Below are 68,254 nucleotides of genomic sequence, written 5' to 3'. Positions count from 1 at the left end.
TACAAAGCTACCATAGGGCTTCTGGGTAAGCTGTGGGATTAGATGTTGGGTTTCTGAGATAAGAGGAAATAGAGGAAAGGTAAAACTGCAATAGGTCCTTGAAGAGCAAGAGCTAAAACAACAGAAAGTATCCGACATGGTACTTCCTCCCCAAAGAACCAGTCAAGGGACAGAGATGTAACAAGCTGCTTCTGTAGTTACCACCAGCTGCAGCCAGCAGTGAAGTGTCTGCCTGCATGGTCTCCCTGAGAGCCACAGAGAGAAAATCCAGCTGTCCAATACATTTTTCCTGGTGTCTGTTTCAGTTCCTGGCTCTGGATTTCTGCTTTGAATTCTGATTTGGTTCTCTCAATGATGGACAGTGAGGTAGAAGTATGATCTGAAATATTCTCTTTCTTATCCAGCTTGATTTTGAAATGTGTTCTATCACCGAAACCCAAACCAAAATAGAACAGGGCCTCACCTCAAAAACTTCTGACAGAAAAGTGGTCTTTCATCACAGAAATCCTCTTCTGGAAGGACCAACTGATAACTTGTTTGGATTCCTGAGACTAGTTGCCTTTGCTATCTGTGGAGACTGATACAAAGTCATTCCAAGCAGAGTGAAACCACCTCATCCTGAAGAGGATGAAACAATGATTGTGTGCATGATACCTTTTACTTTATGATGTTGGGTGTTTTAATCTATTATTTTTGCACAGTTTTACACACACACACACACACACACACACACACACACACACACACACACACACACAATGTGCTTTGATTGTCTTCCCCTATTACCCTCTCTGACTACCCTCCCTCTCCCCACAAACTCCTTCTTCTTTCTCACAAGTATCATTTTTGTCTTATATTTATATTCTTTTCCTGTGGATCACTATCTTCAAGGAGGATTTCTTCCATGACCATGGACCTGGGCAGGGGACTTCCTGGAGAAAGACAACTGCTTATCAGCATTACACCACTGAGGAATATGACTCCCCCTCCCCCAAGCAAGCACCAACAGATTGTAGCTCTTCAGATAGGGTTGAACATCCTGACAATGATAGAATGCTTAAAGGTACAATCTTGTGCTTGTAGACAATGCTTTTGTGATTTCACAAATGCAATGTCCATGTCATTTCCAGAAGATTGTATTTATTTGTATTTGTAAATTTATATTTTGTTAGGTTGCTGTCTTATAATTTAATCTTGCTGTCAAATCTTTTAGGACTCAAGTCTTACAACAATTTCTTTATTGTCCTAAACTGTGTCTCACATGCTTCCTTTCTCATTTTAATTTCAGTCCTTCTTTCCTCCTTTTCCTTTCCTTATTCTCTTTATGACTTACACATTAACTCAAAAGAAGCACATTGTCACCCAAACACTGTCTTTGAACTCTATTGGGGATTTGGAAAAGTGCCCTAGTGTTTTCTACTGTAAGTCAGCACTGGGACTTCTGCTGAGTCATTATGTCTGGTAGTTCAGGCACATTTCCTGCTAAATATCAGTAGATAACATAAATCTAAGTAAAGACAAATCACCAGGAGAAATCACATGAGATAGAGGATAAAACAGAGGAAGAAAGTTAGAAGACACATCCATCAGATGACAGAGGACAATGAATAAACACAAAATATATGAGAAAACCATCCACTATGACATACACCTAAACTCACAACTCCTCAGTAGTGGACACCAAAGAGAATGAGACAGCTAAAATACAAGAAAAAGACTTAGTGTTCTCTTTAAAAGAATATGAGTGACCATCTATGGGAGTCAAGTAAGCATAAGAACAATGTAAGAGACTCAAACTCAGGGAGTAGATAAGGAAGTTATCAAAGTGAACAAAACAATCAGGAACTTGAAAAAATTTTAAAAAATGGAGGAAAGCTTCAGCAAGAAAATTGAGACTCTGAAAATGAATCAAGCAAAATTATTAGAAAAGGAGGAATCAATCAATCAAACAAAAAACATCAGAAAGCATCATTGACAGACAAGTCCAGGCAGAAGCATGAGTTTCAGAGATGAAAGACAAGGTTGAGACAGCAATACAATCATAAACTATATAGAAATGAACATATCCACCACTCTTGGGCATATACCCAAGGAATGCTCAATCAAACCACAAGAGCACTTGTTCAGCTATGTTCATATCAGCATTGTTTGTAATAGCCAGAACATGGAAACAACCTAGATGCCCTTCAACTGAAGAATGGGTAAACAAAATGTGGTACATATACACAATGGAATACTACTCAGCAGAGAAAAACAATGGCATCATGAGGTTTGCAGACAAATGGATGGATCTGAAAAAATCATCCTGAGTGAGGTAACCCAGACTCAGAAAGACAAACATGGTATGTACTCACTCATAGCAGGATACTAGACATGAAACAAGGATGACTTGTCTGCTACTCACATCACCAGGGAGGCTACCTGGAAAACAGGACCCCAAGAAGGACACGGGGATTGCCCAATGATGGAGAAATGGAAGAGATCTACATGAACAGCCTGGACTTGAGTGGGGGTAATGAAGGGTGAGGGTCGAGGGAAAGAGAGCTTGGGGGAGCAGGAGATCCCAGCTGGATCAACAACAGAGAGGGAGAACAAGGAATAGGAGACCATGGTAAATGAAGACCACATGAGAATAGGAAGAAGCAAAGTGCTAGAGAGGCCCACAGAAATCCACAAAGGTACCCCCACAACAGACTGCTGGCAATGGTCGAGAGACAGCCCGAACTGACCTACTCTGGTGATGGGATGGCCAAACACCCTAATTATCGTGCTAGAAACCCCATCCAACTACTGAGGGATCTGGATGCAGAGATCCATGGCTAGGCCCTGGGTGGAGCTCTGGAAGTCCAATTAGCGAGAATGAGGAGGGTTTACATGAGTGAGAATTGTTGAGACCAAGGTTGGATAAAGCACAGGGACAAATAGCCAAATGAGTGGAAACACATGAACTATGAACCAATGGCTGAGGGCTCCCCAACTGGATCAGGCCCTCTGAATGGGTGAGACAGTTGATTGGCTTGATCTGTTTGGGAGGCACCCAAGCAGAGTGACCGGGTCGTGTGCTCATTGATTGAGTTGGCTGTGTGAAACCTGGGGCCTATGCAGGGTCGCTTGGCTCAGCCTGGGAAGAGGGGACTGGACTTGCCTGGACTGAGTCTACCAGGTTGATCTCAGTCCGCAGGGGAGGCTTTGCCCTGGAGGAGGTGGGAATGGGGGGTGGATTGGGGGGAAGGTGAGGGGGGCCAGAGGGGGGAGAACAAGGGAATCCGTGACTGATATGTAGAACTGAATTGTACTGCAAAATAAAAATAAAAAAAAAAAAGAAATGAACATATCCAAACCTTCCAAGAAATGTGGGACACATCCAAGAGCCAATCCCAAATATCCCTGAGGCACAAGAAGGAACTGAGAAAAAGTTTGAAAACATAGACAGTTCATTCAATCAAAGGAAAACAGAAGATCCCACAAACTGAGTGAAAGAAATAGAGATCCAAACTAAAGAGCATTTTTCCTAAACAGACATGACCAGAGAAAAGCTGCTCCTGGTCAAGTAAGGAAATGATCAAAAGTATAAGGAAAACCAGGCTGTGCAAGTGTTTAATATCAGCATTCATGATGCAGGACCAGGTGGATCTCTGAGTTCGAGTCCAGCCTGGTCTACAGATTGAGTTCCAGGACAGCCAGGGCTACACAGAGAAACCCTGTCTTAAAAAAACCAAGCAACCAACCATACAAACAAACAAACAAACAAACAAACAAAAAACCATAACAATAAAAAACTCCCAAAACTATGGTAGTGCTTGCCTTTAATTCCTACACTCTTGAGGCAGAGACATGGGGATCCCTGTATTTTGGCTCCTCTGGTGTACTGAGTTAGTTTCAGGACAGCCAGGGCCACACAGCAAAAGTTTGTCTCTAAATAAAAAAGAAACAAAGGCCTCAAAAGAATTACAAGTGGAAAACATCAATCCACATTCAAATCAAAAACATCAGAAAAGACTAGATCACTCTAAAAGCCGAGAATATATGTCATGATATGGTTTAAGGTCTGAAAGTAAATAGCTATCAACCAAGATTGCTGTATGTGGCAAGTGATCTCTTCATTTCAATAGAGAAATAAAAATTTCAGCAAAAGCACAAAACAAAACGATTCATGAGAGTAAGTGATAAAAGAGGAGAGACAGGAAGAAGTCAATCATGTCCAACACAGCCAACCAACAAACCCCTAATATGAAATGGGAAGGAAAGAACAGTAATCAGCCACACAACCAAATCATCATCCAACAAAATCATGACAACAGCAAGTTATTATCAATAATCAAGTTAAAAGGACATGATTACTATTAAATTAAGGTATTATGGTCTGGTTAATCCACTTTAAATCTTTGAAGATGTAGAGATACATCAACAGGAGGAGGTTATATGCATAAGTCATTGTAATATAGAAAGTAGAAATATTTACTGATTCAAGTTCCATATAGACCTTTTAACAAGCATTACTGTATAGTGATTGTGTGTAGGTATCAATTGGGTCTGTCTTTTATATGTTGGGGGGAGGGTAGAATTAAGAAATGGACACATACTGGAATTTTCTCACTGACTGTACAGAAGAGTAGACACCAGTGCTGCTTTGACATTAATCCCAGAAACCACTAGCAACTGTGGTGTGCCACCACTGCAGCATGACCACAGGTGACTCATGACAATCATGGCAGGCATGTTCAACTACATAAAGTTCAGGGACTGGATTTGAATGATGTTAATATATTACTCAAATTGTAACTAATACAAAAAATACAAATGGCTTCAACTCACCAATTAAAAGCCACAGGCTAACTGGCTGAATCAAGTAAAATACTATTTGTATCTCCACCAGAAACCTCTCATAAGCAAGAACAACAAAAACTGACAGCCAGGGATCAGCAGGCCAAGTAAGTGAAATCAGTAGATGTGGCACAGCAAGTCTCATCTGAAAAAGTGGACTTCAGACCAAAGCAAGTCAAAGAGGTGAAGAAAGCCACTACATAGCCATAGAGGGTAAGCACTGGGCATGTGGGTGCAAGGAGTGTTGGAGCTCCAGTTCAACAAAATAAACATTAAGTGACATAAAATCTCACATGGGTCCCTAATCAGTAATAATCTGAGACCTCAGTGGCTCACCATGACTTTAGCAAGTTTTCCCAAACTAAAAACCTAGCAAAGAAGCTTCAGTTCTATGGGTTTCTGCAAGGCTATAACACTTATTTTGGCAGGAGAATCCCTCCCAGGAATGCAAGGTGAAGCAACAGACACTTAGAGAACTCACTAAATGCAAACAATGAAATCTTCTTAATACATGTAAAATTTAAATTCTCTACTCTGAGCCTTTGCCTTGCCTGCTCATAGTGTTGTCTCATCAACCGCCAGCATGGTGATATTCTGCACTTCCTTTAAGTCTTGACTCAAATGCAACAGCCTGTGAAGACTTTCCTTTTTCCTTCTGGAATATCTCCAAATGTGTAATAGGGAAATACTTATTTTCAAAATTTTTATTTATAATGTAACTCATTTTATCAGTCTTAAAATGTAGTACCAAATGTAATGAACTTCTAGAAGAGTTAGAGTCATATTTGTGGATGGGAAAGAATAACAACTCCCTGAGATGGAAGTTTCTGGTTCCTCGAAGACACCTGAAAGGATGTGTTTGGAAGGTAAGAGTGTTGCTATCTGAACAGGACCAATAGAGGAAACAGGAGGACCCAGAGAGCTACCAAAGACTCAGCTCAGAATCGGTTTAATGAACTCTCAGACTTAGAATATCCCCCATTCCTAAAGGAAAAAGCTTTACTTCCTCCTCCTCTGAGGCTCATCTTCTGTCTTACCCTGACATCCAGTCCTTTGTCTGTTCCTGGGAATGTACTCTGTAAAACCCTAGATGACCATCAGCATCACTGCTACATCCACATCCCTTGTCCCCTCCTACTGGCTTCTTGGCTCTCCCTTTGAAGCCCCTTCTGGTTTCATGTCATGTTTATTCTGTTACTGTATAAATTTCTGCTGCTTTTCTTTTTTTTTTTCTGCCCTCTGCTAGGCTATCTTTTCTTCTTTTTCATGTCCTTTTCAAATTCTATGACCAGTGGTATTCCTCCACATATCTATGTATGTGTAAACATTCATATCTAGGGCCTGTATATGAGAAAAACATCCAATATGTGTCTTTTTGAAACTCCAAAGGAAGTAGTTTTTTACTGAACCTCTGCCACCAGAAATCTGAAGAATTTTGATATTCGAGCTGAGCTCCTGGCTGCCCTCCAGTGCTTGTGAGTTAAATTGTGAGAACACGGAGTGGTGGCAGCAGCTATCTTTTCTGATCTGAAGTTACAACCTTGTGATAATCATGGCAGGAGGATTCAGAAAGAAGGTTGTGGTGTTTGATCCACTGCTGTCATATGTGACTGTGATTCATGTAGGAGTGCCAAATATAATTCCTGGGTGCTCTGGGTTGGAGAGCAGGAAAGTGTTAAGATATGAAGCTTAGCCTTGTTGCCCAAGGTATGATGTTTTCTTTGCTAAGTGTATTTGCGTTTATATGCTGCCCCTTTTTATACTTCAGATATATCCTGGGAGGTAAGGACAAGTCAGTGATGGAGAAAAAGCCACTGTAGGAAACATGGCACAGTGAGCTCTTGTCATATTCCAATATGATGCCTACTGCAAAGTTCTTTATGATGGATAAATGAAGTGATGGCTGCCAATGCTTAGTAGCCTGTGCCAAAAAAGTAAACAAAGTTATTTATATAAAGAGAAATTGGATCATCTGAGGTATATGCAGCCTACTGAGTCCATTTGGTTTGTCCATATGTACATGTGTTCAGGTGTGAAAAAGTACGATTGGTAAATTTCTGTGAGAGCTTGTCTCTGGAGGAAACTATTAAACTATTCTGCCAGCAGCTTTGACAATCTGTAGGTCTTCATCTAGGAGTAGAACCATGTGGACTCTCCCCATCCATGTTGCCATGCCAACTGGTGTTATCATGATATTGGTTTTGCTCAGGAAACCCCTATTTTTGAGATTCTTGGGGCCATTTTCTTTGGAATGCTTATGGGAAACTGTAGACACAGGCATTTTGTCCTCTGACTCTTACAGTCTTTCTGCCACCTCTTCTGTGATTCTCCTCATTCTTAGGAGTAGGGGTTGCATTGCAGATGTATAAGTTGTATTTGGTAACATATCATCACTTTTTCTATTTTGACCCTTTGTGGATTTCTGAACTGTTGGGGAAGGGGATGTACACAGATTTGTCTTTGGAGATTGTCATGACTGTTAATAGGTATAGGGAGGTCCAGCCCACTCTGGGACAGAACATCCTAGGCAGGTGGTCCTAAATTGTATAAGAAAGTTGGTGAGTATAAGTTGATCTGTAAGCCAGATAGTAAGTCATATTCTCCTTTGTCCTTGCTGTATCTATTTGGTGGTAATGTGCATTCCCTTTCTGGAAGTAATGCTGTATAGAATGGAAAGCAGGCCTGATATCAAGTTTATGCACTCATTCCTTCAATGATGGACTGTGATCTGGCACCATAAGTCAAAATGAAGCTTTTCCTCTCTCAAATTACTTTTTGTCAAGATATTAACCAAAGCAACAGCAAGGAAACTAAGATACCAAGTCCAATAAAATAAATGTTGTATGTGTACGGGTGTGGGCCATCCACTGAAGCATGGGAAACCTACAAATGTCTGCACCTTAAAGAGGAGTTATTTGTCCTCATCTACCAGCTACCAATTAACAATAGTCCTCTTCACAGAGTGGGGCCTACAGAGCACATCTCCATCTATGTCAGAAATTTGGCTGGCTTTGTCTCAAGTAAGTAAGTTTCATGTAAGTAACCACATATGCTATGAGTTCATAGGTATGGCACCCATTCATGTCCAGAACAGAATTCCACAGCAGACCTTCTTGTGTTCTGGCTCTTATATTCTTTCCACCTCCTCTTTTTAATGCTTCCTGAGTCTTGATAGGGTTTAAGGGGTGTTGATAAAGATGTTCTATTTAGGGTTAAACTCACAGTTTCTTATTCTCAAATCTTAGACCAGACAAGTATTTCTGCACTGAATACTGTCTGCTACAGAAAGAGGCTTCTCTTACCAAGGTTGACTTCATCAAAGGTCTATGTGTATAAATATGAACACTGGCCTAGTTTGTGTCCCTGTTGCATTGATAAAATACTACATCAAAGACCAAATTAGGGATGAAAAGATTTATGCCATCTTGTCACTTATAATCCGTCACTGAGAGAATCCAAGATAGGTACGAACCCAAGACGAATCCAGAGGTTGGGATTAAAGCAGAGATCATGGAAAAATTCTACGTATTGCCTTGATTCACTGGCCTACTCAGCTTGCTTTCTTATATAACCCATGACCACCTGTCCAAGGGAGGCACTACCTACAGTGGACTGAGCTGGCTCACATAAATTACTAATCATGACAATGCTCCACAGATATGCCTACATGCCAGTATGACTAAGAAGATTACTCAGTTGAGGTTTCTTCTTCCCAAGTGACTGTAGTTGTGTCAAGTTGTCAAATATAAATATCACAGTTGGACATTTGTCAATTTGACATATAAACATGTCACTATTGAACTATAACCTTTCCTATCTTGTTCATTCCTAGGATCTCATGTTAATATCACAATATAAGACATCTCAATACTTTAAAATTTCCATTCTCTTTAAAAAATATTCAGACTTAAAAAGTTAAAAGTCCCTTAAAATATCAAAATTATGGATTCTCATATAATTGAAACATATTTTTTTAAAAAAACCTCCTTTGTTTTTTAACTCCAAGAGGGAAGAACCAGGTAACAGTTCCAATAAGATCAAAGTTAAAATCTAATCCAAGTAAATAGTTCATTGTCTGATGTTTGGAACTCACCATTTTCTTGACTCCAACAGGCTTGGACATCTCCACTTCCATAGGTTTGCCGTCCATAGCACATATAGCTTCTCTTGTAGGCTTAAGTTCATTCCACTCTACTGGTGACTGTTCCACAGTCCTAGCATCTTCAATATGTTTGAGTCTCCACTGCTATTGATGCTGCACTTTCATTAATGTCCTCTCCTGCTTCTCACCATTACTCCATTAATCCTGGGATCTCCACTGAGACTGTGTCTACTTTTATGTCATTATCATGCTGTTTTAATTATGGGTTTGTAGTATATTCTGAAATCCATAATGGTGATACCTCCCTCAGTTTTCTTGTTATTTAGGTGTGCTTTGGCCTTCTTTGCTCTTTTTTTTTCCTCCATATACATTTTTAGCTTGTTTCTCTTTCCAGGTCTGTGAAAAATAGTCTTCAAATTTTGTTCATGGTTCATAAGAATTAGCCTTATAAAAACTGGCTATTCTACCAAAAAGCAGCAGGACAATGTGATACAATCACAATAAAAATTTCTGGTATATTCTAAAGTGGTCTTCTTTTCCTTCTCTAACAGTATTAGTGTTTAATGTCTTGCATTGAGCTGTTTTATTAATTTTTAATTAATTTTGCTCGTGTTCGCAAAGGTATAGTTTTATGCTACAACATAGAAATGTCTTTTTTTCCCCAGCACCATGTACTGAAGGTGTCTTTTCACCATTGCATGTGCTGTAGTTATATTGCTTTATGAGTCCTCAAGTACAATTTCATTGGTCTATGTGTCTCTTTCATTAGAGTAAAACGTTATTTTGCTCCCAATATATTATCCTATAACTTGATATCAGAAATTGTGAAATCTCCTGCCTTACTATTTTTACTTAGGATTAGCTTTGATTGTTCTGGGAATTTTGTGATTCCACATGTTATTAATACTTTTATATCCCTGTAAACTGTAGTATTGGGATTTTGACAGTGATATTATTGAATCTTTGGTTTGCTTTCAGTAGAATACTCATTTCACAAAATTAAAAACAAACAAATACCTTGGCCAGGATGCTGTAGTGTGGCCCAGTGAGTCACAGAGTATACCCTTTAGTCTGTACATCTTTACTTGTAAGACTTCTACGCCTCTGGCTTTCTACACTATAGATAACAGACCTTCACTTATACACTTCCTGGATATCCTATTGATGCTTGTATCATGGAGATCCTGTAGCTTTGGATCTGTAGATCTGGGCCCTTTACATGCTCCAGCAGTTCATAGATGAAGAGGATGTTAACTCATAGCCCTGTTTCTGGGCCTGGGTGGTTGTTGTTTGGTTAACCCACTACCTTTCTTTATCTCAGCACCCAGGCAAGCTCTCCAGTACTGCCCCAGTTAGCTCACCCAGTACAGCAGGCAGAATGGAGAGAGGCCAATTTTCCTGCTCTCATACCCTCGCATCTGATTTACCCACACCAGGACCACAAAGGCCAGCTCTACTGTTTTGCCCAAGTGAGTTGCCGGGCTGACAATCCCATTTGCTGCAGTTGGTGAGAGGCTGAACCAGATCTTCTATTGTTATGCCCCAGAGGCCAACTCCCCCACCAGCTGCAGGTAGTATGTGCTCAGGTGGGGTGGGCATATTTCTCTCACTCTTGCCAACATAACGCAGAAGAAAGGGGTGAACTCAGCTCTTCTGCTTTCACATCCTTAAGGCTAGCTCACCTGTATCACTAACAGAGTCAGCTCTACTGTGCTGCTCAGTTCTGGTGCAGGACCTACTCCCTCAGTGCTGCAGTTGGTAAGGGGTGGGTCCAGTTCTCCCTAGTGCTGCAGCCTGTGAATGGTAAAGTTAACTCTGTCTTAACCTATACTGTTTCAGTGGTAATAGGAACCACTGACATAAACATAGACTGAGTCTGTGGCAGGGCAACTGATCCAGACATGGCCTTTGACAGCAACCTAGACCCAAAGGGCACCAGGGACCTTGGTGACAGAACTTGCCACTCAGATCTATATAGCCCCAGCAGAAGCACAGCCCTTGGACACTAACTTGGTCCTAGGTGGTGGCCCAGACCCCTACCTTCTTCTGTGTGACCCTTGATGGCAACACAGGTCATGGACATGAGTACATATCCTGGCTGTGTTTGTAACATGGACCCAGACATAGTCCTAGGCTGCAGCCCAGGCCTGGATGTGTCATGGCCCTGGTTGGCACTGCAGGTCCCTCAGATCGGCATTGACCTAGTAGCATCATGTCCCTGGGTGGTGGCCTAGATTCCAGGCATGTGCACTGTCTTGATGGCAACAGGAGCCTGAGACATAAATGTAGACCCTCCCTGCAGCAGGGTCATGGACCCAGACATGACCCTCAGCAAGAGTCCCTGCCCAGATGTCATTATGGTCCTAGGTAGCAGCACAGGCTTCTAAGACACACATGGCCCCTGTGGGGCATATCCCTTTAACACCAACAGAGTCACAGGTGGTAGTCCAGACTGCATGTAGCTGCAAGACCCTCACTGGTAAGTGGAGTCATGTATATCAACACAGACCCACATAGCTCTGTCAGGGTCATGGACAAAACATGGCCTTTGGCAGCAGCCTAGGTAGGAACATCAATCATCACAGCCCCAAGTGGCAAGCAGGCCATGGATTTCTTTCACACTCATTTAGTAAATGTTTTCATTTCCTGAGAGGCTTTAGAGCAATACTGCTGTGTTTCTCATTAATTTGGTGCACATGATTATTTCATGAAATGTGTATACAGAATGCTATATTTTAGGGAGAGCTAAATATAATACCACAAAAATACAGTATGGATATTTTTCCATCTTGCAAAGGATATCCATGTACTTGGCACCACCATCCATATCCAAAGCCCTGTGTAGCCCTGGCTGGCTGGGAACTCACTGTGTAGCCCAAGGAGGGTACATAAGACTTCTGGTCTGACAGGAGGTTCTAGGGCTGCTGGAGTGAGACACCACACCTGACCAAAGAAATTTGGTCTAAGAGAGAAGAGTTGTAAATCACTCTTTATTAATAGAAATACAGCCATTTTAATCAATAGAAGCTTAAATATAGGAGTCAATATAAACAGTGGATAGCCTTAGCAAAACACCAAAACAATAAGAACAAAAGAAAGAACAAGCAAATTGCAAAACCTCAAACCATAGCAAAGAAAACAAACAAAAACCAAAGCAAACAAAATGCAACAAAAAACCAAACAAAAAAAATAAGCTAAGAAGCATTCACTTGCTGCAGATGTAGCAGCACAGACCTACAACCTGTGTCTGGCCTTGGAAACATGGGAGGAAGGCAGTCATCTAGTATAAAAAGCCTTTTCAAAGCTTGTATAGCCAGGCCTCCTTGGGGCTTTGCGGGTCAAGGCCTCACCAAAACTAAGGATGAGACATGTTTGGAGAGCATTCTTTGTGGTCCTATGGGGAAGCTTTTGATAAATTATCAATGTCTTGGCCACTGTTTGATTCTTTTAGCTAACATATTGTTGTATGAATACTAGAGACCCAACAAATCTGTGGGAAGCATCTGAGTGCCCAGGAACATAAAAAAAAAAGACTCAGATGTCATCTATACATCCTTTCTAGGACCAGTCACTTCAGTCCAACCTGTGAAACTGAAGAATACCCATTCATTTTACATATGGAGAAAAAAATGACCAAGATTAGGAATAAGGAACAGTCACAATCTTTGTAGTGCATTATTTTCAGCAATACTTGTGAACGACATGGAGACAGCTTTAACAATGAACTGAAGAATGAAATATGATGCTTTTGGGTGTGGTCTGTCTGGAACATCTTGACATCAACACAGTCTTCCGTGACAGATTTCCCACCATATAGGGAGGGCTAAGGAATCAGTCAGCTTGCCAAAGCTGTCAACATTAAACTGTCAGATAAAGTCTTGCTCATCAACATCTCTACCCTCCATGTTGTTGTACCCTCACAGGTTGAATGTCAGGATTCTCAGTAATTATTGTCTCAGGTTTTCTGTATCTCAAGCTCATTTCTGATGCTTTTTTTTTTTTCAGGAGTACTGAGTCAACAGACCCTGGATCTGATTGGGGCTGGATCACCTGGAGTTCAGCTGGTATTTGCCTCACTGGTGAGTTCATAGCTATATGGGGGTGTCTTCCATGGAGGAGGCCTGGAGCCAATGATGGAGAATGTCATGGGTCTAAGGTGTCTGTGACTTCTTTGGCCTCCTCAGTTCTCTTAAGATCTGCTATGTGAGGAGGAAAGGCCATCAGACCCAGGAGCAGCCTGGCTGGGGCACAGACTAGAAAAAATCAGGGCCTATTCACACTGGAAGCAAAGGTCAAGAGCCCCAGTCTCCCCACCAATGTCATGTTTGCTGGGGAGTGGATTGCAGTGTGGCTCACAGCCTGTGATACTTAATGCTCCTGCTGCAGCAGCTCTGTCTGCAGAAGGCTGTCATCCTGGGCTGTGGCCTGTCCAACTCAGATTGGAGATTGTCTGACCCAGAAGAGGAGGGCAGGTAGGGAACAGGCCTGGTGGGGACCTGCTGTGTTAGCCATTGAGCCTGAACCAGTCTAGTCAGCTGGACAATCCAGCATGATCCTTCAGCTGAGGTCGTTCCCTGAATTCCCCAAGCAAGAAGGGTCAGAGTGTACCTGGCCCTGGATTTTTTCTCAGCTTTTAAAATCCACTAGAAGATGAACTGAGAACTACACTGTGCTGGGCAAGAATATTCAGCACATTTCTCCACTTGTCTAGATACATTATTTTGGAAAAAAATAACAGTGTAGCAATTTCTGAGTGACAGCTGAGGACAGATATGCATAGCCTTGATTAGATACCAAGTGAATGTGAGCAACCTGAGAAACTGAATGTAGACCCTCTAGGAGAGCCTATAAAATAAAATCACTGAAGGTTCTAATTATTCCTACAGCACAGGAACCTGTCTGAGTTCAACTCCTCAACCCTTAAATATTCTTGTAACCGGAAAAAACTTTCCACAGGAAAATGATGCACACTGCAGAGAGGCTGTAATCAGCAGGAGTGTGCTGCATGCAGATCTGCCCAAAGGTAGGAACTTCCCTGTAAAAGTGATGTTCTGGAAGGAAAATAAAGTAGCAGGAGAATACACTGTCCTCCACAACTAACCCTCCTCCTGCTAGGTTTAGGAATACTATAGGCGATTTGTGGGGAGACACAGGGGACAAGCCACTGAGAAGATACCAGAGATCTCAGAAGTGAATAAGGGGTACACACTCCCCAGAAACACTAAGGATCAAACATAATGTTTCCTGGAGAAGTTCTTGTTAACTGGGCCAGCACAATACCCTGAGGCGTTCTTTCCCTGGCTATGACTGAGAGCCATTCAGATGGGAAGAATCTTGAAAAGGACAGAGATCCAGGTACAGGTGAACGACATGGTTCTAACTGCTCCTCTCAGCTAACTCCTCCTCCTCCTACCTCATCTCAGAGACACTGCAGTGATGTGGCAGCTTTTCTGCCAAGTCCCTGTGCTGAGTGACTAGCTCCTTCTGCTCCAGTGGGTCTTTTAGCCTTCCATCCAGGCTTTCTTGCTCCTGTTCATTAGAAGATTATGTTTCCATGCTGTGTTGCTCACTCAGATGCACACACATAAACTCATAAACACACACAACTACATGTATGCGTATACACAAGCACATTGTAATGCAGTAACATATTCAGTTTATCAGTTAATGCTATACATGAGCAATCACCAGGGATACTATTGAGAAGAAGGTTAACTTTCGTTGGATGAGAGAAGAACACATTGTTTATGAGAGATAGGCAGCTCAGTCATTGGAGTGCTATACTGTAAACCTAATGCATGCACAGGTGGACCTCTGGGGTCCTGGCCCATTAGCCAGCCCTACTTAGGAAGTTCCCCAGGCTGTGCAGTATAGTAATGTTCCCCAGCACAGGACGATGGGATGGTGGTGGACCAGACCACTAGTCTTGTACACTGCTTCCCAGTTGCCCCCAAGGTGAGCAACTTCCTCCAAAAGGAGCTCCCTTTACCACAGGCTGCCTCACTTAGAACCCAAAGCAATGAGGTAAGGAAACCAGAAAATCTCCACAACCAGGTCTCAAAAATCAACAATTCCTCCCTGTAAGGTGGCCGTCTCAGGGATGTGTTTGGATAACAAAAGTCTGACTAAGTTATGGCCAAATGACTGCATGTATTATTTCATGCTGAACAATATTCCATGGAAAGACTCAACCACATAGTACTTTTTCACTTATCCAATGATGGACAGCTAGATAGTTTCTTCTTTGAGGCTATTCTGAGGAATACTAATACAACTCTGATGTCTCTAGCTTCTCTGTGGACACGTACTTCATGTTCTGGAATCACTGGGTCACCTGGGGACTGCAGTTTAACTTTCTGAAGAATTGTGTGTGGCTTCTCACTGTGCTACATCTTTTTACACCACCATCAATCTCTGAGGGTTCTCACTTCCCCCAACCCTCCATGAGGCTAATTGTAACTCAGAGTGAACAACTTTGAATAAAAGCAGTTACTGATTGCTACAGGTAGAGCACATGGTGAGTGCTCTCCACTATCATTAGCCTAAGTGGGGTGCATTGAGACAGCCCCATTCTCACACCACAGCATGGCTATGGGACTTCTGCTGGACTTAGATGTAGATAGAAGCATGTTTCAAGTCAGGATCTCTGAAGGAATAAAATCCAGTCCAAGCTCCAAGAACAAGGTTAACTGAGCCAAGGTTAGGCAAAGGTGCAAAGAAAATGATAGTAGGCATTGTTGATGAGGAAAAAAATGGGGTACAGAGAAGACACAGTCAGCCACCTGACCATTGAGTGTGCAGTCACCATTCACCCAGAGCAGACAAGGGACACAAACCCTCAGTCAGCCTATCCTGCCTCTCAGACACCTCCATTTGCCCCAGTGACCTCCTCCTCACCATCCTGTACCACATTCTTTGGTTTGCTTCAAAGCCTTTTCTTGCAGATAAATATTTTTCCCTGTACAAATTGTTTTTCCCTGAAAACCATTGAATTACAGTAGGTTTTGTGTCCTTTTGTTCTAGAGAGCTAGGTGGACATGCAGAAAGATAGGCAGCAGCATACAATATTTGATAGATGCAAGTGAGTGAGCACAATACTTTCTCAACACAATTGGACACCATCATGATTAATGATGTTTCCTGAGTAAATGAACATACAAATATGCAGAAATACACACACACACACACACACACACACACACACACACACACACACACACAAAAGTGAACACATCAGGGCACACAATCACATACTTTCACATATAAGCACCCATACTCACAAACACTCATACAAGCACTTACCCTTACACATACAGGAAACATGAGCACAAACAACTACACTCAGCTACACATGGGTATATATACACACACAAAGGGACATTACTGTGCAAACAGCTGGCAGTAGACACACAACACACATGGAGGTATACACACACACAGGGATGAACAGAAATGCACGACACAACACACACCACACACACACACACACACACACACACACACACACACACACACACACACACACACATTTCTGAGCCCAGAATGGCCAGGGAGAAGACTGCTGCCTTTTAGAACCTCTTCTTCTGCAGGGGGAGGTAGTGGGTCCTCCCTGCTGTTTATAAGGTTAGATTCAGCTGGGTTCTGCTACCCTGGCCTGCACTTACTTATGCTTCCATGAACTTTATCCATCCCAAGACTCACTATACCCAGAGGTTCCAAGTTAATCCATCATAATCTCTTCACTCAACCTACCTTGTTCTCCACAGAAAACCTTGACAGTTTAAGTGAAAGAAAGTGACCCATGATCAACACCCAGGAAGTTTTCAGCAATTACAGTGCATAAAATATGAATTCAGCCACATGTCAGTCAGAAGGAGGACAGTGACATCACCTGCAGTGCTTTTCAGGAACACAGCACTCTGCACAACTATGAGAGGGAAATGTTCCAAGACACAACCATGCACCTGCTATGGTCAGCAACACAATGTCAGCAAGGAGATGCACTGTGGGATTCCATGATGTGAAGCCAATGAGACAAGCCAGACATTTCCTATGATGTTAGCTCTGTGCAGTGAAAGGAAAGAAATCTGCTTTTCATTTTCAAATAGCTGTATTGTTTGATTTTTGTTATTTATTACAAAACACATTAATTCCAAAACAATAAATAAGTATAAAATAAAGAGAGAGCTATTACATCCTTCCTCTTTCTGAGCTATTGAAGCTTGTAACAATTAGAAGAGACAAGACAAGACAGAAGATCCACTTTGGAGAACACAGGAGATCCAGTGCTGTCCAGCCAAATTAATCAAAACAGACAATTTCAGGTTCCCTGGGAGACTTGGGCTAAAGGGAATAAGGGAAAAGGTGACAGAGGACAAGACCAGATGTTAGTATCTGGCCTGTGCACACACACCAATGTACACATCTACACACACACATGCATACATCACACAAAGAACACATAAATCATAAAATGAGCAGAAAACAATGAAGAGGACATCATGCTGAATGAACAGTTGAGTTTAGATTCTTCATACCAGGTGTTTCAACTGAGACACACAATACTATTATTCATCCCTTAGGGGCTGAAAATTCCTAGGGGAGCACACAGCTTAGTCATACTATGTTGAGGTAATTGGAGAAAATATTCTCTTGGAGCCTCAAATCTGTCACCCCAATCCTCAGCCTGTCAAAATAATCCCACATCTATGGTCATCAAGTCTACTCAAGACTGGAAGCTGCAAGATGGCAGAACTGCCCAGGACACCAAGAACTGGCAGGAAGGACAGTCTCTACCCAGTTCCACTGACTCTGGTATCTCTCAGGCTGAACTGTATGCCACTCACAGCTGGGAAGTCAGAAACCTCAGGGGTCACTGGAAGTCACTTGGTGCCTCAGCCCTGCCAGTGGCTGTGATTTAAAGCATGACAACCTCAGGCTTTGCCGGGCACTCTCCTTTCCTATTATTACTGGCACACAACCTAAAGGACTCCAGTGGGGGCAAAGTGCAGTGATGGCATTGAAATCTCATTAATTCCACTGTGTTTCCTTTCCCACTCAGAGTGAAAGCAGAGGGTCCCCAGCATAAAGGCTACAGCCTTGTCAATTCATGACTGTCAAACTAACCATCATTAATCCATGATGTAGGTCAGCCCTTTAGGAACCAAGAGAAGCATGATAGGCCTATTGCTTCCCAAGGGCTCCCAGTTCCTGAGCCCTAGGCCTGGAAAGCTCAAGGGCATCATATCCAGAAAGCTCCCTAGTCCCTTCCATGAACTCACTGTGTCTTCCCCAGGACCATTTATTTCTCCATGTTTTCCAGTGAGACCTAGGGCCAGCTTCCTTCTTTCTCACTCTGGTCTTTCCATGCTGTCCATTCTCTCTCCCAAGTGACACCTCAGTCTTGACAACATGCCTATAGGCAAACCTTATAGGTACTGAATGAATGTCCTAAGCTTACGTGGTGTTGCTACAACACTAGTGACATCACAGGGGATTCCAAGAGCTCTCCAGGATACAATAGAATGTCCAGCAAAGGGCCTGCTGATGTCATGGGTCACAGCCTCTGCCTCCTTGCTAATTAGTTCTCCCTGAACTGAACAGAAGCTGATATTTTCTTTCTAGGAGTCTCTCCTCTGACACAGGGGAAGCCATTCAGCACCTGCTCCTTCCAAAGCTAAAGATTTCTCTCTGCTTCATTAGAATCTTTTTACTACTTCACCCATGGGGAGTTGAAAGCTCACTTTATAAGCACAGCCCAAGAATGGTCCTTCTTATTTTTTTAACATTCGAGTAACACTTTATTGCATAAATGTATCACGTTTTTAAATATATTCTTTGATTGAGGGACATCTAGGTTGTTTCCAGTTTCTGAATATTACTAATAAAGCTCCAGTGAACATAGTTGAGCAAGCGTCCTTTCGGTAAGATGGAGAGTCCTTTGGGTATATGCCCAGGAGGGGTACAGTTGGATATTGAGGTAGATGAATTCCCAGTTTTCTGAGAAACTGCCATATTGATTTCCAAAGTGTCTGTACAAGTTTGTACTCCCACCAGCAATGAAGGAGTGCTCCCCTTGCTTCAGATCCTCAACAGCATGAACTGTCATTCCTGTTTTTTATCTTAGCCATTCTGACAGGTGTTAAGACAGAATCCCAAAGTCATTTTGTTTTGTATTTCCCCGATGGCTAAGGATGTTGAACATTTCTTTAATTGTTTCTCAGACATTTGAGGCTTCTCTGTTGAGAATTCTCTATTTAGATCTGTATTCCATTTTTAAAAATTGGATTACTAGGTTTGTTGAGGTCTAGTTTATTTATTTTGGAAATTATCTCTCTGTAATATGTGGAGTTGTTGAAAATCTTTTTCCATTGTGACCATTTCCATTTTGTCCTATTGACAGTACCCTTTGCATTACAGAAGTTTTTAGTTCATGGGGTCTCATTTATTAATTGCTGATCTTAGTCCCTGTGCTATTGGTGTTCTGTTCAAAAAGTTGTCTCCTGTGCCAATGGTTCAAAGCTATACCCCACTTTCTCTTCTGTTAGGTTCAGTGTATCTGGTTTATGTTGAGGTCTTTGATCCACTGGGACTTGAATTTTGGTCAGAGTGATACATATGGTTCTATTTGTATTCCTCTAAAAGTTGACATCCATGTAGACCAGCACCATTTGTTGATGATGCTTTCTTTTTTCCATCATATATTTCTGACTTCTTTATCAAAAAATTAGGTGTCCATTGGTGTGTTGATTTATGTCTGGGTCTTTGATTTGATTCAGCTGATCACCTGTCTTCTTTAACACCAATACCATGCTGTTTTTATTACTATTGCTCTATAGTAGAGATTGAAATCAGGAATGGTGATACCTCCAGAAATTCTTTTATTGTACAGGATTGTTTTAGCTCTCCTTGGGTTTTTTTTTTTCATTTTTCCATATGAAGTTGAGTCTTGTTCCTTTAAGACCTGTAAAGAATTGTGTTGGAATTTTGATGGGAACTGCATTGAATCTGTAGATTGCTTTTGGTAAGCTGGCCATTTTTACTATGTTAATCCTACCAATCTATGAGCATGGGAGAACTTTCCATCTTCTGTTACCTTCCTCAATTTCTTTCTTCAAAAGCTTGAAGTCTTGTCATACAGGTCTTTCACTTGTTTGTTTAGAGTTACCTCAAGATATTTTATATTATTTGTGGCTATTGTGTAGGGTGTTGTTTCCCTGATTTCTTTCTCATCCCATCTGTCTTTTGTATATAGGAGGACTACTGATTATTTTGAGTTAATCTTGTATCCATCTACTTTGCTAAAGGTGTTTATCAGCTGTAGGATTTCCCTGGTAGAATTTTGGGGGTCACTTATGTTTACTATACTATCATCATGCCTGCCTTCTTCAAAGTCTGACCATCTGCATGTGGACATTTCTCCTGTTCCTGGGATCACAAAACTCTCAGTTTACACTCTTCTCTGATGCTGTTTGTTTTATCCAGATCCTTGTATTTTAGTGTTATTCATTAGAGAGAAAATCAATGTCTCCTCCAGTTTTATATGTTCTTATTATCCACTTTCAGTAAAATTTTAGTCAATGCTTATAGATTTATTTTGAACTAAATTATATAAATCTAATAAATAGCCCATGATAAGAAATAATAGCTTATTTAGAGGTTTAATCTCCATGATGTATCACTTTCAAAGTGATTCACCTTTACCCCCCACTCCATCTAGACTGTCATGTCTTCTGACCATCTTGCATTTCCTCCATCAGGAACTAAAGAAGTGAAGGGGGTTGCTTTTGTGTGACATGTGGAGTTATGGCCTGAAGTCACCTTTGCTGATGGTGTTGGTCCACTAGGGGGCACTGCAGGCTTCCTGGAAATGACTTTCTGAAGTTCCTGAGGGTTGGGTGGTTAAAGAGACCAGAGAACATGTGAGGCTGTCAGTCACAGAAAGCAAGGTTTATTCCTGGTTGTTAGCTGTGCTGTTCTGTGGAACTGTAAACCTAGAGGAGCCGGGAAATCCACTGTGAGGATGATTTTTTGAGGTGACAAGAGGAAATAGAATTTTCCTGGTCAACACGACCTCTGAAGCTCAATAGAAAACATCTAACTCTGTGACTTCAAGTTTTAAAATTTTATGATGAAAGTCTCCAGAGTTCATGGACCCAGAAACTATTCCAATACCTGTCATAGCCAAACTTTTCATTATCTCCTCTCAGACTAGCAGGAAAACGAATAATTAGTCGAAGGGAGTAAAATAATAAGGCACAAAAACAGAAGAAGAAAACACAGAGAATACTACTGAACTTGAGCAGCACTGTGTGGATCTGCAGGGTGCAGGGAAGGGACTGGAGAAGAACAGAGGTGGAAAATGAATCAGGGTGAATGTTGTGTTCACAACCTGATTGTTTTAACAAATGAAAGTTTCATTGGAAACATTTCTTAGCAGTTGGTGATCTGCTGATTTCAAGAACCTGTATTTATTCCTTAGCATACATTGCATTCCTTCAAAGAGTTTTCTTTTATAAGAATTTTCACACAACCAATTTCTCAAATTCTGTCAAATTATTGAATTTAAGAAATAGCTTACTCTCTCTGTCCTTCTATTCTCTATGATGTAAGGAGACCTCGGCTCTATCCTGATTTATCATCCCCTCCTTCTCACATTTTCCCTCAAATGTCTCTAACTGTTACAACCAACAAACAAACGAATAAACCCTGTTTAGTTTTCAAGCTCTAGGTGACATAGCTTCCTGTTCCCTGCAGGGTTTTCATCCACAGCTAGGGAGCAGTTACTGTGAGGCCTCACTGGGCTGCTGTGGGTGGGGATTTCCATCAAGATGAAAGAGCTCAGATTTTATTGGTGCCTGGTGAACGAGGGAGAGCCTGCTCATGGTTGGAACTAAGTTAGACACTGTCTGGAACTGGGGTGAAGGAGTCTCAGCAGTTTGACAGGATCCATGGAGAGGAGCCTGGGAGCTGTGCTGGGGCTGCTGTGGGTGCAGGTTTGTTGTGAGTTGGGGGCTCTCCCAGATGGGTTAGGGGTGTTCCAGAGCTGCCAGTGGGAGGGCCAGAACAAAGCTGACCTAAAGCTCCTGGTGGCTGTCTCCCGGGATATCTGACAGGGTGGAGGAAACCAAGGAAGGATTGCCTGTCATATGACTTTTTTTTTTTCCTTTCTCTCTGAGCAGGGGTGAGAGGGATGCAGGTGGAGCAGAATCCTCCAGCCCTCAGTCTCCAGGAGGGAGCCGGCTCTGCTCTGAGATGCAATTTTTCTATAACCATGACAAACGTGCAGTGGTTCCGACAGAATTCCGGGGGCAGCCTCATTAGTCTGTTCTTCATGGCTCCAGGAACAAAGGAGAATGCGAGGTTAAAGTCAACATTTGACTCTAGGGAGCGCTACAGCACCCTGCACATCAGAGATGCCCAGCTGGAGGACTCAGGCACCTACCTCTGTGCTGCTGATGCACAGTGCTCCCAGCAAGCCTGCAGCCTTACCTTAAACTGCAGCTGGGTGCGCAGCTACAGCCCTGCCACAGGGAGACTCTGCAGGAGGCTTTGCACAGCTGTGGGGTTTCCAATTTATGCTGCATCTCTGTCAGCTCCACTAACATAGACAGTTCAGGATTGCTGTTTCACTTCAGTGTACCCTTTCCTTACAGATACCCATTTTTGGAAGAAATTGTAGTGGGTAGCCATTCCCACTTTGATCTGGAAGTTCCAACCCCCATTGAGGCTTCAGTAAATGTCACGCCTACAAGGTGGGGGTGGGGCCAAGAGAGGACCCTGAAGTACTGAGATCTGGATGTTCAGGCTCTCTTGGTTCCTGGAACCTGGACACTGGAGGTAGACCTAGCAGAGTTCTCCAAAGAACACCACAGGCCTGTGCTTCACCTTTGCCAGACCCTGTTACCTATCCCTTCACATGTTAGTTACCCCACAAAATAAACCTCCCTTTTAACTACGTGGAGTTGCCTTAATAATTTCACCAATAAGAAATTATTATGAAAATTACTGAAACCACTGACAAGGATGACAAAGGTTCAGAGTACTGTCAGGTAGATCCTTTGGCACAGTGTTCACTGATTTTACATTATTGTTCTACAAAGGCATTAAACAGACGTGTTCTTCAGGGAACAGAAAAGAAATGACCCAGTGTTACAGTCAATTGCATATCTTTCCATTATCAGAAGAATGGGACTTTTATTAGTTTTTTTGAGAATTTAATACAATGGACTTTGATCATATTCAGTTCTCCAATTCCTACCAGTTCCACCCCTCGTCCATACTTTCCTACTTTTCTTTATTTGTTTCTGGGAAAAGACAAAACTTTCAAGTACGGTTTGTGTTATCCATACCTCTTGAATGTGTGGCCTTCCCTGGAGTGAGAAAAAAGATTCTCACTCTCCTAGTTGCTATCCGATGTCAATATCTCCTTAGTTAGGGATGGGACTTTATACTCATACCCCACACTGAAATTTTGTGTATCTTGGACTTGTGTAGGGTTGTGTGTGCTATTCCAAATGATTTGAGTTCATATAAACTAATTTTCCTTATAATTGAAGATTCAATGATAAAATGCACCTATAGGGAGTCTGAATTACATCTGAATTATATTGGTTTGAGTGAAAAAAATCCCCCATAGGCTCATGCAGTTGTATGCTTTGGCCTCAGTTGATGAACTATTTGGAAAACATTAGGAGGTGTGGTCTTGTTGGAGGAAGTGTTGGAGGAGATGTGTCACTGGAAGTGGGCTTGAGGTTTAAAAGCCCACACCAGACCCACTGTCTCTTTTTTTGCCTGTGGCCTACTGATCAGGATTGGAAATCTCTCAGCTATTTCTTCAGGACCATGCCAGCCTGCTGCCATGCTTCTAGCCATGAAGATAATGGACTACCCCTCTGAAACTTTAAAGAAGTCCAAAATTAAATTTCTTTTATAAGTTGCCTTGGACATGGTGTCTCTTTATACCAATAAAACAGTAACTAAGACACAAATAATGAAGCCATTTTCACTTTATCAGATCTCCTCAACTTACCAAAAAAAATGTCTGAGAAAGTATTAAACCATTACTATATAAGTTTATGTTTATAATAAAAGAAGACTTACACAAAACTCATTTGTATTAGGAGTCAAATCATTTCTGAAACATTGTTCCACTACAATCATCAAACCTAGATTTAATAAAGCCTATGTCTTCAACTGTTCGTTAGATGTGTCTGCTGCTGTTATCACAGTACATGAAGTAGCCACAGGATCTCAAATGTCAGCTTTGTGATTTCCCAAATTCAGAAACTGTCAAATGTTCATTTGGAGTTTTGTATTTCTGAGGAGCACCTGACATCATCCAATTACACAACTTGAAAAGGAAGTTGCTAAAAGAATAATATTTTAAACACTGGTAAGTGAAATTGTGCAAGGTGAAGTTAGAAAAGTCACAGGATATCACACATCATTGCACCAAAACTCAAGATACACTAACAGAGCAATGTCAGTATTTTTTATCAAAATTTTATCACTTTTGAACCTTTTATACAACATGTTTTGATTATATTCTTTTCCATACCTTAAGTCCTCCCAGATCCTCCTCATCTCCCTACTTGCCCAACTCAATGTTCTCTCAAATAATCCTGAAAATCTAAAAAAACAACAAGGCAATACAACCTTCCTCCAGAGACAAAACTTGCTAAAGCATAATAACTCTGACAAAAGCATACACACAAAAATGTCTGTGTTGGCCATTGAAATAGGAGAATCATAAGCTAGAGGCCAGCCTAGATTTCATAGAAAGATTTATCTCCATTCAATGAGATGGAGTGTGTCAGCTCATCCAAAAGTAAGTGAAAGCCAAGAGGCAATGCAGAAATGATTCTTTTGCACCCTAACTTGATGCTATCTCAGTGTATTCTAACTTTGGACCAGCCTTTCTGCAATGCTCTCTGTAGGGCTTGTGCTGTACATGCATCAGTTGACTAGGCACCCACCTGTAGCACGCTTTCTTGGACCTCCAGCCCCCAAATTATGATAAGGAGACTTATTATTAAGTATGAATTCTCAGCCTTAGCTAAGGCTTGTTTCTAGCTAGCTTTTTTTTAAAACTTAAATTAATCCATTTCTTTTCATCTATGTGCTTCTCTGGAGCTTGTTTACCTTATCTGTGTACTGTACATCCTGCTTTCCTGCTTCCTCAGTGTCTGTCTGTCTGTCTGGCCCTGGCTGGCTCTCTCTCTTTTACTCCCTCATTCTCACCCCAGAACCTAGATTCCTCCTCCTACTTATTCTCTCTGCTAGCTAGCCCTGCTTATCCCTCTACTCCCCAGCTACTGGCTGTTCAGCTTTTTATTAGACCAACCAGGTACCTTAGGCAGGCAAGGTAAAGCAAAGGTAATGCATCTTTATCTAGTTAAACAAATGCAGCATAAACAAATGCAACACATCCTTACATATTCTGCAATACAAAAAAACAAAACACATCTTTACAAAGTTAAACAAATATTAAATTCCACAACACCCCATGGTCAGTTGTTCTCTGCATTTTGACTACTTATATTTTCTTTTCTGGTCTTCTACTGCTGCAAAAAGAACCTTCTTTGATGAGGTACACTTATTTGTGTGTAGCAGGCTTTTTCTTTTAGGCCACCAACCAGCTCTCAAATCATGACAGGGAGAGTTGATTAAATATGAATGCTCGGCCTTAGCTTAGGCTTGTTTCTTGCTAGCTCTTATAACTTAACCTGTTTCTCTTTATCTACATTTTGCCTCAGAGGTTTTTACTTTCCCCCACTTCCTTCTGTATATATTACTTTCCTCTTGTCTCCATGGCTGGCTGGCTGGCAGCTACCTAGCTTCTGGCCCCGGGGCGTGTTCCTGTCTTTCTTTCTCTTTCTCTTCATTCTTTACTTTCTCACAAACCTAGATTTACTCCCCCCTCTTTTCCCCTCTACCTGCCAGCTCTGCGTATCTTTCTCTTGCTTAGTTATTGGCCATTCAGGGTTTTTTTTTTTTTTAAGATATCATGTATCTTAGGCAGGCAAGGTGAAACAGCAACACATCTTTACATAATTAAACAAATGCAGTACAAACAAATGTAACAGATATTTACATCATTAACTAAGACAGCAGAAACAAATGTAACACACCTTCACATAATTAAAGTAATATTCTGTAGCATAAACAAATGTAACCCATATTTACATAGTTAAAATAATATTCCACAACATCTGTGGGCATGAGGATAAGGATTTAGAATGCAGTTAGGAATTACACTGGCTTAGGAAAATGGCATTGGGTAGTTCTCTTTTAGAGTTCCTGACTCTAAAAGAGTCATGAGCAGTTGGTGAAGTTGACAGTACCCTCCCATTGAGTGAGCTGTAAGTCCAGTTCAATGGTTGTTGGTTACCTCCAAGACCTAAGTGTCACTATTGGTGATTTGGATGCTGGTCATTGTTGTGGCTCTTAGGTATTACAGCTGGGTAGGAGTATTGACTGCCTTTTTCTTTGGCTGGTTTCAGAATATCTCTGAATACTATGAGAGTCCTCAGGAAATAGACTCCTAGGTCAGTTGTAGCCTATTCTTCCAAGTCCTATGTACAAAATATATAATATTTTGAGAATAGGGACTTATCTTCAAATTTGTAAATTAACTAAAGACAATAATAATAGTCTGTGTTATTTTGGTAGTCCTGTCTTGGGCTGTCATGACCGAACACTTGAAATGAGGTTTCTCATACCAGGTGTTATGCTAAGCAGTCTATGGCTCTAGGGGAGCATTATCACCCCACGTGGCATAACATAATTTTGATTAGTTATTTATGTATACAAATGCACACACACACACACACACACACACACACACACACACACACACACACATATATATATATATATATATATATATATATATATATATATATATATATATATATAACATGTATTTTGGGGTAAATAGAAAATAATGATGGCCTGTGACTTTTTCCAACACTCTTAATGTTATTTATCCCTCCTCTCTCCCTCTCCCCCTACACTGATCTCTGTCTTCACTCTCCATTTAAAGCCCTCTTCACTTTTCCCATTTCCACTTCATAGAAACTGTGTCCTGCTATTGCTTTTTCTAGAGCTTCTTTTTCCCATACCCTCTAAGTCCCTGTTTACTGTCCTGAGGTTTATCTAGGTAATTCCCATTGGAGAACATTTCTATAGAACTGGTGGGTTTTGTGGGAATGGGGGTTGTCTTGTCTTGAACTTTAATAATGCATGTGTGTTTGTGATATGATGTGTCTTTCATTGTGTCTGATATTATAGCCTGCCTCTGTTGAGTAGAATTTGGTTTCTGTTTTGCTATTGCTCAGATTAGGTTGGTTTCAGATGAGGTTTGAAGGGTTGGTAGGTCTGTCCTTCAAATAGAGATACCCATTATTGATGGCGGGGATGAGAGTGATTCTAATTCAAAGGTTATCAAGAAAGTGTGTGACTATGCCTCAGGTCTATGTCTGTGTGCTGGTGTAAAAGCTGTTCAAGTCCAACTTTGCCTGCTACTGTGAAATGACATGCAGAGGTTCTGGGCAACTTAACACTCTAGGTTGGAATGAAGGCTGAAAGACCCAAAATAGTCTTTCTGTGAGTGTGGGGAAGATGTGAGTGAATGGAGATCTGAAACACTCAACTGGCTGAGCTGGTGCACAGGCGGTATAACCATAGCTAGGCTTGGGAATGTGAAGATTGAGTGACATATTGGGGATCTGGAGCACTCACCTGGTTAGACTGATTCATAGGCTATATGACACAGCCAGGTCCAACAATGTGGTCCTCACTAAGGTGAATACAGAGTTAGTGCTCTCGTCTGGTTGAGTAGATGCACAGTCTGTGTGATCACTAGCTTGGAAGAGTAAGGATGGCAGAGGTGGGCAGAATCTTTACTAGAATTAAGTGAAAAACGAACTAGATTTCTGCAGTTAGAAATCTGACCACAGGGTGGCAGTGCACCTCAGCTGATGCACAAAAAGGACATCTTAGTGAATTCTCAATGAGCAGGCTTTTTCTTATTGGCTGGGCAAATAACTCAGCATGTATGATTGTTATAACAACAAAAGGCCAATTGGAACTTTCAAGATGCTCAGCTGGCTAGAGACCGAGCACCTACAACTAATCCGAGGAGGAAGCACAATGAAGACAGCTGTTCAGGCTTTATTCATTTTCCTCTGGCTGCAGATGGACTGTGAGTTGAGGATTGTGAGATGACTGGGTATGTTAGTGGGAGGTCCGTGGATGTTCAGAAAAATGGTTCATTTGGGTTTTCTCTATTTACCACCTGAAAAAGATAAGGAAGAAAAATGACTTGATAACCTTTCTCCTTTCTCTCCATCTCTGCATAGGGGAGGGCAGAGGTGAGCAGGTGGAGCAGCATCCTTCCATCCTTAGTACCAGGAGGGAGACAGTGCTGTCATCAACTGCACTTACACAGACAGTCTCTCAGTCTACTTCCCTTGGTATAAGCAAGAGCCTGGGAAGCATCCTCAGTTCATCATTGACATCCGTTCAAATTTGGAAAGAAAGCAGAACCAAAGACTCACCCTTCTATTGGATAAGAAAGACAAACACCTTTCACTGTACATCACAGCAACACAGCCTGCAGATTCAGCCATCTACTTCTGTGCAGCAGATGCACACTGCTCCCCAGGCACCTGCAGCCTGTCTTCAAACCTGACACCAGGGCTGGAGTGGCACCCTTTTTGCTAGGTCAGATATTCTAGGACAACATTTGTAACATTGTTTGACAGTAGACACTAACATACAGATATTAAAAATACATACGAGTAGGTCAAAATGACCAAGGAAGTTTAGATTATATTGTTGATTGATCCTTAATGGTTTTTAAATTCACATTTATTGTGTATATTATATGTGTATAAGCATATATTGTGTACTATGTTATCTTGGTTTAAATAAACAGTGGAAAATGAACAGTTTGAGGAGTAGGTTCAGAGAGCAACATCTGAAATAAAGGGTAAGCTTTCATCTCTTTTCTGTGTGAACTGATTCTAGCATGTCCATGTGTATGGCAATCCAAAAGCTCTGTATAACAGATTCTTACAGGAGTTGCTGATACTCTGCTTCAAAATTATGCTGTGTGCTGTGGCCCCAGTGTTGTGAATGACTAACCTGACAAGCAAGGCGTGCCCACTTGACCTGATGATTTGTAGGGGTGACAACTACTTTCTCCTGGGATTGAGTCCTGCTCTGTAGGAGGAGGTACATACGCAGTGTGTCAGTATGTGCAAAAGTCTAAGGCTGTGTAACTGTAAAAATAAGAAAGGAAACAAGAAAGAAAATATTGCTTGAAGAAATAATTCTACATCTTATATAGAAAAATAGTATGAAAAACACATTCTCAAGCAACTTCAGAAGTTGTAAGTGAGGATAATCCAGATGGGCTCAATCTTCATTACTTTGAACAGTAAGAGACAAAGTTTCTGAGCCAAAGGCTGGCATTTCCAAGTTACAATTTAAAAACAACAAGAATTAGGAAACAGATGTGGACAAAGGTGAGGGAAAATAGATTTGTGAGACAATAAATTCTGTCAGTGATAAAATATTACTAAGACCAAATTAAAGGATAGAAGGAGCTCCCACAGAAACGTGGCTGTCGTGAAAGCCAGACTCATTATTAGAAGCTTTGACAGTTGAAGGAAGAAGCTTTTCTGAAGACACTTATGTGAGCTGGCTGATTGCAATGCCCTTGTCAGATCTGCAAGGAAGAGTCACAAATGTCACCCCAAACCTAAATCATAGTCAGCTTTGTGATTCCTAAAAGCATGCACCACTGGTCACAAAGACTTATAGAAAAGAGTTAAGAAAATGGTCATAGCCTACATTTGGTGTAGAGGATGGCACAGCATGTGAGTCCTACATGCCATTCACAACTGCTTCCTTTGTTGTGGTTGTTCTGTGTGTTAATCTTCAAACGTTTCAAGACACCAATGACCTTCGAAGTAAAAGGGCAGCATAAACCCATTATTACAAATTTCTAGAAGGTAAAAAGTGCAGATTTTAATGATTACACATTCCCCAGGCCAGTTTGTAATCACTTCATTTCACAATACCTGTAAGAAAATTTAAAGCTTTATTTATTTTATTTTATGCTTTTGAATGTTTTGCCTGTTTTGTGTTTAGGTACCATATGTGTGCCTGCTGGCCATGGAGGTCAGAAGAGAGAGTCAGTTTCTCCAGAACTGGAGTTACATTTGGTTGAGAACCACTATGTATGTTCTGAGAATCAAACCTGGGGCTTCTGCAAGAGCAACAAGTACTTTCAAGTGCTGAGCCATCACTTTAGGCTGCATAATATCTTAATACAAATTCAAATATGTGAATATGAACTGGTAAAATCAACTTCTTGCCTTCAATTTATCCCATGGTAAAAAACCAAAACAGAGAACACATCAGTTGCTCTACTATAAAAACTTTCAAGTCGGGTTGAATCCTAAGAATGACAACATTGAATATATTAATGACCATTGGCTATATCCTTTATGTTTATAAGGGACACTTAAAATTTTTCATGTGCCTTATGAATGATTTCAAAATGATAGCACATTTCTGACTTCTAGGAGGTATGCAAGAGACCCTAGTTTAGTCTCTGTCCACCAGGGGGAGGAGTTTCTTGACATAAGATCATTATCTTTGGGAATTATAAGCTTCCCAGGTTCATCATTTGATGTCATTTCATCATTTCTTCATGTGAGGAGTCAAGAACATTACTTGGTGACACTAAAGATGACCACTTCTCCAGCTTTAGTGACTGTGATGCTGTTGTTCATGCTTGGTAAGTGAAATGACTTAAAATTTGAACTCTTTCTTCTATGATGTCAAAAATATTTAATCATCTAAGAGCTTTGTCCTTAATGTGACACAGGTATCCTCTTCTTCCTCCAGGGAGGACCCAGGGAGACTCAGTAACCCAGAAACAAGGTCAAGTGACTCTCCCAAAAAATGACTTCCTATTTATAAACTGCACTTATTCAGCCACAGGGTACCCGACTCTTTTGTGGTATGTCCAATATCCTGGAGAAGGTCCACAGCTCCTCTTCAGAGTCTCAAAGGCCAACGAGAAGGGAAGCAGCAGAGGGTTTGAAGCTACATATGATAAAGGATCCACCTCCTTCCACTTGCAGAAAGCCTCAGTCCAAGAGTCAGACTCGGCTGTGTACTACTGTGTTCTGGGTGACACAGTGGTGGAAACTGCAGGGGGAGCTGAGCATAAACTCAGCACAGGCGCCTGATGCTGAGCTTCTGTCTTTGGGATCTCTTTGGTTCCTCTGTGTTGTGTGCGTCTCCGTTTCTTTAGTTGGCTCAAAAATCATACTAATAGCCACAGCAGAAGAGCGAGAATTAAAGTCTTCCACACTCAAGTCTTGATTGGGACTAAACCAAAATCTGATGCAAAAGTGCCTCATGCAGAGCATGAGATCCCCCAGTAAAGCCTGTGACTAAGGAAGTTGTCTGCTTGTCGTAGGAGATGAAGTCTGTCCTCCTCATTTTCTTCCACAGCTCTATGGGAGAACTAGCTGTATTTTATATTTGCAGGGAACAGGACATGTCAGGAAAGGGGCCTTCTGCATAATGTTTGCTCAAAGTATGGAGGGAGAGGTGACAAAAGAGCCCAGTGTCCCCAGTCCTAGGATTCCTGTAGCGAAGGAAGAGAAAGAAGGAAGGGCAAAAGCACAGAGAGGAACGGGACTTCCTCTGCACAGAGAAAGTTCTCCTTTCTGTTAATCAGATCAGGCTGATGCCCAAACACAAGAGTTTGAGAAGCAAGGGTGGAACTTTTGTGAACTCTGAGCGGTTACAGGGCATCTTGCTCTCTAAACAGTCTCTGAAGCAGTTTCAGTGCTTGCGGGAGGTCAAGCATACAACTTAACACCCTATCACATAAAATACACTGTAAACCAGATGCCATCTACACTCTCCCAATGTGTTTAAATGGCTTTCTGTCCCTTCTAAAATACAATGCAAAGTTCATGCTGTGATAGACAATGTTGCACAGGATTTGTACAGACCTGAACTGTCAACATCAGCTTTTTGTAGGGAAAGATCCCAGCTCTCCGCTGCAGCAATGCTGGTCTCTTTTTTACTTGCTGAATTTCCCAGATGTGATCCTAGGTCTTTCTGAATAGGAAACACTCTCTATCCAAAACTTGGTAAACCAGAGTCTTGACCATCTTCAAGTCTCATCTCAGGTGTCACTTCTGTGAAGAAACCCACAGATTCTGCTGGTCTTCCCATGCAAAGTTACATGCCCCTTACTCTGTCATAGTCCTCCTGTTACTCTATCATGGTCCTCCTGCTACTCTATCATAATCCTCCTGTTACTCTATCATAGTCCTCCTGTTACTCTATCATAGTCCTCCTGTTACTCTATCACAGTCCTCCTGTTACTCTATCATAGTCCTCCTGTTATTCTATCATAGCCTTCCTACTGTATCATAACCCACCACTTATTCTACCATATCCCACCTCTATTGCATTATAACACTCACTTTAAAATACCATAACTCCTTTGTTCCATTAACATAGCCCTCCTCCATCTCTACCACAGTCCTTCCCCTAACCTGCCATAGCTCCCACTTACTCTATCACACCCCTCTTGCTCTATTATCACTCTCCCTTATTCTACTTACTCTCTTTTAGCACTCTGCTCATCTCTCTGATGTTGAGACTCAAAAAAATTGAACTTGCAATGCATTTGTGTGTCCGTGTGTTCATTGTCAATTTCACCAATCAGAATAAAAATTCTAAGATGTCAAGGTCTTCCATTTGTAACAGCTTTATTCTGAGCATATAGACTTGTGAATGGTTCACTGTAATCAGTTCAAAATTACGTACTGAATGCATGAGTTAGAAAGTAAACAACAGCCGGGCGGTGGTGGCGCACGCCTTTAATCCCAGCACTCGGGAGGCAGAGGCAGGTGGATCTTTGTGAGTTCGAGGCCAGCCTGGTCTACAGAGCAAGATCCAGGAAAAGGCGCAAAGCTACACAGAGAAACCCTGTCTCAAAAAACCAAAAAAAAAAAAAAAAAAAAAAATTAAAATAAAAAAGAAAGTAAGCAACTCCTATTCTTGTTATTCCTCCCAGAGCAACTCTGACCTCCTGTGAGCTCTCTGCTTGGTTGCACGGTATGCTACGATGCTGTGCGATGTCATTCTGTATGCTGGGAATATGGGTTGCTCTGACTGCTTGATTAATAAAATGCTGATTGGCCAGAAGCCAGACAGGAAGTATAGGTGGGGTAAACACACAAGGAGAATTCTGGAAAGAGGAAGGGCTAATTCAGGAGTTGCCAGCCAGACACAGAGGAAGCAAGATGACAAGGTAGAACTGAGAAAAGGTACCAAGTCACATGGCTAAACATAGAGAAGATTTATGGGTTAATTTAAGTGTAAGAGCTAGTTAGTAATAAGCCTGAGCTAATGGCCAAGCAGTTATAATTAATGTAAGCCTCTATGTGTTTTCTTGGATCTGAGCAGCTGCAGGACCAGGTGGAACACAGGAAAATCTTCCAACTACACGACGATGCTCTGGGAACTTTCTATCCACACTTACATTTAACCTTCCTGTGTTCAGGGACATCTGTCTAATAATTACATCTACTCAGAGTTCCAGACTTCCCTCACATAACTGAACTATTCTTAGTAGCTGTAAACAGAAGGGCTGAGTCAAACCCTAATGCAAGTATCCCAATGGAGAAACCTCAAGAAGTAAAAGCAGGTATAATCAAAAGAGGTGAGAACAAATAAGATAGCTCTAAAGTCAGGAAATTATGAGCACATTTTAAATTTTACTTCAAACCAAGGCAAGCTAGAAAGGTCCTAGGGAATTAAAATAAGACCTTGGAAGACATTTTATAGGAGGTTTGATATTTTCTTTTATATTGTATTTATTTTTTTATTTTCTTTAAAAATTAAATATAATCACATCACTTCCCCCTTCCTTTTCCTACCTCAAACACCTGTCATAGATGTCTCTTTGCTCCCTTAAAATTATGGTCTCTTTTCATCTGTCATTATTATATAACAGACAAACACAGACACAGACACAGACACACACACACACACACACACACACACACACATACACACACACACACGCACACACATGCACGCTCACACACATGAGCATTCTGCAGGACACATTTGACTAAATATATAAATACAATCTGATTAATCTTTTTAGTGTTACGTATAGGTATATAATTTCAGGGCTGGTCATTTGGCCTTGATAATGAATTAGGGGGTTCATTCCTGTGGAGGACTAATTCCCACTCTCAGCACTTCTTATTTGCCTGTAGTTGTTCCTCTATGGGTAGAGTCTCATGAGATTTCCCATTTCCATGTTAGCAAGTCTATTGGTGCTGTACTTCTTCAGGTCTTGTTTAGATACAGAGAACAAGAGAGGTGCCCAGCTTCAACTGATACATTTACAACATAACTTCTTCACTGAAGGCTCAGGGAGCAGCAAGGAAGAAAGAGTGGAAAGATTGAAGGAGCTAGAGGACCAGGAAAGTTGCCACGAAATTGTGTCTCTTTAAATGACAGGAAGCCTCACTCAAGAGATTTTATTTTAAAAACATATGGTTAAGGTTGCTGTAGTGGCCAATGGACCTGTAAAAACTATCTTCCCTTCCCTCTCTCTGCTACGACTGTCAGGTTCTTCCCACACTTACTAGTCATCTGGGTGTGCAACACTATAATATTACAGGAGTTCTTACTATCAAAGTACATCCAGACTTGTTTATGTGTGTCAACAGAAGTAGTAATTAATGTCCATAAATAAATTTATTTTCTAACCTCCATGAAGAGGTCAAGCAGACCACTTTTGGGAATGCTAACTCTTTCAATAGTAATTCCAAGTTCCTGGTGTGTCTTTCTGCTCGTACGACAGGACCTTTTCCACCGGGGCCCCAGCCCATTGGGTTGCACTGAGTATAAGAGAGTCAGACCCCACACAAGTCTATCATCTTTCCCCCCAGGGACCCTGTCTGCAAGGTCTCAGTCTCCATGGTCTCACTCAGCAAGACTGAACCAGTTCCAGTGTGGATCTGCCCCTTCTCAACCCCTCCAATCCATCACTTTGCAGCTTCAGCTCAGGATTCAGGATCAGTGGGCTAAAGTCTCATATCAAAGACACAATCAACAGCCTAACTCTAGATGGAATGTCTCATAGGAAAAAGAGAATAATAATAAAATCCAAAACAATATGTCCCTTCTCCAAAAACCTAACATGTTCTATTGTCCCCCAATGAGAGCGAGTTAGAAGAAACTGGAGAACTTGAATCATAAATAACTATGAAGATGGTAAAAGAATTCGTGAATTACCGAAAAACTCCCTAAATAACAAGTAGTGGACAGAAATGAAACCCTGATTGATCCAAGAAAACAAAATTAAATGGCTTAATGAAATAATGTGGATTATTCAGGATATGAAAACTTAATTCAATAAAGAACCAGAAATTCTGAACACCAGGTTGTTTGATAATGGCTCAAGTAGTTATATTTTATAAATATAACCTAAAATTATGTATATGCAGATATTTCATAATTTTTATATTGTACATGTGTTATATATTTATGATATATACATATATTTTAAGATACGTACATCTTAAAGGAATACATACTATTTTAAGATATATAGTAATAAGATAATATTTATCTTATTATGATAATATATAAGTCTTAATGAAAGAATAAGTTATATATTTCTTTATATATAAGCATATCTATGTCTTAAAGGAAGTTAAGCCATTTGGGTTGAAAATGCTCTTTATAAGAACCATAGACTAACAAAAACAACAGTACCAGGCATGAAGAACCTGTTTTTGAATGACTGATCTGGGTAGTTAGTCTAAGTTACTCCCAAAACAATATAGATTATTGATGTAGCCCTTGATTGCCTCTCAGAGCTGAGGCCCCTTTTCGTGAAGACACCCCACACTTAGGACACATGACTTGGATGATTCCACCTGGATCTTACCTGAAAAGCTCTTTCATGTAGTCTATCTCCCATGGTTTCAGAAAATACTATGCAATCTGCTAAGGTACAAGGGATGGAACAATAAACTGACCTACCCAGCTGTCAAACCCATGAATAATGACAATTACCAATATGGCAAAACACTTATAGGCTGCTGTTGACCAATAGCTGTATATGCTTCCTGGGGTTGGTAAGATCTTAGATCTTATAAAATAATTTATTACCACCACTTTGCTAGATGAGCATAATTTACTACGTTCTAAATCTTATCCTTTTACTCACAGACAAGTGTAGATACTCCATTGTATAAATGTATCACATTTACTTTATTCATTCTTCTAGGATGCCTCCAATATCTGACCATCATGAATAGAGCAGCAATGAACATGGTTGAGCAATGTCTCTCTAGTAGGATGGAACATTCTTTGGGTATATGCCGAAGAGGGGTACAGCTGGATCCTAGGAAGATGGATCCCATCTTCCTGAGGAACTGCCACACTGATTCCATGGCTCTATTCTTAGGAGGAAGTGTTAGCAATCTCTATCAATTACTATTCATCCTGTGCATAGTTCTGCCCATGTTCTTGCTTTAGTGGTGGTTTAGAGTCTCTGGTTTATCTTCACAGTAGCTCTCAAGATGCTAAGGGTCATGTTAATCCAGAGAAACAGGAAACTAAAATGAAGGTATAGATCAGAAGCTTTCTTCATGCCTTGATTGTCAACATTCCAAGTTTATAGAAAAAAGAAAATAAACTGGTGGTCGCAAGAGAGAAGGACTGAGTTTCTCACAAAGGCAAAAAACACTAAAGGGCAAAAGATCATAATGACAGGTTCATGCCCTGAAAGGAAACAACAGCTATCAACCACGATGACTGTATCTAGAACACCATCCTTCAAAATTAAAGGCTATAAAGATCTATCCTAAGTATAGCAGAAACAATCTGTGATATCCAAGTCGGCATTACAGAAGATTCTAAAGGAATATTGCACACAGGTAAGAAAGCCAGAATAACAGAGAGAACTCTGGAAATAATAGACAAATTACTCAACAATAAACCATTATCTTAGTAAACCAATAAGATACCAAGATGAGCAAAGGATGAAGAACAAAAGTAATAGAAATAACCAGAGAAGAAAAGATTGTGGAATTGGAGTTACCCTATTATCCTGCAGCTGCATGGTGGACAGTTGCCCTTGCACCTGGAACAGCCATGGGACCCCTTGGCTGCATCTTAGGAAGCACAGGGAAAGAGACCTCAGAGCTGCTCTAGCCTCTCATGGATGCAAACACTACCCTCTCCCACCCTTACAGAGTCACTGTCATCCTTTCTCCACACAGACACCCCACTTCCTACAGAGCAGTGTCTGTTCTTCCCTGTAGAGGTCAGGTTCTATTCTCTTTTTTTTTTTTTTTTGCCTTCTGTCTCCCTATGCTGCTGAAGAAACCTAACACTAGTTTAATAAGCACAGAGAGTAGAACAACCTTGTAGTTTCAGCTGTGCACACTCCTCACCATTGCAGGCCATGCTCTCTTACCAAGATGATGGGGCCACCACCAGATGTCTCCCATTCCCCACACTCCCTTGGTTTGAAATCAGAGAGATGGGGGAGAGGAGGGTGGAGGTGAGATGGTTGGGGAGAGACAAAGGGAGGGAGTGGGGAGGGAGGTGTTTGAACTTATTTCTGAGACTCTTTAAGGCAGATGCTCAGAAACCAATCAACCTGTGATCAGGTTGGAGCTGCATCTCTTGTGATCTGCTCTTCAAAGGGAAGAATGGACAGACTAATGGGAGTGTGGATGGTGACACTATGGCTGCAACTGACTAGTGAGTTTGGGTTTCTGGTGAGGGTAACAGGGACAACAAAGTTCATAGTCGACATTCATGTGAGATGAAGCCTTCTTATTAATCTGGAAATGCAGTTTGAAAAAGTTCACCACTGACTCCTGTTCTCTGGCCTGTGTTTCTATGTAGGGGTGAACAGCCAAGTAGGAGAAGAGAATACTTGGGCCTTGAGCATCCAGGAGGGTGAAAATGTCACCATGAACTGCAGTTACAAAACATCCATAACTACCCTACAGTGGTACAGACAGGAGTCAGGCAGAGGGCCTTCCATGCTAATCTTAATACATTCAAATGAGAGAGAAACGCAGTGGAAGACTAAGAGCAACCTTCGACACCTCCACCAAAAGCAGTTTCCTGTCCATCACTGCTGCCCAGGCTGCAGACACTGTTGTTTACTTCTGTGCTACAGATGCAGTGTGCAGCAGGCATCTCCAGCCCTGACACAAACCCTCAGAGCTGTTTCCTCGACCCTGATAGTGGGTGGAACGGTGCTTATGTCATTGCACAATAAGATCTACTGGCAATGTAAGAGAATTCCCTCACATTTGTGATTTTTTAACTTTCTTTTCCTCATCAGTCTTGTGAGGAAAAGATACAGGAATTGGAGTCCTGACACCCTGACATTCCAGGACAGAGGTGGTACTGACCTCCACTGTAGTTATACAGAATTACACTGGTTTAGGCAAGATCTTGGGGAACAGCCATGCTGGATTCCTTTCATCTTATATCCTGTTATATATTTTGCTATGGATGTAAACAGAAAGACTTAAAACCACAATGTCAAAGAAGGAACGCTCTCTACACAGCACTACTTCTAAGCTTGAATAACTGTGCCATCTCAGGCATCTGCATCCAAGCTCTGGGCTTTAGATCAAGGGCCAAAGCCTCCCTGTCATTTGTCTCTGCAAACCAGTAATTACTCCATATTCAGGATCTTCTTCCAAGCAGCATCATGGACAAAAAAACATGTGATGTAGCCAGAGGACAGAGATGCCTGTCAATCTCATTATCTGACCCAGACAGTTGCCTGTTCATGGACATAGACCTACAGAGCTTCCCTTACATGAATCTCAAAGGTACAGCTGGGACAGGGAGCAGCAGGATTCTAGTATTGGGTGTCATGAAGGAGACTGCCCAGGGACACACACTTTTCTGAAACATTATTCTTTGTTGTTCATAATAATCTAGCCACATGGTTATAAGGGAAACCTGTATGTTTTCTAATATAGTCCTTTTTTAGACCAAGATGGCCACGAGTTTCATCTCTGTGTCATCTTCAAATTATTAGAAAGAATTCTGTGTAGTTAGTACCTTTATTTTCTTAAGTCAATCTGGCCTTCGCCAACATCACTTCAAGAAATGGCCATGGTAAGATCAGTGTCCATTAATTTAGTAATGCCAGGGGATGCTTTCAGAGCAATTTTTTTCTTCATATTTTGGCACTTTCCTTTCTTTCTTCTAAAACTTATTTTTTATTAAAAGGCACATATATTTATAAGAAAAGGCCGTGGTGTGCTGTTGGCCCCAGGCGGCACACTTTATCCATGCCTCCCCGAAGAGGAGTAACTTTTTATTATCAGGATGGTAATGGTTCTGTTACTTATCTCATGATTTTAAAGTCTGTTTTTTTTTCTTTCCCTTTCTTAATTTTAAATACATTAGAACACAAGTACAGAAAAGATAGGCACAGAGCTCAATGAAAATGTATGCTTGTTTATATCCAAGTAACACAATTGTGTCATGCGTTGAAAATTCCCTCTGCTCCAGATTTCCATGAGCTCCTTTAACAGCTCCCCACCCTTCACTTGAGTGACGACAACAATTTAGAGTTCTATCATTTTCTCTTGAGATTTCTCAGGAGGCTGGAATAATATAAAGCCACAGTGTAAACCCTCCCATGTTTGGCTTCCTCCACTCAACCAGCAAGCTGCAATTCATTAATTATGTAAGTCATCCACTTAGTACATGAACACAGGAAGAAAATATTGTATATACACAGAAGGGTAGTATTTAGGCATAAAGAATGAAATCCTGAGCAATAGCTCTGCCCCAAGCCATGTGGCTGGGGAAGGCGAGACTCAGCAAAATGCAGCCTAACATTTCTAGCTCTAGGCCCGGGAGAGGACTCCACAACACCTCCGCACCAACCAGGAGCAACTGGAACAACCTGGAAGTTTAGGGTATAGAGAAGGTGAGGAAAGCCAGGAGGCTAGAGTGGACTTTGAGATCACATGTCAATAGGGACCCCAGGAGCCTGGAGATTAGCATTGGCTTTGGTTTGCACCAGAGTTCCATGTCAACAGGGAGCCAGATGCCTCATCAGCCAGAGGAAGGGGAAATAGGAAGTGGTTCTTCCTGGCTGATAGAAACCCTTCTCACAGGCTCCTGAGGACTGAGGAAAGTGTCGGCCAGTAGTCCTGACCTGAAGCCAGGTTGTCAGCTTGGACTTAGTCAGTGAGCCTGTCCTTTTGGGGTGCTTGGAGTTTTTCCTACAGACCTAACAAATACTAAAAAGTCAGCTCAGATAACAGACATACAAGTAACATTATACAGACTGAGAAGGTTATATTTAGGAATATATATGTATGCACATATACATATAAATATCTATCTATCTATCATTTATATATATATATATATATATATAAAAGCACATACACGTATAAATACATGTAAAATGAGAGACCATGAATTTGAAAGAGAGTAGAGAGGGTCAGTCATATGGGAGGGTTTGGAGGGAGGAAAGGGAAGAGGGAAATGTTTTTTTAATTATAATCTCAAAAAGAAAAAGAAAAGTAAAAAATCTGAACAACCTAGGGAGTATGTATTCCACTATGTGGAACCCAGAGCCTAGGTACAGCAGATACATTTGTGTAGAGGGATATGTGTCACATGCTTCACCCCAGCCTGCTGTGTGTGTTTGGTATGGCCTTCTCTGGTATGGATGACTCCCATATAGTTAAGAATATTAAGCATGAAGCCTTGCTCCCAGCATTCAGTGCTTCACATGGATCTAGGAGAAAATGATCAGAGAAAAGAAGCAAACTGACTTCATTTGCATTTGTCTCTGGGTCCTTCTTATCCCAAGTGTCACAGTATTTTGTCTGCTGTCTTACAGAATCAACTGTGTTCAGATTGTTACCACAGGATCCATTGTGTCCAGAAAGTGACTCAAGTCCATCCATTGAAATCCAGACAGGAATGGGAAGCAGCCACCTTGGATTGTTCATAGGAGTCAAGGGAGATCACCTATTACATTTTATTGGAATAAGCAACGTCCCAGTAGAGAGATGCTTTTCTTATTTGGCAGAGTTCTTCTGGTTGGGGTGCAAAGAATGGTTGATATTCTATCTTTTCCCCCCCAGAAATCAGCCAACTCTATCAGCTCCACACTTCCTTTTAACTAGAAGATTCAGCGAAGTATTTCTGTGCTCTCCTGGAACACAGGAGTGACAGTAAAAGCTGAACTTTGGTTCAGGTTCCTATGAGATAGTGCCTCCTGCAAGAGCCCCATTCAGATGCACCCCTGCAGGTTACAGACAAGTGGGTAATGCTTTAGCTCTTGTCTGGACCAGAGGATTTGTTCAGAAGTAAAGCATCCTTCCATTTCTTTTGTAAACAGGAGTTAGGAGAAACTTTATTCAAACTTTCTGTCTTGAGTATTTGACTCAAAAAACAGAAGATAGAGAAGATGTGTAAATTTACCTAAAGGTGAAGAGCTTGCACCACCATAATTTAAAGTGTTAGTTTCATTCACAGATGTTCAGAGCACCAATTTGAATGTAGTGACTAGGAATAAAAATCACTTACATAGCTCTTACCCCTTATGTCTGCTTTAGGTATAATCAGACACATAATCATGAGTGATAAAGAAAAAAAGAATCTGGAAGGATTAGATATGTGTAGCCAGAGCTCATGGATGGGGTCTCTGCAAAGCAGTTGTCCTTGCATATAGACTGAGCCTGAACTTCCTGAAAGTCGGCTAAGCTAACATATAGGAAGAAAGGTTGGATGATGCCGGTACACAGATGAACTAAGACTTGGGAATTATGGTGATGCCAAGAAGGATAATTATAAGAGCAAAGTAAAACTGTGTGGCCCTCAACTTCTTCAATATCATTTGGGGGATTACCTTCAGAAGCAGTAGTGTGACTTGAGACCATGTACCCACACACTTAGCCCAAGGTAGAGACAGTGGAAAGTGGAAGGTAGAGGAGCTGTTAAGAATAAGATGAGCTGGCAGCTTAGTGGCAGCAAGTGGCTGTGTTAGCATCTGGAATCCTGAACCCCCATGGCACCCCAGATATGGCTGCTGTAGCAGACCTATCTTGCAAGTCTTACATGATTTCTTTTATTCCCAGAGGTAGAGGAATACAGAGAGGTCAGTTCTGGGGATCACACCTCCAGATACTGAAGCAGAGATGACACAAACCTGGCAAAGGTATCCATTGTCAAATGGGCATCACTTCCTTTTACAATCGTAACATTCAAATAAAGACAATAGAGGAATTACACTTTCTGCTAACTTTGTTCAACCATTCTTCAGTCAACAATAAGCATGCTAATCCTCTACCCTAAGGAGAGTACAAAGTTCATCTCCCCACCTATGAGAAAGTTCACACTTCTTCTACCAAAACCAACTCTTCCATTGGTATTCTGTAGTTAACTGATATGTAATGAGAATCAAGAGTGTCATTAGCATATCTTGTTCTGATATATACAGTATTCTCCTAATTTAAAAAAAAAAGGGAAAAGAAGAAATGGAATGGATAGGTATAAGATATTATGGTAGATTATTGTATATACTAGTAAACAAATTTAGTAAAATAGCAGCCGTAGATAATTAGCACTGTAATTTGCACTGTTATGGATTCTTATATGTTGATACAAATGTAAACTATTTTTATATTCCTGTTTAAGATAATTTGTATATTGATACAAATACAGAACTATATTTGTTATAATGTACATATATTTCTACTCTTATTTGAAATATTTATATATTGATGCAAATGTAAATTTTTATCTGTCATACTTTATGTATGTTCTACTTCTGTTTAGGATATTCAGTATATTGATATATATTTAATGTTATTGTCATATTACATATCACACTATATATTCCTACCTCTGTTATAAATATCTTGTATATTGTCACAATTTTAAAGTCATTGTTCTTTACCATACATTTGCTTATAGACTGTTTACCTTGTTTACATGAAGCGTTAGTCCTTAGGTTATTTCGGTAGATAAGTCTTATAGATTTATAGTCACCTATGCTTGTCATCTCTATAGTTACGTTAGTTAGGTTATCCAGATTTACAGATACATAGGTCAGATGGACAGGTAATCCTCAAATACTTCATAGACCTAGAGAATATGACATTTAAATAACTTAGAATTCTGTTGACGTGAGAGACACAATTTCTCCTGGCAGCACCAATTTGATCCCGAGAGAATGTTGGGCTTCTAAGACATTTCCATTTGGAAGTTTGTCTTCTTGGCACAAAATGGCCTACTGGGCAAAGAACTGCCCTTGCCTCGACAGCTGACAGTACAAATGCAATGCTGTCCTTTCTGGACAAGCGGGACACAAGGAAAGCGACCACTGTACTCTGCCAAGACAGGGTAAGATGGTCTTTCAGAATTCCTGCTTCTGAAAATGGTCTGTCAGATACTCTAGGCCTGTAGCCAATTTGAATGCACCAACAATGCTGAGAAACATCAGGTGACTCTCCAGGCTGCCAGCTGTCTCAGTCTTCTCCTGCAAGACTCCCAAAAGTTGCTTGCATCCATCTACCATTTCTCAGGTACCATTATATTCCTTCTCAGGTCTTTGATGGGACTGAAGACTAGCAGTTATAGTTACAACTTAATATATATATATTAAGTTCCCAGTACTGGAACAATGTCATCAGACTATGAACTCTTAGTGCATGAATCCATTTGTGAAAGCAGAGCCCCATCATGATCCAATCACTTCCCACCCCTGACCATTTTATGAGGGATTATACCTACAATATACAGCCCCTGGGGGCACTTTATAGTTGGACACATCACTGTTTTGTTTGTTTATTGAGACAGGAAGTCACACAATCTATGCTCCCTGCAGAGGGGGAAGTAGTGCTTCATTGGAGCACTGCCATCTTGTGTCTGGCTCACATATGTGTCATGTTTATACTGGCTCCATTGCTACCCTGCAGTGTTCATGTGTTAAATTATGACAAAGCCTACCATCATAGAACCATCCATTCCCAAACTGAAGTAAAATTTCTGGTGTAGCAATCATGCCAGAAAAGATTCAGGGAGATGGGGTCTTCTATTGTCTGTTGCTTTCCTAGGTTTGTTTGAACTTGAATGAAAAATGAACACACAGGGCTGGAGAGTTATTCCTGTACTTTGGAAACAAAGCCTGGTGTTGGTATGCAGGTGGGGGACATTTGTTCCTGTTAAGTGAACTTGTGTCTACAAGCTGTCTCCCTCACTGCATTGTAGAACTATTATGAGGAGTGGAGACGAGTGTTGATGGATAAAATGTATCATTTAAGGGCTATTACACAGTAGAGTGTTTTTAAATTATATTTAATTATGTTTACTCTTTTTACAGTACTTCCCAATGTTCCAATATAACACTGCAATATAGCGATTTCCCAAGTAAGAAACTTGTTGGGCCAGAACCTAACAAGTCATGGACCTCCATGAACTGTGCTATGTAAATTAAAATGTACACCACAGAAGAATACTATGAACTTTGTTTTATGAATCAACTTCACTTCAATTTCAGATATGTTTCCCAATCCTATATTTTCTATATCAAGTGGGTCTGGTTGAGTGCCCAAGATGAGTGATTGTTCCCGATTATTTGTATATGCATTCTCATTGGAGTTCTTCAAGACTGTATCACCTCCTCCTGGGAATGCAATGTGATGTGGAGCTCAGCACTATAGAATTGGGATGGATTTTAATACTTGGTGATATTTTGCCATTTGTCATGTGACTGATTTCTACATTATTTTGTGGCCAGCAAACACGTGTCACAAAGCTTCAGTCCCTTCAGGTTCACTGGTGTATTTGAACTGTCTGAGTGTATGATCTGTCCAAGGGAACATTGCGTGAACACTGTTAAAAAGTACAGTGCATGGGGGAGTGTGTCACAGTACACATGGCAGCACAGGTGTCAATTTGCTCTAATTGGTTGCTCTAATCTAGTGCCAGTTTTCACCTTGTCATATTAGTTACTTGGAAGTGAGTATTACAATCTAAAGCTCCGATTGTAGATTTACCTTATTTTAATTTTCTCAGCTTTGCTTCATGTGTTTTATGACTCTCTTATTAAGTGTATAGACAGGGAATATCATCACTTCTTGACCAGGAACCATTACCTCATCATAAAATGACTCCTTTATCTCACAATACTACTCATTTTGACTTAGCATCTAATCTTTTAGTTCCAGATGTCTTAAAGCTAAAGGGGGAAGAAAAAAAAAACCTTTCTTTTGGAAGAATGGTATGGCTATAGGCCACAATCAACACAATCTTCATCAGACTACCCAACATCCACCTACTTAAAACTACCAAATGCTAATGTGTCTAGGTCAAGCTGTTCCCATGGTTTCTGTTTCTCGGGGCTGCTCTTCATTGCTGCTCCCACTAAGGAGTCCATGTTTCATGTAAATATTCTTTTATTATTTTCTTAAATCTTAAACCTTTCAAGGTGTGTGTGTGTGTGTGTGTGTGTGTGTGTGTGTGTGTGTGTGTGTGTGTGTGTGTGTGTATGTGCTTTAAATACCTTCATTAGTCAGCCTACTTTCATCTGCAGATGCTCCAGTCCACTGTTTCTTTGATGCTGTATCATCCCAGGACCATCCAGACCACAGGATGATGGGGTTTTGGTGTCTTTTCTCCATATTGCTGTATCACTACTGCGTATATAAAGTCACTGGATCTTTACAATTCTTCTTTCAATAGATAAGTTTGTTTCATTTTTTTATGGCAAGGGTTCACATTTTAGACTACTATTTTATGTGTCCTTTTTTTTTTTATTTTCATTTCACCAAAGCCACTATCTTTATTTATTTTTTTTTTTTTTTGGTTTTTCGAGACAGGGTTTCTCTGTGTAGCTTTGCGCCTTTCCTGGAACTCACTTGGTAGCCCAGGCTGGCCTTGAACTCACAGAGATCCGCCTGGCTCTGCCTCCCGAGTGCTGGGATTAAAGGCGTGCGCCACCACCGCCCGGCTGCCACTATCTTTATATCCTATCAGAACTTACCTTGATTGGATTCTTACTAGCAAAGGCTTATAAAGTTCAGCCAAGTGTCTGATTTGAATGTGTCTGCATATGTAAAGGTTGTCACAGGGGCACAGTGAGAGGGCACCGCATCTGAATTGTAAGAGAATATGTGGACATCTTCTGTAAGAAGAAATCTGCAGGCAAACATACTGCTAATGATTTCTTTGTTCTGAGTTAAACAAGGGGTGGAGTGGGGGTAGAGAAGGGAGGAAGAAATGGAGAGGGAGAGAGGGAGTGGAGTAGGAAAATGGGAAGAATGTCTCACAACCAAGAGCATCTGGCCAGAAGGATAAGGCTGAATTTCAAATTGATTTCCTTTGTTCTGGCTCTCTACAAAAATGCTAATGAGGAAATGCCGGGGAAGGCAGAGTTTTCTCTGGCTTCCAGGAGTCAACAGCACACATGTTAAAGATTCAGTCTCTGGGTTTTGATTATGTTTCAGACAGCAGGGCTGCTTGCAGCTTATGCTTTTATACTCAAGTGGTACGGCCTTCAAATTTAATAGTTTTATCATATGATCATTTTTTGAAATAAAATTACCTTTCCATTTTGCATGGCCTATTTTTCATTAGGTTAAGACTCAACACAGCATAAATTAGCTTAGAAACATGAGGTGTGCTCTAGACAGAAAGAACACATGGATTTGCTTCAGTGTCTTTATCCTGCACGGGCCGCCAGAGGGCAACGTTGCACAGACTAGCAGCCTCCATTTCTGCAATTGACCCCCACTTTCAACTCAGTCCCTCCCTGCATCTTGTTAAATTTTTAGAACATCTGGTAAGTGAAGACAGTCAGAGGCCAGGAAGTTCCCAGGACCAGGACCACTTCTGCAGGGTTTTGTTTGTTTGTTTGTTTTAGAATTTTATCTAAACAAGGAAGGTGTCTAGACAACTTTGTGCCCCTTGTCTTCAAGAAGCCGCTTTCCTGCATGTGCCAAGCTCTTCCAGAAAGGCAGAGGTGTTTTCAGTACTCAGTCATGCTTCTAGTACTCATCTCCTTCCTAGGGATACATTTTTTTCTGGGTGAGTAAAATATCCTTATCGTTTGTAGATGCACACGATTCACTGTGTTTCTCACTTGAATGTTAGTAAGAATATTTTTCTCCATGAAGTCTGCATCACATTTACTGATTTATCATTGATTTTGCAGGAGATGTCCAAACACAGTCAGTTACCCAGCCTGATGCCCATGTTACTGTCTTTGAAGGAGACTCGGTGGAGCTCAGATGCAACTATTCCTACAGTGGAGCTCCTTACCTTTTCTGGTACATACAGCACCGTGGCCAAGGCCTCCAGTTTCTTCTCAGGTACTTTTCAGGAGACCCTGTGGTTCATGGAGTGAATGGCTTTGAGGCTGAGTTTCAGAAGAGTAAATCTTCCTTCCACCTGAAGAAAGCCTCTGTTCACCTGAGAGATTCTGCTGTGTACTTCTGTGCTGTGAGTGCACAGTGTCTGGGGCTGCAGGGGGAGCTGAACACAAACCTGTGAGACGCTGGAGAGGACTGTAGCTGATGGACTTTAGATCGCTCATGCTCCTGTAAGTAACTCAAATAAACTTCTCAGTTCTCCAAGCTAGATTTTTTTGGAATCATTACTTTGGTCTGTCATTGGTACCCTATCTGTGGTGTACAGACATCTGGTCACCTATCCCCCGAAAGATGACATAGCAGCGTCAAAAGCTTAAAATGATGCCTGAGACATGATTTCTTCCTTAAATGTTGTTTTGTAGACATCCTGAAGTTTTCTAATGACTGATTATCTCCAGGAGACTTGAAGATACAGCTCAGTTCCACATAAACAATGACCGCAGTGGACGCCTGTGTAGTGTGCACTAGAGGGAGAAGTGTTGACTTCTTTCTACTTCAGACAGAAGGGCAGTATTAGGGAAGTGTACAGCTTGCACTCAATGCCTCAAGAGCCTCAGATACACTCTCCACTTGCGACGCTTAGCTTAGTCAACTTGACTCAGTGCAGAATCACCGTGAAGAGAATCTCTATAAGAACTCATCTGGGTTAGGTTGGCTTGTGAGCAGGTCTGTGGTAGATTACTAGAATCACTGTGGGAAGACACAGCCTGAACATGGCCAGCACCATTTCGAGAGTTTGGCCCTGCATATTGAATGAAGTGGAGAGAGTGAGTAGAGTGGGGCACGGAAGGAAACATTCTATGCTCTTTGTTCCTGATTACAGATGTGATATGACAAGTTGACTCAAGCTTCTGCTGCTGTGGCTTCCATGCTATGGTGAACTGTAACCTGGAATTGTTAGGTTCCTTCTAAGTGATCACTGTCAGGCTGTCTTGTCATGGCAACCAGAAAGGGAACTAGGATGTCATCCTTACTCCAGCCCATGGATCTTCTTGAGATTTTAGAGCACAGAGTAAAGAGACAGAAGGAAGGAAAGGGACCAGAGTCTGACCTCAACAGATGAAACTATTTCAGACATTGAAGGACAGACAATCTCTCAAGGGAAATGGGGGTCTGCAAGGAAGGGGGGAATATTTGGATTTTATAGAGTGTATTGGGGTAAGGAATCTTGTGCAGTTGCAAGGGGCTACAGACAAGTCTGCAGTCTCTCATTCCCATGTTATCTGCTCATCTGAGACAGACTATCTTGGGAACTATCTGAGGCTCTCAGCTCAGCAATGCATTTCCTTTCTGAAGATCACTGATACCGGGTGGAGCAAGAACAGCTGGAACCTCACAGGAATGCTGTTTGTACAACTGAGGCCCACGATCGTGTGTGAAAATGCAGTATTATTTCTTCTTCTGTAAGTGTAACAAGTGTTACATAACTGCACAAGTGAGAAAGTGGAAAACCCCAAAGCTTTAGACAGTTCTATTTGCTATTTGAATAAATTATGACATTCTTTAAGTATATTCCTCTAAATTAATATAGTTATACTGAAATGTAAAATTTCAATGAAAATTTAAATGTTTACCAATAAAATTGTCATTGTTCTTATCTTTCTCCTAATTGTTACTCCCTTTTATTCTTTTATTTTATTTTATGAGCTTATGAGCTTTGTTTCCCAAATTTCCATTTCTAATATTTATATATATGTTAATGTAGGGTAGCTCTGTGTTTTTAAAACGTATGTCAAAAATAAAACATTGTATGCATGATTGTGGAGTTTGATGTTTTTACTAAAATAATATAGAGACATTGTAGCTAGAGTTTTCCTGCCTGGCCCACAGTCAGGAAAAATCTCTGCCACCCGCCAGTCCCACAACCGCTCAGACCCAACCAAATAAACACAGAGACTTATATTGGTTACAAACTGTATGGCCGTGGCAGGCTTCTTGCTAACTGTTCTTACAGCTTAAATTAATCCATTTCTATTAATCTATACCTTGTCATGTGGCTTGTGGCTTACCAGTACTTTACATCTTCCTTGTCCTGATGGCGGCTGGCAGTGTCTCCCTCACCCAGCTTCCTGTTCTCTCAATTCTCCTCTCTGTTAGTCCCGCCTATACTTCCTGCCTGGCCACGGACCAATCAGTGATTTATTCATTGACCAATCAGCAGCACATTTGACATACAGACCATCCCACAGCAGACATGGAAAATTTGTGATAATCTATTTCAATGTGTTTAACTGCTGTACACCATCTCAATTCAGGAGTATGCAATATGTCACTTTTGACGGGCATTTGAGCAGAGAAGTGCCAGCAGAAATAATGGAAGTCTCAGTCAGAAGTCGGGTTCACGAAGGTCAATGGGTCAGTACCAGTCATGCTTCCAAGGTGGTGCTTCAGCCCTCTGCACAGCTCAGTCTTCCTTTGTCAGCCTTTGCGACATCTCTTCCCATGTCAAGTGTTCAACCAAGAAGGGCCAATACCAACAGGCCACCTGGACTTAGAAGGAGCATGTCACAAACAGGAACCAATACGGTCACCGAGATATGATTTTTAAGTGTCCACGATTATTTCACAGTCCAGATACACCTTATGAATAAGAATCATACTACTATAGCAATGTTTGGAATGATGCCTTTGACCTTTATCTTTACTGAGTTTCCAAGAGAAAGTTAAAGTTAACATAATTTTTTCATGAAGGAGAAAAGATTTTTTAACCCTCTGTTCAAGGAGGCATTTCCATGCTTTCATTATAAAGACCCTACAAGGAATATAATTCTAGCTATTTCTCCATTTATATGTGCAGAGCACAGAGTTACACACTCAGGTTTATTTGCTATAGAATTTGCACTTTTAAAAATTTCCTGGTAAGGTCCATCAAGATGGCTAAGTGGGTAAATCTGTTTGTCACTAACACTGACACCATCTCATTAATCTCTGGAATCTCTGGACTTTAATCTCTGGAATCCACATGGTGGACAGAGGGAAGCGACTACCACAAATTGCCTTCTGATCCCTACATGCCCTGTTATGTGTGCACACAATACATATAAATGATTAAATATAAACTACTTATGGTTGTCACATTGCTCCTAAAGATACTCTTATTAATTTTCATTCCTGTCAACAGTGTAAAAGAACCACTCTGTCCTCATTCCCTTTATGGTCCCCTAACACCCCTCCTTATTGCTTCCTATATTTCCTAATTAAACTATTTGCACTCAAATGCCCCTTTCAAAGTTGGATACTGGAATAATTCAGTGAAAAGACTTAACATAAAGGTGTTCCTAGGAGGCAAATACACAGAGTCTTAGGATTAAATTATTTATGGCTAGATGAAAGCAAGAATCCTTTATTGGAGACAAATGTGATAATAACAAGTACTTAAAGATTGCAGCATCACAGTTACTGTGAGTTGTGATGAATTTCATGATTCTGGTTTCTGTTTTTTGTGATCGGTTACATGGTATCTTTAGTTTCTGTGGCGTATTGCAGTGATGGTCATTTACATACTGTGGAGTTGTTTGTTTCTAGATGGGAATAGAGAAAAACAAGAGCTAGGTGAAACCACACAGTACCCAGTGTCTTTCACCATCCCTGTCCAATGATGATCTTCGGAAGACAATGGCTGGTGCCTCCTCTCTACCTCCTAAATATTGTGCCATTTTGCTTTGTACTCAGACACACAGAGTTTTCTAGTTGACAGTGGAGAAATTCAGAAAATCAAGAGCCACTATGAACCAAAAGAAAGCCTTAGCCTCCTGTGATGTATGCAGAGTCTTTATTTGCCTACTTCGTGCAGAGATGTTCAGTTAAGAAGCATTCTGACTATGTCAGCACATGGAGAGGTTGTAGATCTTGCTTCAAGCAGTAAGGGGGCTGCTGTTACTAGGAAAAGAAGACCTTTAGTGACAGAAGTCATGTATGAAAACGGAACTTTATGACAGAATTCACAACTTTAAAAAAATTACTATTTTTAATTGTGTGTGTGAGTTTGAGTATGTGTGCATGTGCATATGCGTGTGTGTGCATGTGTGTGTGTGCATGTGTGCATGCATGTGTGTGTGTTTGTGTGTGTGTGTGTGTGTGTGTGTGTGTGTGTGTGTGTGTGTGTGTGTGTCTATTAATGACTGCAGATCCCTTCAGGGACTAGAGACATCATATTTTTCTGACTTTGTCATTAAAGGGGGTTGTGAGCCACTTGGCATAGGTATTGGGAACTGAACTTGGATCCTCTTCAGAGTCTTACAGTATTTATCAATCACTGTCATTCCATAGTGAATACGCACTTCAAAAGCTGTGGGGGCTGGAGAATGGCTCCATTGTTAAGAGTGTACTGCTCATCCACAGACATGCCATTTGTGCCTATTCCCAGAGTGAGATTTAGCTCAATCTTTAGTCTCCTTAGAAAAATACTCACTCTGGGAGGATATGGTTCTATGTGACTATGATTTAAGGGAGGATACGATCCTGTGTGACTATAACTTTATGAAACTCTATTGGTTATGCAAATAATATTGACAGGAAAAGATATAGAGAAAGCATAGTTGAAAAAAATCTGTGAAATATATAGTATCAAAACAACAATGGATTTGATGCTACATGTAATGCAGAATCTGCTCTGTGAACATAGGCCTATCACATAGCAGGGGCAGGGGGATTATACTCAATTCCGTAGGTATTCAAGTTCCTCAATTTCTGTATTTCTCTAGTAATGTGAGTTATATGGTCTGTCTTAGTTAATTTTATATTGCTGTGAAGAGACACTATGGCCTAGGCAACTTACAGAAGAAAGAGTTTATTTGGGGCTTACAGTTTCAGAGGGTTAGAGTCCATGCCCATAACGGTGGGGAGCATAGGGGGGTGCATGGTACTAGAGAAATTGCTGAGAGCAAACATCTTGAGACACAACCACGAGGCAGAGAAAGTGACAATGGGAATGGCTTGAGTCTTTTGCAACCACAAGCAAGACCATACCTCCCAACTCATCGTGGTTTTACATTCTGGGAACCAAGTATTCAAACATATGAGCCTATAGGAACCATTCTCATTCAAACCACCACAGGGTTTATTATTATTATTTTTGAGGTGTTGGAGACTGACCCCCAAAACCTAATGCATAGTAGACTATGTGCTCTATCACTGAATAACACCTATAATATTTAAAAATTTTGTGTATAATGTATATGTAATATAAAATTGTCATTTTTCTTTGAAAAACTTTAAGTTGAGTTTCTTATGATAAATGTTTCAAATGTGAAACAAATGGCTATTTCAAATAGTGACATTCCTTTATACAGACAGCATTCATTTATTAATTTAAGAAGTATCTGTTAGCTATCTTTTAGGTTTATGACATCTGTCCAAGTGTAGGATAATAAAATGGACTTTTCTCCAAAGTCATCTGGTAGTGATTAAACATGTGTTGGCATTCCTTACTTGTGTGATTTTTCCAGTGGATTACCACATGGCCAAAACTGGCTACATAAGAAATTTAGAAATGACATGGAATGGCGTTCCCAGGTAAGACAACGTACAAGGTGCCAATAAGCCTATCACAGCTATTCTTCAGATTACAGAAGCACCGTCCAATAGCTACCAGTGTGAGGCAAAACAAAAGAGCCAAAAGTGGCACTCCATAGCTGACTTTTGAGAATGTAGGTCAACAACCTTCTGAGCTTAGCAAATTGCCTAAAACAGGGGGTGGGGGGATGGGGCATCTACTTAGCACACAAGCATTTCCTGTTTAACTCTTGGCTCACATTCATCCTTTCACTATAACCTGAACCTTTCCTAACTTAAGAAATTAAGATTCACACACTCCAGTGGCTCAAAAAATGAACTCTTCCCCTGGACTAGCGATTGTACTCTTCTTAATGTTTGGTAAGTGGAATGACATGTGGAGCTTCTGTCTTGTTCTATGATATTGATGTAAATTCTAAGGACAATTTTTCCTAAGAGGCAGAATACAGATCCCCACCAAGGCGGCCCACAATAATTGTTATTATTAATTTCTCTTTTTAGGAGAAAGCAATGGAGACTCAGTGACACAGACAAAAGGTCAAGTCACACTCTCTGAAGGGACTTCTCTGACTGTGAACTGTTCCTATGAAACCAAGCAGTACCCAGCCCTGTTCTGGTATGTCCAGCATCCTGGAGAAGGTCCACAACTCCTCTTCAGAGTCTCCAAGGCCAACGAGAAGGGAAGCAGCAGAGGTTTTGAAGCTACATACGATAAAGGATCCACCTCCTTCCACTTGCAGAAATCCTCGGTCCAAGAGTCAGATTCGGCTGTGTACTACTGTGCTCTGAGTGACACAGTGTCACAAACTGCAGGGGGAGCTGAGCACAAACTCTGAGAAGCAGTGGACTGATGCTGCCTGTGTCTGAGATCACTCATTTAGAGACCAGGTGCAGGTCTACTATTGTTGACACTCACCACACACCCAGGCACTGCTGCAGTGTAAACCATGCAAATTAACATTAAGAACACATTAGGAGAACAGGAAGTGAGCATGCCTTAATTTAGGCTTGATCAGAAAGAGTGAAAGGAGTCACACACCACGATGATTTTCTTTTTGTTTTTGTTTTGTGAGATGGATTTTCCAGTAGCTCAGGCTGGCCTTGAACTCCTTCTTTATGAAGCTGAGGTTGGCTTTGAACTCCTGTTCTTTCTGCCTGCACCTCCAGAGGGCTGGAGTTCTAGGCATGACTCACCATATTATTCTGAATTTGTGATTTCTTAAGTACAAAATACCTTGCTGAAGGAAACTGTCTATGTGTTCACCCTCCCCTATAATTCTTATCCCCCCGAATCCAACTCAGGTCATTAATGGAATTATCATGGCTTATGAGGCTGCACATTCTCCGTATCTTCCTGGTAAAGTGCAGTAAGAGATGGTTTATTTATCCTTCCTCTCAAGGTCTGATAGTTTACACTTTTTCCTAAAGATTCTTACGTTTGACTGAATTTAGAAGTAGAAACTCTCAGTGGAAATACGTTCCTGACACTTTTATTTGGCTTCCTTTACTCTTTTGGTCAAAAATATATCATATTCTGCAGCCTCTTCCTTATGTTTCTAGTGTTTTCTTCTTTCAGTGCACTAGGTCAGTGGCTGTGATCTGCATGGAGGAAAAAGATGCTGAGTCTTGGGTGCTTTGGTCCTGGGGAAAAAGTGAATTAAGATGAAGAGATGAGTGTTCTCAATTCTTTTAACAGGTCAAATGAAGAAAACTCAATTAAACACCAAGGAAGTTGGATGTGACATTGTTAGGAGAAAGAAACTTGGATTGTGGTGGACTTGAGATATAATATAGGCTATGAATTAGATAGAGTGGACAACTATTCCAAAGAGATTCATAGTCCTTGAAAAAAACTAGGAACAAATGGATGGATATTTACCTGTTAATGGAAGAAAGTATTCCTTCTTTCTGTAGTATATTACAAAAGACCAGCGGTATCCCAGACTCAAAATGTAACAACCAAGTTATGAAGCACAAAGCATTTTTGAAAAATGTATACAATTTGGATTGTGTGTGTGTGTGTGTGTGTGTGTGTGTTTGTGTGTACATGCATGTGAGTGTAGGTGTCTGCAGAGGCCAGAAGAGGACATCAAATACCCTAGAGCTGAAGTTGCAGGCATCTCACAGCTGGGAACCAAACTTGGGTTCTCTGCAAGAACAGTAATTCTCTGAACCACTGAGTCATCTCCCTAGGCCAAGTGAAAAATGTTTAAGTAAATACAGGGGTTATTTTAACGACATGACATATAATTTTATTGTTTGTTTATTATTATTTGTTTGCTTTTTGGAGAGAGGATTCCTCTATGTAGTCTTGGCTGTCCTGGAACTTATTATGTTGACCAGGCTGTCCTCAAACTCTAAGAGATCAAAGTTTAATATGTGCTTCCCACACAAAAATGGGAGTGGGGGCACCCACAAAAGCATTGTCAACTTGCCAGATATCATGCCACTGAAAAAAACTGACTCTCCCATAGAAGCTATCAACCACTAATAGCTCTTCAGCTAAGGTTGGGGGCTTATCAGCCCCATCCCCATTGATGTTGCAATGTTGACTGGTTTAATCACATTCAGATCTTGTTCCTGGCAACCACACCCCTATGGCCTTCTAAGTATAATAGTTCTGTCATATCCTGAAGACACTATTTCATCCCTGACCTATGGCTCTTACAACCACCCTATACAAACCTTAGTAATGTTTCCTGAGCCTTCTGGGGAAGTTTAGTTATAGCTGTGTGTTTCACAGACACTTAATTTTAGCAATCTGACCAGTTGTGATTCTACTATTATATTAATAGTGGTTAATACAAACCACACTCTGCTACACAAAAACACTTCTCTAAATTAGATTGACTGCTACACAAATCTATGGATATGGTGAAAGTAGGGGGAAGTTTGATACTATGTCAATTTAGGAAAAATGATAGTAGTAGTTAGCATGCATTTTCTCCTGTGGAGAAGACCTGAAATCCAATCAGAATGTGGTCCACCACTTTCATTGCATTTATACCACTCATGCCCATAAACATTGTTTGCTATGCCCATCATTACTGTATCACTCATGGTTCATATTTGGTTAAGACTATTGTGGCCTTTTCCCCCCAGTAGCCTGAGTTGTGCTTTCTGATACTATAAAATGGAGTCAGTAAGGAGGAAGCCTCCTGATTAGTACTGGCTTGATTGCTCTAAGTCCTGTGACCAAAGTATGTGGTGTCTTCAGCAATGTGGTCTTGTTATCAAGTTCTGGTGGGTGGCCAAGTGCAATGGCAAACAGGTTACGTTGTTCTGTGGGTGTCTATGACTGTCACTGACCTATAACTCTAGGAGATGTATACCATACTTGTACTGGGATTTTTGTTTGGCAATCTATGGATTCTGGGAGAAGTATTATCAGTGTAGAATAACTTCATTTACACACACACACACACACACACACACACACACACACACTCACAGTTTTTAAAAGTCCTTAGTGTTAGTCATTCCTGCATGCATCCTTCCCATCTGCCATGCTCTCTCATCCCCTTTCCTACTCAACACTCCATTGTGCAGAGAAATTATGGGAGTTGACTGAAAATTTAAATTTTTATTCCATTTGCTCATAAGGGACTACAAATAAGAGACTACAAGTTTACATTGATCTCCGGCAGGAAGAACATTGGAGATATCTATTACCATTTATTCATATTCTTGTGGCTGTAGATGGACTGTGACTTTAAGATTTGGGGTCATGAACATAGTTCATGAATCATAGTGACATTTGAATAGCACCAAGAACATGTGCCTCTCTCTAGCTTACTAATAATGACTCAGTAGTATATAAAGAACCACTCCCAAATCTCTACATATTAACTCTGTCTAAGGTCTAAGGTTGGACTTCTATGTTACTAAGAAAACATTCATTCATAGCATTCAGTAGTTAGAGATGTGGCCACAAGATGGCAGTAGACCGCAGCTGGTGAAAAGTGGAAAGGTCTTTGCATTGCATTCTGATGGAAGAGGTAAGAACTGAAGTATTTGTTATCTTATTGGCTCGGCAGATAACACAAGAAGCTACTCTAACTGTCAGAGAAAAGGGGACAATCTTGAAATACAAAAAGCTGGCTTGGCAAGAGATTGCAATTCTACACTGATCCCAGGAAGGGAGAACTATGAAGACATCCATTCACATTTTGCTCCTATTCTTGTGCCTGTGGACAGACTGTGAGTTGAAGATTTGGGGTCAAGGGAAAATACTTGGTGTATATTTTTAGGTATCCAGGGGAAATCCATTTTATACAGTTTCCTCTAGTTATTGTGGACAACGATAATCCAGCAGAGCACTGCCTGACTGCCCTCCTCCTTTCTGGTTTTCTTTCTGTGCAGGGGAGAGCCGTGGAGAGCAGGTGGAGCAGCAGCCCTCCACTCTGAGTATTGGAGAGGGAGACAACGCCATCATCAACTGCACTTACACAGACAGTGCTTTCTCATACTTCCCTTGGTACAAGCAAGAAGCTGGGAAGAGCCCTCACCTTGTTATAGACATTCTTGAAAATGTGGACAGAAAGCAAAACCAAAGACTTACCATTTTATTAGATAAGAAAACCAAACACTTCTCCCTGCACATCACAGCCACACAGCCTGGAGACTCTGCCACCTACTTCTGTGCAGCAAGCACACACTGGTTCCCAGGCACCTGAAGCCTGTTCTCAAACTTGCTAGGGGGGCTGGATCCCCATCCACATCCTGTGTCTTGTAGTAAAGCACTTGTCACATTGTTTATTTGCCATGGAAACTAACATACAGATATTTAGAGCATAAATGAGAAAGTTAGGTTCAAAGTGATGAGAGACAGAGAGAGACCGAGACACAAAGAGAGATAGGGACAAAGAGAGAGACTTTGTTGTTTGTTGGTTAAGAGTTTACTATTTATCTTTATTTAAAATGCCTAACAAAATTTTTGGAAATGTGTGTGTGTGTGTGTGTGTGTGTGTGTGTACATACACACATATGTTACTTTTGTATAGCTGTGAAGAGCCACCATGACCAAGGTAACTTAGAGAAAGAAATAATTTAATTGTGGGCTTGCTTAGAGTTTCAAAGATGAGTCCATGATCATCCATGACAGGGAGTATTACAGCAAGCAGGTAGGCAAGGTGTTAGAGCAGTGGAAGGGAGCTTATATGTTGAGACAACAGCCATGAGGTGGAGGTGGAGAGGAAGTAGGGAGGGAGAGAGAATGCAACAGTAGTATGGGATTGAAACCTGAAAGTCCACTCTTAGTGACAGCCCTCTTACAACAAGGCCACACCTTCTAATCCTTCCCAAACAGTTCTATCAACTGGAGATAAACCATTCAAACATATGAGCCTATGGGGGCCATTCTCATTCCAGCCACCACAAGGGGTGGGAGCTACACTTATCTGTGGGTATAAGGTTACGTATTTGGAATACAATTAGAAATTATACCGTTTTAGGGAAATGACATTAGTGTTTCTCATCTAGAGTTTTGGCTTCATTAGCCATGTATAGTGGGCTAGGCTTATAGTATCAGGCATGAATTTAAAGCCACTGAGTGGGCCTTGTGCGGGCTAGTTTTATGCAATATTGTCACAAGCTAAAAGTCTCCCCTTCAATATCTGGACAATGGCAATAGACTGTATTGTTGTGTGGGTGATGGGGCTCATGGACTCTCCTTTTCAACAACTGAAGAAGAGATATGCCTGACACTAGATTGTTTGTTTGTTATGTCTTTTGGTGGGAATCATTGTCACACCAAATGTCATAATTTCTTTAAAACATTTGTGCGTATGTATACACATGTACTTATATATGCAATTTAAGTAAACATAAAATAATATGATTCACTATGACTTTTCAAACATTCTTAGTGTCGTTTATCTCTCCTCCTCTCTCCCCAACTACGCTTCCTTTTTCCCCTTTATCTGGTAGAGTATTACCCCACCTTGCCTATCTCTCCTTCATAGCTCCTGCATCCTACTATTTTCCTTGTTCAACTGATCCTCATGAATTCTTTTTACTCTCCTGGTATCTGCAGTTGCTCCGGATGATATATTCACATCTCAAGATTCAGAGACAAGACCTAGAAATAAGTAACTATATATGGATTTGTCTTTTGGGGTATGGTTACTTTACTCGCTATAATTTTTTTTTTAGATCTATCCATTTACTGCAAATTCCACAATTTTATTTTTCTTTTCAGCTGAATAGAATTCCAATGTATACAAGCACCATATTTTCATTATCCATTGATCTGTTGAAGGACATTTATTTTGTTTCTAGCTCCTAGCAATTGTGAGTAGAGTGACAATTGACATGGCTGAACAAGAACCTGTGGAGTAGGATGCCAAGTCCATAATGGCTGCATCAGTTTGCAATCCCACCAATGTGAATGAGTGTTCTCCTTTCCCATATCCTTGTAAACACATTTGACGTCAGTTATTTTCATGATTTTGACTATTCTGGCTGGGGAAGAACGAAATCTCAATATAGTAGAAGAATAAAATTGGGCCTGTACTATTCACTTTCACAAAAATTTTACTCAAAATGGATCAAAGACCTTAATATAAATCCTAAAATTCTGAAACTGTATAAGTAAACTTACACAATATTTGAACTGTATTTCACTAACTGCCAAGGATGTTGAACAATCCTTCAGACAGTTCTTAGCCATTTTTATTTCTTCTTTTGGAAACTATTTTGGTGCATGGCCAATTTTTGAATTGTGTATTTGTTTTAAGTTGTTTATATATTTTGATAGTTTCCTCTATCAGATGTATAGTTGGAAAGATTCTTTCCCCTTCTATGGGGTGTTTGTTCTTCTCTCGATTATTTTTAGCTTGTACAGAAGCTTTTTGTTTTTATGAGGTCACTTTTATCAATTGTTGACATTAATTCCTGGGCAAATGGGTCCCATGTAGAAAGTCCTTTCCTAACCATTCACCTTCTGGGATTGCCTGTGTTTTCTTCCAGCAGGTTCATTGTTTCATGTTTCACATTTAGATCTTTGATCCACTTGGAGTTTGTTTTTCCTAGGGTGATAGACATAGGTCTAATTTCCTTCTTGTATATGTGGACGCCCAGGTTTCTCAGTACCACTTGGTGAAGATGCTGTCTTTTCTCCAATGTGTGTTTTGGCATCTTTGTTGACTATCAGACAGTTATAGATACACGTGCCCATGTTTCAGTCTTCTATTTTGATCCACTGGTCTATATATTTGTTTTTGAAATGGTACCATCTTGTTTTTATATCACTGTGAATGAAATTGGACCCACACCTATCACCTTCATAAACAAGTGACTCAAAATGGATCAAGGACCTCAATGTAAAACCTGAAATTCAGAAACTGCTAGCAATATAAAATCTGGAGTGGTAAGCCTCCATCACCAGCATTATTCTTTCTGCTGAAGATTGCTTTAGCTATCCTGACCCTTTTGTGGTTTCATATAAATTTTAGAACTGTTTTTTGTATTTCTGTGATGAATGTTATAGGAAGTTTGATTGAGACTTCACTGAATCTATGAATTGCTTTTGTTAGAATGGTCATTTTCACAATACTGTTTCTACCAATCCCTGAGCATGATAAGTATTGTCATATTCTAATGTCTTCCTCAATCTCTTACTTCATGTAAGTTTTGTTTATAGAGTAGGGACCTTTCACCTCCATGGTTAGGTTTATTATTAGACCTATTTGGTAGCCACTGTGAATGGGAGTGTTTCCATATTCTCTTTCTTGGCACATATGCTGTTGGTGTATAGAAAACTACTGATTTTGTATATTGCCATTTACTGGAATTGTTAATTATTTCTAGAATATTTGCAATCTCCTATGTATAGTATCCTATCTTCTACAAACAGGAATACTTTAATTTCTTCTTTTTCTACTTGTAGCCCTTTAATTGCCTCCTCTTGTCTCTTGATAGTGCTTCAAGTACTACATTGGGAAGGAATGGGAATGGTGGGCAACCCTTTCTTATTTCTTATTTTAATGAGATTGACTTGAGGTTTTTCTCTGTTCAGGATGATGTTAGCTGTGGGTTTTCACGTATAGCATTTAAATATTAATGTACGTTCCCTCTAGTCCTACTCGCTCTAGGACTTTCATCATGAAAGCATGCTGGATTTTTCCAAGGTCCTTTCTGCATGTACTGAGATCATGTAACTTTTGTCTTTAAGTACATGTATATCATTTGCTACAATTATTAACTATATACAATGACTACATAAATATATACAATAACTATGTATTATTGTATATAATAAATATATACAAACTACTATATTGAACTATCTGTGCATTATGTATGATCATTTTTATGTAATCCTTCATGAGGTTTGCAAGTATTTGAGTGGAGGTTTTTGGGTCTATGTTTCTCCCAGATATTGGGCAGTTTTCTTTTTCTGTTGTGTCTTTACATAGTTTTGATATTACAATGATACTGTCTTCATAGAAATTTGGAAGTCCTCCTTCTACTTCTATTTTTAAAAATAATTTAAAAAGTATTAGTTATTAATCTTTTTTGAAAGTCTGCTAGGATTCACCTTTTTGTTTGTTTGTTTTGTTTTTCGAGACAGGGTTTCTCTGTGTAGCTTTGGATCTTTCCTGGAACTCACTCTGTATCCCAGGCAGAGGGATAGCTCAGCTGTTAAAGGCTAGGCTCACAACCAAAAATATAGGATTCACTTTATAATATATCTGTGGCTGGCCCTATTTAGTCAGAAAGGATTTTATTCCTGCTCTGATCCCTTTATTTGTTACAGTTATGTTTAAATTTTTGGTTTCTTTTTGGGTTAAGTTTTGTGCTTTGGATGAATCTAGACATTTATCCATTCTCCTTGTATTTTCTAAATAAATGGAATACGGGTTTTAGAGTACTCCCTTATAATATTCTGAATTTCTTTGGTGTGTGTTGTGATGTTTCCCTGTTCATTTTTGATTCTATTAATTTAGGTTGTTTCTGGTCCAGGGGTCTGTTAATTACATTTATCATCACAGAGAGCTAATTGTTGGATTCATTAATTCATTGTCCTGCTGTCTTTGTTTCTATTTCATTAATTCCTGCTCTGATTTTTTTGTTATTTCTTGTTGTCTGGTAGATTTGGGCTTGGTGTGTTCTTGATTTTGAAAATTCTTTTTTTATTTAATATTTTTCTACAATATAATTTGATAATTTCCCCCTCTGCCAATTCCTCCCAGATTTTCCCCATCTCCTAACCCATTCAACTTTGTGTTCCTTTTCTCTCTCCTAAAAAAATAAACGAAAATAAAAAAAACTCAAATAACTAAAAAAATACCCTACAAAAAATAAAATACAAACTATTGTGTGCTATTGGAATCATTCATCACCTATGGGTCTTACTGTAGCTAGAGTTTTCCTGCCTGGCCCACAGTCAGGACAAATCTCTGTCACCCGCCAGTCCCACAGCCGCTCAGACCCAACCAAGTAAACACAGAGACTTACATTGCTTACAAACTGTATGGCTGTGGCAGGCTTCTTGCTAACTATTCTTATATCTTAAATTAATCCATTTCTATAAATCTATACCTTGCCATGTGGCTCGTGGCTTACCGGCTTCTTCACATGCTGTTTGTCATCGTGGCGGCTGGCAGTGTCTCTGACTCAGTCTTCCACTTGCCAGCTTTATTCTCCTCCTTGTCCCGCCTATATTTCCTCCTGCCTGACTACTGGCCAATCAGTGTTTTATTTACAACAATCAGAGCAACACATTTGCCATACAGAACATCCCACAGCATCTTACAGTCTTTTTGCCTCCTCTTCCACATAGATCCCTGAGGCTTTGAAGGGGAGAACTTGGGTGAAAAAATTCCAATTAGGACTAAGTACTCCAGTGTCTCTCACTTTTTGCAAAATGATCAGCTGTGGACATCGATGTTAAATCCTATATACTGCTAGAAAAAGCTTTTCTGATGATGCTTAAGTAACACACTTGTCCATGTGCACAGCAGAATGTTATTAGGAGTCATTTCATTGCTATGTTCCTTTAGCAGTATAGTAGTATTAGGTTAGCCCCTAAGTCCCTGACCTACCTCACTTCAGGTTCTTAGCCACTTTAGTGGTGTCAGGAATGGGTTACATTTTATGGAAAGGCTTTAAGTCCAATCAAAAATTGGATGATTACTCCCTTAACTTTTGTGCCACCATGTCACTAATATGGCTTGCCGGCAGGTCACTGTTACAGTTCTCAAGGTTTGTAGCTGGGAGATATTGATGATTGCCTTTCTTCTCTGATAGTGTGGAAAGTACCATCCAGTAACATGAATGCTAGTCAGTAGGGGACAAGTGTCTAGTTAGGCACCAGTTCAGCTTCTCTATGTTTGATAACATATGTAAGTGTTGTCTTCGGCAACAGGGCCTTACTATTAGATTGTGGAGGATAACAAATAGCCTTTGCAATAGCCCGCAATGTTCAGGGGTTTCCATGGGGCCTCTTTGGCCAATGACTCATCAAGATGTAACCTATTCCTGACACTGTAGGTTTTCCTTGGTGATGTAAGATGTCTAGTTGAGGTATTGTCTGTCCTATTTTTAGTGTCTAATTAGATTCCTTTTATATGTATGTATATTTTAGGACACCTCTACAGTAGGAGGTTCTCATATGGTTTTTCAAATGGCCTTGGTGTTAGTTGTCCCTCCCTACATCCCTTCTTTACCTTTGTCTTCCAGCCCCTCCCTATTTAATTCTCCTGCACTATATTCTATTTCTTCTTCATTCTCCTCCCTCCTTAGTCCCCTATCTGGTACCTAACTTTTGTGATTATTTGGATTGTAGCATGTCTATCAAAAGCTTAAAAGCTAATGTCCACATATAAGAGAAAACATGCAATATTTGTCTTTGGGTTTTAAGTTACCTCACTCATGTTGATTTGTTCTAGCTCAATCCAATTACCTTCAAATTTCATCATTTTAGTTTTTTAACATTCCACTGTGTAAATGTACTACACTGTCAATCATCCGTTTATCAGCTGATTGACATCTAGGATGTTTCCAATTCCTGTCTACTATGAATAGGGCAGTGAAGAACATAGATGAGCAAGTAAGGTGGTAAAGTCCTTTGGGTATATGCCCAAAAGTGCTATAGGAGGATCATAATGTAGAACTGTTCCCAGATTCCCAAGGAGTCATTCATTACACTGATTTCCACGGTGCTTGTACAAGTTTGCACTACCATCAATAATGAATAAGTGTTTCCCTTTCCCCACAATCTTACCAACAAGTTCTGTCATTAATTTTATTGATCTTGGCCATCTGACACGGGTAAGATGATATCTGTTTGCACATGTCCAAGGGCCTAGAGACTGACATATGCCTTATTATTAAGATCAGGGAGGAGGCACAGGGTAACATCCATCCTCAGTTCAGTTTCTGTCCACCAGGGGGTGCAGTTTCCTAACAGAGGTCATTTCCTGTGTGATTTGTATCTGAGCAGCCTCATCCTTTCTCGGAGTTTACATTTCTTATGCTAAGCATCAAGACCATTTTCTAGATGACACTAAAGATGAACTCTTCTCTAGGCTTCGTGACTGCGATACTCCTCATACTCGGTAAGTAAAGGGATGTAAACAGCAAAGTCTTTAGCTGTATGTTATCTAAGAGCATTATCCTCGGGGTGACACAGAACTCATTCTCACTCTCTCCTCTCCTTGCACTCTAGGAAGGTCCCATGGAAACTCTGTGACTCAAACAGGTGGCCAAGTGACCATCTCAGAAGGCAGGTTCCTGACAATAAATTGCACGTATTCAGTCACAACCATAGCATCTCTGGCTCTTTTCTGGTATGTTCAATATCCTGGAGAAAGTCTACAGCTCCTCATGAAAGTCCTTACAGCTGGCGTGAAGGGAAGCAGCAGAGGTTTTGAAGCTACACATGATAAAGGATCCACTTCCTTCCACTTGCAGAAAGCCTCGGTCCAAGAGTCAGACTCGGCTGAGTACTACTGTGTTCTGGGTGACACAGTGGTGGAAACTGCAGGGGGAGCTGAGCACAAACTGAGAGGCAACAGGCAGTCTGGCTGCTGAGCACCTGCCTCTGAAATCCCTCTGGTTTCACCATACCCTGTGCTGTGGGGCCTTACACTTCTCTGTTGTTGAAAATCTCATAAATGTTCTCATGCCAGGCCACATAACCTCACAAACCATTAGAATAATGAAGTGGTCTCTGGGGCCAGATCTTAAGATATTGTCCTGCAGTGCTGGGGATTAACCCAGAGCCTTGTCCAAGCAAGTAGTCTGCTACTGAGCCACATTTTAAACCTTGTCTATCTTTAGATAATCAAATATGCTAGATAAAGAGACATTTACAAAATGTGACCTAACAGAGTCTGGTAGGAAAGGTGACAGAAAGCTGCAATCCTTCCCTTCAAAGCCCTGCGGAATTCTTAAGGAGAAGGAGGAAGAGCAGGAACTCAGGTGCAAACAGCAACATGAAGAGCTGAAGGGAGGGACACTCATTGTGCAGGAAACAGGTCACTTTCAGGGTAAATCAGACAGGATTTCTTATATTTTAGGGGAACCTCATTCTTCCTTCCTTTCTACCTACCTACCTACCTACCTACCTATCTATCTATCTATCTATCTATCTGTCTGTCTGTCTGTCTGTCTGTCTGTCTATCTATCTTTCTTTCTTTCTTCCCTTCCTTCCTTCCTTTCTTCCTTCTTTTGTTCCTTCCTTCCTTCCTTCCTCCCTTCTTTCTTTCTTTCTTTCTTTCTTTCTTTCTTTCTTTCTTTCTTTCTTTCTTTTTTTTTAAATGGAGTCTCTCTATGTAGCTCTGACTTTCCTGGAACTCTTTGTAGACCAAGGTGGCCTCAAATGCACAGAGAAACCCCTGCCTCTGCCTCCCAAGTGTTGACATAGACGAGAGTCAGTATACCTGACTATTATTTTACTCTTAAACCCTTCAAATGATCCCATGAGATCCACCTATTTCACAGTGAGGTTTAGATTAGTGTTAGGTCTGGGTACTGTTGGATGGCCACACTGTCACAAAACCAGTGATCACACTGTCTTTACCTCTCATCATTCTCTACTAGGAACATGTTTTGTCCTGTATGTATGGACTATTCTGGTTTCCTTTTGATTTCTCAGGCAAGCTATGTTTCCATTCCTTTGCTTTCTCCATCTCTATGCATCAGATCTCAGATGTACAGTAAACCTTCACTTATCTAATCAACTTTCACATTTTCATTGCTTCAAATTCACTTCAAATTCACTGAGAAATGAGAAGCATTAAGAAAGGAGTTTTCAAGACCTTCAACACTTACCACATGTCAGTACCTGTGCGGGATCCTCGACTTTTCCTCTGTCAGTGTGTAATTCAGGAGCACAGAGAACCGCCACTCCTTAGCATCTATGACCACATTTGACAACAGTAGGTCTGGAAAAGGATTGTTGAACTAATAATGCCTGATTAAAAGTCCTACCGTTACTACAGGAGCAGAATTTAACATTCACTCAAAAGTACATTGTATGCAGACATGAAATTGTCAAAAAATCAATAAAAATATTATTTATTTATTTACTTATTTATTTTGGTTTTTTGAGACAGGGTTTCTCTGTGTAGGTTTGCGCCATTCCTAGAATTCACTTGGTAGCCCAGGCTGGCCTTGAACTCACAGAGATTCGCCTGGCTCTGCCTCCCGAGTGCTGGTATTAAACGTGTGCACCACTACCGCCCAGCTAAATATTTATTTTTTGAACAGAATTTTAATGTACATGTTTCTTGACAAAACTCATTTTTTTAAAACTGGTAACATAGTAGCAAATAGACCAGGGGAAATGTCACATTCTAAAGGAATTTACATTTTAGGTTCAGACTAAGTTCAGGCTAGTCATTACCACTAGCCCCTGCCATGAATCATTTCTATTCAAACCTTGGAAAATCATTAGGCATCTGCTTTCAGATGAAGAAAGTAAACATTATCTGTCCTGTCTAATGTCCTATGTAGAGCTAGAATTAAACAGAGGCCCTGAAATAGAATCTGACACTCCACTATGTTTCCATGGATATGTAAGAATTTACACCATAAATCACATTGCCAGCAGTGAAAAGGAACTGCAAAAAGTTTACCCAAAGGTCTTGAGCAAGTCTAGCTCTCACCTCAAGATGGCAGTGTTTGCATTGGTCCTGTCTCCAGGAGCTGAGGTGTGTATCAGGTCTCTGATTGGCTGGCTGTACTTCCTGAGCCTTCCTTTATGTTACTGTTTCTATTTCATCAGAAACCGCTGGTATAATAGGCAGCAGCTTTGGGGGCAGACTTCTGCAGAACAACAATGGAGAAGCACCTGAGTGCCTGCTGGGTGGTTTTATGGCTGTATTTCCAGAGTAAGTTACAGGAGGCTTTAGGGGGCCACAGGAAGTCAAAAAACATTTTCTTAGGATTTGGGGAAAAGATGTAATACCTTGGGATAGATGGAGGGAGGAAAATAAGGCTATTCCTAGATCACCTGAGATTCACGCAGAGAGTAAAGAAGGTAATGAACTACAAGTACTGAGTGTGGATGATTGATTTCTGGAATTTCACACTGTTTTCTGAATAGGGGTTGCTGGCAAGACCCAAGTGGAACAGAGCCCCCAGTCCCTGACTGTCCAGCAGGGAGAGAACTGTGTCCTCCAATGCAATTACACTGTGAGCCCCGTTGGCAACTTAAGGTGGTACCGACAAGACACAGGCAGAGGTCTTGTGTCTCTGGCAGTCATGACTTACATAGATAACAAAAAGTCAAGTGGAAGATACTCAGCAACTCTGGATGCAGATGCTCAGCACAGCACCCTGCACATCACAGCCTCCCAGCTCGAGGACACTGCCTCCTACATCTGTGTGGTGGGAGCACCATGCTCCACAGATACTTGCAGCCACTACCAAAACCTGGTCCAGGAGGCTTCAAGGAGGCAGAGGTGACAGACAGTCTTTTTAGTACTGTACTAGGGAAGTGAATTTCCCTTTTTGGCTTATTAGTCTCATCAGAAAGACAATTTTAAAACAGCCTGAAAAGAAAGCTTGAGGACAATTTTAATAGATTTTGAGAGACAAACAACAGTATAGGAAAGTAGAACATCCTGACAGCCGCCATGAGGTGAGGAGATGGAGAAAATGTTAGCCTTTTCAGTTCACCACAGAGGTCAGAGAAACAGTGAGAAAGCTTAGAATGTCAAGGAAATAAGCTCAGGAGTGCTGAGCCATGGATCTGTATGCAGTGGGCAGCCAGTACCACACTCTTGTGTCCCAGGAAAAAGGATTGCACCAGAAACACATGCTTAAACATGGAAACAGAAAT

General features: G+C 40.7%; 1 pseudogene and 4 gene segments (V, D, J or C); all 5 read left to right on the top strand.

Moving 5' to 3' along the window:
* Positions 1-21,876: 21,876 nt before the first annotated feature.
* On the top strand, positions 21,877-22,535 carry LOC128106920 (T cell receptor alpha variable 22-like). The segment is given in 2 exon segments: positions 21,877-21,928; positions 22,108-22,535. Coding segments are annotated over 2 exon segments (480 nt in total).
* Positions 22,536-28,081: 5,546 nt separating this feature from the next.
* Positions 28,082-28,654, top strand: LOC128106919 (T cell receptor alpha variable 13-1-like; annotated as a pseudogene).
* A 24,622-nt stretch (positions 28,655-53,276) lies between these two features.
* Positions 53,277-53,798, top strand: LOC128106918 (T cell receptor alpha variable 9-1-like). The segment is given in 2 exon segments: positions 53,277-53,322; positions 53,464-53,798. Coding segments are annotated over 2 exon segments (381 nt in total).
* A 3,086-nt stretch (positions 53,799-56,884) lies between these two features.
* Positions 56,885-57,638, top strand: LOC128106917 (T cell receptor alpha variable 13-1-like). The segment is given in 2 exon segments: positions 56,885-56,960; positions 57,325-57,638. Coding segments are annotated over 2 exon segments (390 nt in total).
* Positions 57,639-64,477: 6,839 nt separating this feature from the next.
* LOC128106916 (T cell receptor alpha variable 10-like) lies at positions 64,478-67,878 on the top strand. The segment is given in 2 exon segments: positions 64,478-64,523; positions 67,517-67,878. Coding segments are annotated over 2 exon segments (408 nt in total).
* Positions 67,879-68,254: the final 376 nt, after the last annotated feature.

The sequence above is a fragment of the Peromyscus californicus genome, unplaced genomic scaffold, assembly GCF_007827085.1.
Source record: "Peromyscus californicus insignis strain IS unplaced genomic scaffold, ASM782708v3 Scaffold_12__1_contigs__length_115047231, whole genome shotgun sequence".
In the NCBI taxonomy this organism is placed as follows: domain Eukaryota; kingdom Metazoa; phylum Chordata; class Mammalia; order Rodentia; family Cricetidae; genus Peromyscus; species Peromyscus californicus.
Note: the sequence above shows the minus strand (reverse complement) of the source record. Positions and strands in the feature narration are given on the sequence as shown.